Source organism: Amblyomma mixtum, chromosome 7, assembly GCF_055824585.1.
Source record: "Amblyomma mixtum isolate Tamu chromosome 7, ASM5582458v1, whole genome shotgun sequence".
NCBI lineage: Eukaryota > Metazoa > Arthropoda > Arachnida > Ixodida > Ixodidae > Amblyomma > Amblyomma mixtum.
The window spans coordinates 117,551,949-117,624,037 of NC_143018.1; the positions used below are offsets into that span (position 1 = coordinate 117,551,949).

Below are 72,089 nucleotides of genomic sequence, written 5' to 3' on the forward strand. Positions count from 1 at the left end.
TGTTGTTCGTGGAGAAGACCTCTCGAGGCGGCACGACAAGCCCGAGAGCTAATGTTGCTTTGGATAGGCGTCGGAGATACCAGGCAAACAGGCAAACAGCAGCATGCGTCTGGGCGTCGATGATGTGGACTGCCAAACGCGATAACTGCTACTGCCTCAGTGATACCAGTGTATACCAAAACACGGCCGATCTACTGCAGAAGGCGAGTGTATCAAGATATGAAAGCATAGTGCTGCGGAGATTCCTTCTTCTCTTCGCCCCTGCACCACCAGTCCCCTTTATCAATCAGCGCACGCTCCTTCGAGGCGTTTTCGTTTCTCGGTGAAACGAGAACACCAATAAAAATATACTCTCATATTCTCTATATTCTAGTATAAGTAGTATAAGTAGTCGTAGCGAGAGTTACTCTTTATGTGCCTCCAGTTGCGCGTACGTCCGCCATATTGCTTCCTCAGGCATCCAAATTACGAGGGAAAGCCGCAACTCTTGCATGCAGGAGGCCGACTTGGTGCTGTTGTTAGAGCGAGTGCATGCTCAATCCGCTTGATTCTGGCTGCCAAACTTAGTTTAATCTAGGCAGACTACTGTTGTATTGAATGAAACAACTTGCTGTGTGCGTGGGCTGCACCAACACCTACCTTGATTAGTTACGAACAGAATACTCGCCGCGTGGCGGATGGGTGCCGCCATCCGTTGGAAACAGCAGAAATCAGAAACGCGTTCTTTTTAATAATATACGAATACTTGCGATAAAAAAAATACGTGTTATTGGCACGAAACAATCGTTTTAGTCAACGTATGCACTGCGACAAAATAAAATGCCGCAAAGCACAAGAACTGTAGGTGCACGAATGAACTGTCAGCAAGGGTCTGGTGCTAAACGGCGCAAATGAGTTGGCTTTTTCGTAATATATGGAGGCTTAGCAACCATTGATCGCGTTTAGCTAATAGAGGTAAAAGATGAATAGAAAAAGGAGAGAAACACGCAACTGTAGGTACTTATAAAATAACTCTATCGAGAGCTGACAAACAACGCCACTCTCCGGTCTCAGCGCAAGCTGCCTGCTCTTGTGTCTTCCCCCGTAGGGAACAGGTGGCAGCACATGTGGTATAGCTGAAGCATCACATGAATTTTTTTGCAGTAACGCTAAGGGACATTGTGGGCGGGGACAGAGCAACACATACGCATAATTATTGAATACTTCGATTCCCACATATATTTTCCGACAGGGTTGCCAGGTTTTGTCGACTTTGCGCTAAAGTGGCCGTTTTTGGGGCGACAAAAATCGGAAATTGGCTCCGTGGCTCTTTTCTGACTATATTTGAAATCGAAGTTAGGACTGAATGATGGACCTTTTTTTTTTCGCCAGTGATGATCCGAGTGCATCTTTGCGTGAGTTAGTAAGGATGCCACATGCGAACACCATTTTTCTGCGGTGCCGGCCCTTTTGTTGAAAATTTCCCCATCATCATGACCTGGACTAAAAATACATCTCGCCTCTGCGTTCACTAAATGCTCGCTGGATTTCTTTTCCCAGACGAGACTTCAAAATTTCGCCTCAGCTATGCAATGTCGATATGTAGGCTTCCATAGAACCAGCAATAAGAAATGTCTAATCTCCATTCATTCAGTGCACCTCAGCTAAATATGGAAATGACCTTGCTACCAAGCTGATATAAATCATTTCTTCATCTGACTACTGCTTCAAAGCACATTGATCGCTCGCACATGCCAGCCCGACAGATACTTCTATGATTCTAAGAATTACAGTCGTGGTTGAAATTTTGAAGGGCATATCGTTTTATTTTAGCGGATTGAAAGGGAACGGGGACGAAGAAAAATTTTTAAAACGTGATGGCTGAGCCTTTGCGCATCGCACAGCGATATAGAGTTTGAGGGGAGCCATAAGTGCCCCAGTATACCGCTGAAAAGCAACTCATGTGACTTGAAAGAATTTGAACAAGGCCGTGCTTTTTATGCCCTTCATATGCAGGGAGTTTGTTTTTAACCGTTTACAGATTTTTGAAAAATAGAGCTGATAGTATCGCGAATGCCGCCTTCACGAAATGTATATTTGGCTCGGCGGGAACAAGATGAGGACATAGCAGGGGAATTTTTATAATATTTAGCGAAATTTAATTAATTATCTTTCTAACCCTTCATTTTCCGCTGCATTTGCGCAATAAAAATATTGGAGACTGTCAAGATTCAAAGCTAATACAATTTGCAGCATGTCCCAAAGTTCAACAGATATTGAGATATTCGCGATGGGACTTTTAGCCTTTCCGGATCCGATTAAGGAAATAAACGCTCAGAGTGCGCCGGAAATTCCACCCATGCTATACGTAAGACATTGGAGAAATTGTGACGACAAGCGACGGCATCAAGGCTAGAGCTGCGACTGCGGCAGGCAGACGCTCGAGAAAAGCGCATAGTCACTGCTTCCGTGAGCAGCACGCGCTCTTCTGTCGTCATTGGCGTTGAGCTTGGAGGCACGTTTTGTGGTATCAGCGGCTTCGAAAAAGTAGCACGGTGATAAAGCGCAAAATTTCCTTTTAAGCTCTGGCTCGGCAAAGAAAGGAACGGTGTGCAAGTTGTTTGCTTGTGCTTTATTATTTTTTAAAATAATTTCAAAAGACGTGAACTGATGACTATTGTCCCGTCGTATCTCGGTGGCTAGGTTTTATGCACCAGTAATGCTCAAAGTGCCTGCCTTCAACCGCCACGTATGCCATGAATGGCCGCATTTGTTTTTCCAGTCCCGGGGCCCGATTCTCGATATTCACATTCGCCTGTCGGCGCCACATTGCTTCTCTGATTGGCTGTCAGAAGTGTCAATCGCCGTCAATGGGCGTGTCAATCAGGGTCGGTTACACGTGCACTTTTCGCGGCGACGTCGATTTGACGTGGCATTGAAAATGTATTTTCGTAGCGCTATTCTTGGTGCCCGGCTGGTACATATATGTGATTGTGAAGGGAAGAGAAGCTACAAGCGGTCCGCGCGAGAGCACTTTCGCTCGACTTGCCAATTTTTTTAGAAAATAGCTGCACACCGGAAATGGCAACTTCCTAAAATCTGATTGGTTGGAACAATATCACGTAAATCACGTGATAGGCACACATGTTGGAGTGATGTCAGAATGACGTTTCATCACGTTTACGTTGTGCCGCCATTGCAAAAAATGGCTGAAATTCGCCGCCATCATTTCGCTCGGCGAAAGGTACCCGAATCATGCAAATGAGTTAGTGAAATGCTGATTTATACGGCGTTAGGTACCAGCACTTAAACGGATGTTTATTTCAAGACAAAACTAAGCTTACAAAAGTCTTGTTTTGATTGCACAATGTAATGGTATGGCGTTATAAGAGCACATCTGAAATAAGCAACCCTTGGGAGCGTTAATAGTGAAGGCTTAAGCGTACAGCCGCATAGGGGCGCTAACTGCTCTCCCGTTGTAAACGGGAGAGCAGTGAGAAATCAGTGAGAAATCATCCGTCCGTGCGGTTAGTGAAGCGCGAAAATTGCTCGAATGGCGGTGCCGGCGCTGCGATTTGCTGCTCCTTGCATTCATTCGTCGTTTGTTAAACCCTAGAAGTGGGAAAGGTGAGCGACTTTCGAGGTCACCGCGATGCTTTCAAGTTGTCTCTGACTAGACAGCTCGTCTGTGCAATCACCTGACGAGGCATATGGTGTGGTGGCTATGCAAGGATGCATTGCGGCGAGAAGCAGTGCCGAACTGTCGAGCTCTGAGGGGCGATCGCCAGCTGTGAAACGTGGCAGAACGGATGGGCTTTGCGCGCGTGATGAGCGGATGACACGACAGGTGTTCGCGCGGCCGACCAACAAACTCCAGGAATGTGTCGGGCTTCTCGACGAGACATCCGTGTGTGTGTAGCGTCATTCTCATTCCTTTTGCATGCATGCTGCGAATCCGAAATTTTTATTCGGCATTTCGCGTTGCTTTTTTCATCATACTGTTTTCAGTTTTTGCACACGCGTACGGCTCAAGTTGAGAAAACAAAGTCTAGCATGCTAGTACGTTGGTCGATTCCTTTGTTTTTGGTGTTGATGAATGTGATAGGCAGCATAGGTGAAATCAGGTGGAAGGCGTCGTTTCCTTAAGTGTGGAAAAAAAATTGCGTGAAACTCTGAAAGAATACTATACCCTGGCTTAAGCATTATTAGTGAAGCACACGAAAGTGATTTTGCTATTCAAGGTAACATTTTCATAACAGTGTTACATCATCAGTTACACAGCAGTCACGTGAAAGTGACCGTAGGAGGGTGAAAAAAATCATCTCTCTTAGGGCGCACGAAAAACAAACATGTATGACTCTTGTACATTTTATTTACAGGTGTGTTGTTCCTGCCGGTGAAGGTTCCAGCTCACTCGAAGTCTGTGCAGGATCCATCCATGACCCGTTTGTGTGCAATCTCTCTTCATGTGCTGCCCGCATGGAAATCGTCAAACTGGTGAGCACGCGCTTAGTGTGTTGGGGCAAGCATTACGGGATAACATGTTTGCCTTTAGTAAGATTGCGTACGGCTAATGATATCTGATTGCATTTATATATAGTTTATTCAGCAAGCGAGAACAGTGTAAATAGAACCACATATGAAAATAACGTAAATTAATCATGTCTCTGCTTTTCAGGTGACAGGGGAGATAGGTGTGCATGACACGCAGTGTTGTTCTGTGGTTTTGAATTTCTCTCAGTGACCGCAATGTCAAGGTAGTCCCATTTCGATTGGTGCAAAATGCGAAAGCATGCATATACTAAAAAACTCAAGGTAGTCATAAACAGTTAAACATGTGCCCTTCCTTGCAGCGCATTCTGTAGCGGTTTTCTTGGGTATAAAAAGACTCTAGTAATTATTTCTGAGCATCAGTTTGGGAAATCTGCCATCAAGTACCTCTAGCTATATAGAAACAATTTGTTTTGATACTAATGATTGGTTTGGCAGTGAGCGTATTTCACATTTGTACGTAAAACTAGACTATTTTTGAACACAATGCCTAGCTCGTTGGGAGATTTCAGTGCACAGCATTGATTAGTGTGCAGGTGATGGTGTGCATCTTATGCAGATGTGGCAGACCACCCTCACCATGGGGTCTCATGTGCTCTGGAGCCAGGATACCAGATTCATGTTTGGTCACTTCCCAGCTGGTCTGGTTACCAGCTGAGTGGCCATACCGGGCTCCTGAGGTGTCTGCAAAGGCCATGGTATAGCATGATCAAGAGTTCTCTGCGAAGGTCACCACAGCTTGCATTGTGCAACCCAACATATTCATCCACACTCAGCTGCAGGACCATGACACCACTGGCAAGTGGTGATAATAGCAGGAGCACCAACATCTACAACAAGGAGGAAGACACAGCACCATTTGGATTCTGCCTGACAGACCGGAAGTGCATGATCAGCAGCTGCGTGCAGGAATTGCACTCACTGTCACGGTTTTCACGTGTAGCTATGCCACAAGTAATCAGTGTACATTTGCTTTGCTTCAAGTTTGATGGCATACCGCTAGGAAGCCGGTGAAGTCTTCATCATCTTGGTGTTCTTCATTAAACTGGACCATATTGGTGGTATCCATGACAGTAGAAATCAGTTTAGTCTGGTGCTGCAGTTTTTTGTGAGTCAGGAAGTGTCCCAAGTGTTTTCAACCTACCGTCTGCCAACTTACTGAGTGCGTGCTTCAACACATGCTTTGGTGATTGTGAAGAAGTGCTTTCCTTCGTGTGGTGCCTCCCTATGTGTTCTGCTTGTACACAACGCACATTTTATTTGGTGCTTAAGTTCAGTGAAAGACAGGAAGCCACCAAAATGTTTTCCTTCTAGCACCAAGGTGTTCACTGCACATGCGTTCACCAGTGCTTTTCTGTTTGCTTTGGTGTTTGTTGAGAGCCAGCAGTCCACAACATCCTCAACATACACCATGGTCGCTGTGTCTCTAGTCATTTACAACATCTGTTCTTCAGGGCGCAACATGCCTTGTGTGGCACTGTTTGTGTGATAAGATCGCAACGTGCTTTGTCTGATGGCATCTGGTTGCCTCTGTGTGCTTGCTTTCGACTGCCTCTTTCACATGCTGCTTGTAGTTATACAGCAGTGGACTAGTTTTCCTGAAGGAGAAGTCACGTAATTGTTTCATGGTCATTTTCCCAGATGAAAATGCAAGGCCTGGCCAGCGTCTTCACACGTCTACCCATTCCCATCTTCTAGCTCAAATTTGTACCTGTGACGAAAACCTAGAAATTGTGTATTAATTCAGTTGAAGGTAAATGGAGGTATAAATTATGCAGCTGGACGTAATTTGTTTTTCAATAATGAAGCTCCAAATGGCATTTTGTAGCTGGAAGGGCATGATCCGGTTCAATAATTCTACTGGAAATGGATCATAATAGTCGTAGTAGTAGTAGTAAACTTTGTTGATCTTTCTGGGTTACTCAGGCGGTCTTCCCAGGTTTGGGATCTTTTTCTCTTTCCAGTATTTGCGGTCTGTGTTCTTTTTCTGTGCTGGGCCATCAACCTTGAATGAATGCATTGGAAGATCACTGCCCTCCTTTCCTCCCAGTGAAACTCTGTTAGATCCCATTTTCATTGACATGTTCCCTTGCGTTTTGCTTCATGCAAATTGGGGATGCTGTTTGGTCATTTTATGAAAAATCTGAGACAACCTGCTCACCGCCTGAACCCTTAGTGTGACTGGACCATATCAGGGTACGTGCTGCCATTTTTATGTTTAGCAAAGGCGACTGCTAGCTACTTAAGTCTGCAAACTAGGCAACACTAATGTGCATGTATACCACTGTCAAACGGTTATGAAAGACGGGCCTGTCCCAAAAAAATTCTTATCTGTGTAGACGAGACACATTCGTCAATGTGTATTGTTGCACTAGGTAATGATTCGCAGTTAGGCTGCATAATGAATTCTTGAATGCATGAAGTTCAGTGATGGAAATAAATTATTTTGCCAATAATGGCTTCCACAAACTTTTCACTCTGCATGTAAAAGACACCTCACTTTTTTTGAGCAAATTGCTACACCTAAGAGGCAATACAACTTGTCTCGCTCCCCAAAAATGTAGGGGCACACTTAAGCTCAGCATTCATGGGTATCACACAACAGTGTTTATGGCTCCCTGCAGCGGTTTCTCTTCACACACACAGTCACTGTTCTTCATTCGTGTTCACACATTTATCACAGTTGCCTCAACACAGGTTCCCAATTCTTGTCTTTGAACTCTTCCACACTGCAGTTCACCTACGTAATGTTATTGTAATTAGTTTCTCACTAATTGGCACATCTCTAGTTCACTGCAGTAATTACAATGCCAGGCTTCAAATTAAGCCAACAGCACCCGCGCATCACTCCCTCCCACTTTGTACCTCAGTAAAGTCAATGTGCCTGCACGGCCTAGTTGGTAGCGTGCCTGGCTGGCGATCCAGGGGTCATGGGTTTCAAGGCAAACAGAAATTTATTAATTTTCTGTACGTAAAATCTATTATTTTATAAAGTGAAATAGTTTCAGAAGACATGTGCTGACGTTTGATTCAGATTACAAATCCTCTTTTCAGTGACTTTCACTGCGGACATCCACGCGTGAAGCTTGTTTTTTGACACAATGCCGGCTGGATAACACTGGGTCTTCTGCAGAATCGCAGCCTCTCTCCTTGACAGTGGTGTGTGCAAGCTTTCCGTACCTTTCTTTTCTGGTTGCACATGGCACCCAATAACTTCTTAGCACTAATTTCGATGCCATCACACGCCATACAGCACTAATAATATTACTTGGTGGTAGTCAGAAAAAAAAATTATTCTTATAGTGTGAAAAAAGAATAGCAGCCTGTTTCCACCTAACTTGGTTTGGTTTCATACTTCTGCTAGAACTTAAAGAGAAATTAGCCAGCAAAGCTGTACAAGACAGTAATTTTTCAGGGGGCTTAAATTTTATGCACAGGCACTTGCAATGACTCCAATTTCATCAACATTTTGCAACCTGTTATACAATTATATTGGTGATGAATAGAGACCGGATTTCAGGCAAATGCCTTTTTTTTTCAACGCTTCGTAGGCGCACCATTTTTACATATGAGCATGAATTAGGTGTTGACAATGTGTTTAATATTGTTTTTATAGTGCCTATAAATGCCTATTTTGGGTGTCAGTGCCTATAAATGCCTATTTCCGACGTCGGTGCCTAAAAGTGCCCTATTTTACAGAAAAGGGGCCTGAAATACGCTGTGGTTTTGCTTTCAGATTCTGTCTGCTTTCGAATCCATTTCGGTTTTGAGTAGAACACACACGTGGCAACATTGGATGACCACGTTAGTTGCTGTGGTGAACACTTCACCTACGCCGGCTGTGTACACAATACCAACCACGTCAGCCGAAAATATCGAAGCAACCTTTTTCCTATTTGCTGCCATTTTATCGTGGCAGCTTGTTGATGATTTTGGCTGTTAAAGGAGTTGTTGACCAGATGGCACCACATTTCGGAAAGTATAAGGAGTAAGTTATAGGTTCGTCCAAATAATTCCCAGTTGGTTCCAATTGAAACCAACTGTAAAATGTTCCATAAACTTGCTGGAAACAGTTTAGCTGATTAAAATTTCCACCTGGGTAACCTGCCTTATTTTCGTTCCTTGTGCTCCAGCCATGCCATCTTAATAAAATGGCATTTGGCGGTAATCTTGTTGGAGCAGACCACACTAGACAGCTGGCAGTCGTGCGTGCATGCGAAACGCATTCGTGCACTCAAACCATAGGGTAAATGACTCAAACAATGTTTATTTAATGCTTGCATGAAGGCCACACTTCCGGCAACTATTCAAGACAACCTCCAAGGAGACCTCTCGTACTTGTGCGCTAGCTTCACTTTTCTTGCGAGCACTATAAAAAATTGCTTGGCTAAGCCTGGGGAATGCGAAGCATATTAGTGGCTAGGCTTGGTAATACATGGCTTTCCTTGGTTGAATACTTGGTCATTTTAATACAACCACTAGAAGCCTTCGTCGGGGGGGAAGACAACGGCATGGCTACAGCGGAACGCCGACTAACCCCGAGACGCGCGTTGGGTGAGCGCCTGGATTGCCACGGAAGCCGCGTCTGCCTGCCCGGTGGAGCGAGCGTTTCACCTACACCGAGTGTGAACGCGCGTTCGAAATGCGCGGGAATGCGCGGGTGTGACGGCTAAGGGTCCCACGGCGACGGCGCGAGGTGGAGGCCGGCTCTCTCATCCGATGTCACGTGGTGTGACGTCACGGTGTCACGTGGCGTGACGGCTAGGGGTCCCACGGCGACGGCGCGAGGTGGAGGCCGGCTCTCTCATCCGATGTCACGTGGTGTGACGGCACGGTGTCACGTGGGGGTCCCACGGCGACGGCGTGAGTGGTAGCTCTAGCAATATGCTTCGCATAAAAAATGCAATGTGGGGGTGTAATGCTCACTATCAACATATTGAGAATGTGCAGCAACGAATCGCTGCTCTTCCTCACGGAGAAGTTGCCGAGAAAATCCGCGCAAAGTTGCAGCCCATCTTGGACAAAAACGAGGGGTTCTCAGTCCTCAAGCAAATTTCAGGAGTATTTACCAGTGAACATTCTATGATACCGAACAGTGTAAAGCCATCAAATGTTCCTAAGTACAAGCACGCTCCTGTAACATCCGTTGATGTTGAGCGTTCCTTTTCAGCATACAAGCTGGTTCTTACCGATAAGAGGCATAAACTTGAGTCCACCAACCTGGAGATGGTGCATGTCTGCTACTGCTTCCATAGCTTCAACAGTGATTTCTAGATGGACTATGTTTATTTTACCATGGATCCTCGTGGATGTACAGAACTGTACATCCACTCGTGCAGAACTGTGATTATTTTCGGCATATATTACGCATCAAGCAGCACTGTGTGTAACATTTTCTAGCATCTCGTATTTATGGCTTCCAGACCCTTCTAATTGCAAGCACCATTTGATAGTCGCGTGGCTCCAGACACGTGAAGCCACAAACTATAAAACACTGTTTACACAAATGACAACATATTTATTAATGTTGAAGCATCGTGTATGCCTGTAATAAATAAGTTCAAGTCCTGTGTGAGCGAATACTGAACTCATTTGTCAGATGCTTTGAACTGACGATGTTTCTATCAATTTCTAAATACATGGCCTCCTGTTAAGGTGTTCATTGTTTCTACTTTTGTACACGACAAGCGAATTGTTTGTTTCGAGGTATACCAAAGTGTTTTAAAAGGGTTGGTAACCATCCCTTTTGCTCTGCTGAAGCATGTGTATTGTTCGATAAGTTGCGCGACAGCCTTTAAAAAAAACGGCTTCTAATGTTCGCACCTTGCTTAAGGTCCCAAATCATTCCTGCTGTGTTTTTGTTTTATTTTACGGCAGATATTGCGCGCTGAAGTTCGGAACTGCATGCACTTTTGATGAAGTTTATAGTGCCTATTTTTCTCCGTTGGGTGCCTAAAATGCAATTTTAGCCGCCTATTTAAGGCACCTAAAACGTGCTTTTTAGTGCCTAAAAATCCGGCCTCTAGTGATGAATAGTTCCGGTTCATTAATTTAACACTCTCCTCGTGGAAACTCTGAGTCAAACTTGCTTACCATTTTTCAAGCTGCCTTAATCATGCTCAAAAAAACAATTTACCCTCCATGCACACACACCACTAGGCATTTTAAGTGTTCTATTTTTTTTCACGCACTGGAGTGTAATACATACATAGAAGGGAGAAATCTCCAACCTGTCACTTATGCTCAAGCACCAGAGCGCATTTTAAATGCACATATCAGGCTTGCCCAAACAAACCGAAACCTCCTTTCCAAGGGATGGAATCACAGGAGCGATGGGAGGCTGCTCTGCGCATTGCATCATGGTCTGGGCCTTGAAGGTCGCCGCAGCCAAACAGTGCCTGGTCACCTAGAGTGGCCTGAGGGCCGTCGCCAACCTGTTCAACACCCCTTCAGCCACCCTCACCTGATCCACTGAAGTGGGACTAATAAAGTTATTACCAACCAAGGGCTCCTTCCTGCCAACGCGCTTCACCACAGTAATTTTGAACTGCTTCATTGAACAAATAATCTCTGAGCTGTACACAAGCTTTGTTCTCAGTACAGGTAGGCGCTTTGTTATTGGAATGTGGTAATCTACTTTTGCAGAGCAACTTCGATTGGTCCTCAGTGTCCTTTCAGACATTTGCCGACATTTCAGCACCTACATCTGGTATGGTGCCCTTCACTGAACTGTAGATGTCATATTTTGAGTGTACATAGAGGGTTGTCTACTTTAGTGCACAGTAAAGGAAAGTACTTTGAGAGTGAACACATTTCATTGAGCATTACTCTCCTGTAGTGCACAATAGTGGCATCACAGGGTCTTTATTGCATCAGTGTATGGTGTAAATGTTGCCTAACGGCATTGTGATTCACCGCTCAAAGAGAACCAACAATGGCCCTGATATGTATGTGGTCAGGAGTTTGCACAGAGGGAAAGTCATGCACTTGCACATCAGGCTAGAAACATGACTGAGGCCTCTTGTAGATTGCTCGTGGAGTGCACATGGCTTGCCAAAACCAATCCACATCATCCAGTGTTATCATGCTGCATTAATGGACCTTCTGCCAGAATACCACTGCTTGTCTGTGATGCTGCCTCGCTCAAATACTGTGGGCCATGTTAGCCTTGCATTTCTTGCTGCTGTGCTTGTTGTGTTGCTGTTCTTCCTTCTTAACTCATCATTGTTTTTATTCTCCTTCAGCTCCTTGACCCGACACCGAGGCATGTTTAGGCTTAATATGACATGTGCACTAGATAATACGCGTGTATGTGCATCCTATGATAATAACATGCATTCACGTTGAAGAACTCCAGGTGGCCGAAATTTCCGGAGCCCTTCACAACGGTGTCCCTCATAGCCTGAGTTGCTTTGGGACATTAAACCCCAATAAACCAAACCAATAACTTGCATGAAGCAAATAAAGCAAGTGTCTCGCACACTGCATTAGCTGTTTGTAATGTGGCATCACCCTCCACTTTCACTATCCTCTTCTATATTCGTCCCACTCCCCAATGTTGAGTAGCATATGTGAAGATATCTTTTTCCAGCCGACTTCACCTCTCTTGACATCACACGTTGCCCTCTTACAAGGAATCTTGCTGCATTGAAAGGAGCTGCCTGGTGCTGCTGTAGATGCATTACTGTTATCCTACAGCAAAGGAATTGTAGGGATGGGCATGACAAATTTTGTTTCACCTCTCACATTTTGGTGCGTACTTGCATCACACGAGTGGTGTAGCTGCCTATATGCCCTTGGTAAGTGCTGTGTGCTCATTGTTAGACAGAATTAAAGAGATTGAGGGCCTTTTCAAACATTGAGATTAAATAGCATTATTGAGAGCCTTTTTTTATTTGAATGAAATAATGTAACTGCCACTCTACGCCATGCATTCGTGAGGTGCTTTTATATAAAGTCCGTGAAGTCTGCTTGCAGGCAGACTTAGTTAATGTTCACAAAGCAAAAGATGAGTTCCATGTCCTATTCAGATTAGGTGAAACGCCAACACTGTGAAATACATGCTTCTGTTGACAGTGGACTTTTAGCTGTGTCTGTTTTTCTTTAAGTACTTGCGGGAAACAATATCTGTTTATTTTGCTTTCGCATTTGACGCTTTTGATAATAAGAAGTACGCGCTCATAGCGTTCCACTTGACGCGATTCGCCGTCGCGTTTCGTGCGCGGCCGCTTGCAAACGTAACCAAGGGTAGCGTTAAGTTCTATGCACCTGAAGAAGTGACACGGTGAGGTAAAGCTTTCCAACGCCACTGACGCTTTGAGGTTACGATCGAGAGCCAGCCGTTTCTACGCCAATTCCTCTCCCCGTGACGCTGATCGCATCTCACAAGTACGGAGACGCGACACGCTGCGCGATGGCTTCGTGCAATAAGCGGTCGCTCTTATTTCCGTGACGACCGGCCACAGGGTCTTTAGCGTCGTATTCAGCACCATCACTCAGCTAATGTGTGCGCCGAGTACGCCTAGACCGCCGCCGCAACGCATTTCACCGTCCATCACTACGGCGCTACTGGCTACTGTGCTAACTCACCTTCGCGCCGCAACTCGGCGGTGTTTTTTGTACTTTTCGCCAAGTAGCAGACGACACTTTATTTTTTTGTAATACTTTTTTCTTTATTCTTCAATGTCGTCATTCTATTCTGCTGTTACGCATTTTCGCACCGCCCCGATTCACACGTCACGGGTACGCCCCGCTCACGGCGGATTGGCGAATATCGAGAATCGGGCCCCCGGACTACTTGCTGAGAGGTCTCGGCTTCCGCTCTGACAGGAAACAGCGTCATGGCCACTTGACCTACTTGCCTTAGGCTGCTTGCGGACTCGCCGCCAGAGCCGGGCTCCCCCTCGGTAACCGTACCAGGAAGCTGCCATCTACTAGCAGACGACGCAAGCCACGGCCACCACGACGCCGAAGCAACACCGTGAGCTCGATCATGATACTGAGTCGATTTGATGACCGTACTGTCAGCTTAGCGTAGGTGCATTACAGAACTCAGCTTCGGAGGTATGATCGCCGCTACTGCTCGCGCCGAAGTTTGCACAAAGTAGCCCAACTCGTTGCGGATAGGCAGATCGACGAAAGATTTCGCAAAAAATGTTGACAGCAAGCGCTACAGCTGCTCCAGTATACGAGTGGTTCACCTGCGATTCTTTCAGGTAAGCGCGCAGAGAGCATGTCTCAAAACAAGCGAACAAGAACCGCTTGACGACACGAGCAAACAATACGCGCTCGCAGCTCCGAGTGCGCGTCCGTGTGCGGTGGATTTCAAGAAAATAGAACGAAGATGCAAGACCAAAATCGTGCGATGGCTCAGAGAGCAGCTACGGACCTCATGTGAAGACTTAACGCAGAATATCGTCCTCCAGGAGCACGAAAAGTACGCAAAATGCACACACAGTCTAACTCAATATGGCTGCCAGCGCGGCGTGCAGCTGTCGTCTGCTGCCTCCCCGCAGCCCCAAGTAGCCCGCGAACAGCAATAGGCCAAAAACGAACGCGTTGCCATGGCGACGCAGGCAGGTGGGCGGAGCTTTCGTGCTGCCCGAGAAAAACAAATACCGGACTCGAGTCCGCAAGTAGTCCCGGACAGTCCAGGACTGAGAAACAAATGCAGCCAATCTCTCCTCCATGGACTCGTTTCACACTCGTTTCACAACCTACGGGGGCCTATTCGCACATGCCTTGATGATTCTTTGTTCGAAGTATGCCATGTCTTCGGGTTCAGTTGCGTAGACTTCGTTCTTGACGTAACCCCAAAGAAAGAAGTCTAATGGAGTTAGTTCGTGTCACCTAGATGGCTAGAACATGATTCAACCACGCCCTATCCAGTGACTGGGAAAGTTGCTGTCGAGACAAATCTTTGCACGCGACGAGAAGTGCGCAGGCGCCCCGTCGTGCTGAAACTACGAGCCGTGTACTTCAAGGGGCAGTGAAGAGGAATCTGAACTCGTCTTTTTCCCGCGGGAACTCAATCTACACGTTGCGAGCATTCTTAGAAACTTGGATTTATTGTCCTGTTTGGGCGATTTCCCTAATTAAGTCGAATTAACGTCCGGTTCCAGCCTTTTTTTTTTATTCTCCCCGTACGGTGGGCGGAGTCGACCAACGCGTGGAGTGCCTTTCACCCAGTCCCGTGGCGGCTTGCCGCTCTGCCATCGGCGGAGTAATACGTAGTAATCCGTAAAAGAAAATAGCCCATGTGTAGTTTTATTTCTGCTGAATTATTTTGCGCCTATATTATCTGCGAATGAAACTATTTATTCAGGGAAACCTAAAAAACAAAATAAAGCGAAAGCAAAGCCTCCACGGAGCCGTCTGAAAGGCGCTCCACGCGTTGGTCGACTCCGCCAACGTACGGGGAGAATTCAAAAATTAAAGGCGGGAGCCGGACGTTAATTCGATTTAATTAGGGAAATCGGCCACACAGGGCAATAAGTCGAAGTTTCGAAGAATGCTCGGAACGTGTAGATCGAGTTCCCGCGGCAAAACGACGAGTTCAGATTCCTCTTCACTTTTACTTAACTGGATCTCGGGCATGAAATCGCTGACAGCGCCACTTAGAAAGTTCGCTGTGTGTGACTTTGCTGTCAGATTTTTTTCCAGACAGTATGGCCCCACAACTCGATTTGAGTAAATTCCACACCACATATTCACTGACCACCGGACTTTGCGGTGATGTTCGCGGAGCCAGTGCGGGTTCTGATCAGACCCGTAGTGGGCGTTGTGAACATTGACTTCCCCATTACTGCAAAAGTGGGCCTCGTCAGTCCACAGAACTTTCTTAAAAAAGTGAGTATTCGTCCTATTTGATCAATGCCCAGTTCCTGAATTCATACCACTCTATACCGGATGTTTTTGTTAGAAGGACCAAAATTTTTAAAGAAAGGTAAATTCCTTTCGATTTATTTTAACCCTGGGGCTATACTGAGGGCTACGGTGGACGCCAGGTAAGGAGCAAACTACTTTAATTAGTTCGCTGATTAACTGAATACGTTAATTAACTTTTATAATTTTTATTTTAAGGGATATGTTGTATTAGCAGATTTGGAGATCGTCTTCCAAACAATCCAGCCAAGAAAAAAAATTTGCATGAAAAACTTTTTTGCGCGTGTTACGAAGCGAGGAAAAGTCACCCTTGTAGGCAGCTTCACACTGCAGCACAGCGTCTGTGAGCACCTGTGACGTAGTTCGCTCCGCCCTGCGCTTTGTGTGAATGCGTTTTTGTTCCAACGCGGCATTCCGTGAGGCCGCGGAGCGAAGCGAAACAAGCAGCGATAGCGCAGGCCGCCCGTCCAGGCTTCAGGTGATAGCCGTGTGACGCAAAGCGCAGGGCGGCGCGAACTACGTCAGAGGCGCTCACTGCCGCTGAGTTACGGTGTGAACATGCCTACCAGGGTGACTTTTTCGCGCCTCGTAACGTGCGGGAAAAATTTTTAATTATAAATTTTTCTCGCTTGGACTGTTCGGAGGACGGTCTGCAATTCTGCGAATACAACATAACACCTAAAATAAAAATTAGAAAAGTTTATTAACATATTTAGTTAATCAGCCAACTAATTAAAGCAGTTTTCCTCTCGCCTGGCGCCCGCCGTAGCCTCCAGTATAGCCCCAGGGATAAAATAAATCTAAAGCAATTTACCTTTTTTTTAATTTTGGACCTTCTAAAAAAAACACCCAGTATAATCGTCTTCACTGAGATCCGATTGCAGCGATATGCGGTAAGGATAAAAACTGTGCTTCTTGGGCGCTCTCCAAACTGATTAGCGGGGGGATCCAACGCCCTCGACGATTTGACGGATGCCGGCTTCGGGGTACGCACGAACGTAGGCGAGAACGTTTATCTCGAATTCTTCACTCAAGATAACTGTTAAGTTCGCTGAACTTTCTGCGGTGACATCCAGGCTCCAGCACAGTGCAAGGAACCGCGGACGCACGGCGCGACGCGCGTTGGTGGCTGCTCTGTTGTTGCTGGCGGCGCCGACGCCAGAACACTCGTTCTCCTGTTTGCTGCCACTGGACACTGGACCCCTCAGCGACAGCCTTTCCTTTTTTCTTATAGTAAGGAATCTTCGGCGGTGATTGTTCCCGTGGCATACGTGTGTCTCGTATGCACGTGTGCAGGAGGGGAAACGAAGAGGGAGGCGGAGGTTCAGAACGCGGCCAGTTCAGTGCTTTTTGTGTGCGTGCTCAGAACCTCTCCTTTCCCAGGTATTTGATTGGCTGACATCCTTTGCCCAATATTTGATTGGTTGCTGTACCCGCCAAGGGCGGAGACAGAGGGCATAAAATGGAACGCTCCCAGTTAAGTGGGGCTGATTTCGTGTCATCAACGTTTCAGTCATGCTGTAAATAGTTTTCTCCTTGTTTGTTTCTTCTCGTTTATTCATGTGTAAATAAATAGTTAACTTTCTTGTCCAGCCGTCGAGTAACGTGATTGTTTGCGAGTACAAACCATCAATTCATCATCTTCAAGTGTTTCCTCTCGTCACCACCTGAAGGGGAAACACAACTGGCCCAGTCGAGACTGGATCTCAACTGACGTAGACGATGACAAAATTTCAACTATAACTTTCTTCGCCTTCCTTGAATGAAGCACAGCTCCTGCGGTGCGGAACAGTTTCTGCCTTTTAGCGAAGATTGTAAGTGAAGGAATCGGGCGGCCAGGATTCTGGGAGGCGTAGAGTCTTCAGGCGAGGCGAGCGTTGTCATTCGTTTTTACACTACGACAACCATCTGCACCTTCTCGTTCAAGGAGTATCGCGGTTGCAGGTGCCCTGCCACTCCAACACGTATTAAAAGTTCATGTGTATAGTATTGCAGCAGCGTTCTTCTTTCTGTTAACAAAATTGACAGAATTGAGCGGTGAAAAAATTACCGACGATTACGTTACTTCCTAATGCAAAATTTGAGCACAGCAAATAAGCTGTTTCACCTTTTCGATAGATTGAGGCAAAGAAATCGAGCAACACATGTCTGCGCTATCACAGAATTTTTTTTTTTATTTTTCACACGTATTCCTTTAACAAAGACTCCACTAACAGTTCTTGACAGTCATGAAGGAAGCTTTGTGGTCGGAGAAATAGACTGATATACCGGGTGTCCCAGCTAACTTGAACCAAGGGTTTAAAAATGAAATATTGGGGTCAGGAGAGTGAAACTACCTGCATATTGGTGACAGGCATTTGGCGCACCACAGGAAATTTTTTGTATTGCAATTACTTAACTAGTAATTAAAATAATTTTTTTTAAATTTTTAATATTGACTTTAGACACTAAGTGTGATTCGCAAAGTTGGAGAGCACTTTCAGAAACCCCCATTCCATTATTCGCCATAAAGAAAACCTTACGTGTACGTCTTTTTTCGAGCTCGAAAGAAAGCCCGCGAAATACAAAAAAAACCACGTGACGAGCGCATTCGCGCGCCGCGATCGTGCTGCTCTCAACCGTGCTTTCAGTGAACGAAATCAGCTCCGGTATTCATTCGGCGGCCCCGTTTCAGAGGCAGGCCGATATCTTGGTGGTGGTTTCTTCGGCCGTGTCAGCCAGTTCGCGCGTGACGGTGTAAATTGCAGCGAGTGCGCTGCGCTTTGCAGTCGCGATAAAGACTGCCAAGCTCGAAGTTTTCAAATGAGAGGAGTTTTATTTGCCAGTTGCAAAGAAAATAAAAGTGGCGGTTTATGGCTTGGCTGTGCGGCGATGACAGCCGTGGCATGCGGTTGTCCTGACTCCATTTCATTTCGGTTTCTTACCAATTATAAAAAGTGCTCGAATAGGTCACCTTGTGCGACGATACAGCTATGGCATCTTGTAACCAAATCAGCCGTTGCATTTCGTATGACAGCCTCAGGCATGTTTAAACAGACTTCCGTTATTTTGTCTTTAAGGTCTTGCGGTGTGGAAGTTGGTGTGCTGTACACCTTGTCCTTGATATGACCCCACAAAAAGTAGTCCAGAGGTGTCATATCAGGAGACCTGGCTGGCCAGTTCACGGGACCTAGTCGTCCTATCCATTTCTGCGGGAACGCTGCGTCGAGCCAGGTCCGAGCCTTGGCGCTGCTGTGCGCGGGGGCGCCATCGTGTTGAAACCACACATTTGTGGCCCTGGCGAGCGGTAGATCCGAAAGGAAGTCGTCAACGGGTCCTCTGAGGATATCATTGGTGTAGCGATCTGCTGTCAGCGTCTGGTCGAAAAACACAGGCCCGATCAAAGTACCGTCGAAAAGTCCACACCAAACACTAAATGACCACTGGTACTGGTGCTGCGTCTGTAAAACCCAGTAGGGATTTGAATCGCTCCAGTAATGAGCATTGTGCAGGTTCACCTGTGAATTGCGCGAAAAACTAGCTTCGTCACTCCATATCACTTTGTTCAAAAAATCCGGGTCGTCCTGCATCTTTATCAGAATCCAATTAGCAAAATCGGTCCTGTTTTGGAAGTCCCGTGGCAACAGATTTTGATGAAGCTGTACGTGGTACGGATGCAGGCGGTGTTTGCGCAGTATTCGCCAAACTGATGACCTGGAGACTCCGGTATCCTCGCTCACGCTGCGCACGCTTGCTTGGGGTTCCAGAGCGAACAGCGATAAAATATGCGTCTCGAAGTCCTCGTCAAAAACAGGTGCTCTGTGTCGTGTGGACGTAAAACTGCCCATCCGTCGCAGCGTCTCGAAGGCACGCAGGATCGTTACTGAACTTGGCCGCCTGCCTGGGTGCCATTGTTGCATAAGGTCTGCAGCGCGCCTTCTGTTCCCATGACATGCACCTAGAGCCAGAACCATGTCTGCTTTCTCTTCATTTGTAAACGGCATGTCTGCAGTGCTAGTAATCACTACACCAAAGATTCAGTCTCGCATGAGAGTGGCATAAGAAGAGCACACGACAAACTGTGCTTCACCGCTGCTTCCAGCTTTCAAAATCCTCATTAGGAAACTGCAACACACAGCCGCCAACACCTCGCGGCGAAACATTATTCCCTGTATTTCTCTTTTGCTTCTGAGTGACAAAGCAGACTCGCCATCTCAGTATCTTATCAGATTGGGACTAAGTCGTCGTCGCCGGGTGCCAACTAGCTGACGCGGACGAAAAACCCCCGCCAAGATATCGGCCTGCCGCTGCAACGGGGCCGTCGAATAAAGGCCGGAGCTGATTTCGTTCACTGAAAGCACGGTTGAGAGCAGCACGATCGCGACGCGCAAATGTGCTCGTCACGTGATTTTTTTTGTATTTCGCGGGCTTTCTTTCGAGCTCGGAAAAAGAGGTACACGTAAGGTTTTCTTTATGGCGAATAATGGAATGCGGGTTTCTGAAAGTGCTCTCCAACTTTGCGAATCACATTTAGTGTCTAAAGTCAATATTAAAAAATTTAAAAAAAAATATCTTAATTACTAGTTAAGTAATTGCGATACAAAAAATTTCCCGTGGTGCGCCAAATGCCTATCACCAATATGCAGGTAGTTTCACTCTCCTGACTCCAATATTTCATTTTTAAACCCTTGGTTCAAGTTAGCTGGGACACCCGGTATGTTCGACTTCTCGGCGGCGGCGATGAGCTTCTGCTTCAGCCTTGCTTACTGCTGGTTGCTCTCGACGGCGGCGCTTAGCCTCTGCTTCGGCGACGCGTACTCCTGGATCATCCCGACGGCGGCGACGGTAAGCTTCTGCTTCGGCGGCACGCACCTCTGGATTCTGACGGCGACGGCGCTGGGCCTCTGCTCTGGCAGCTCGTTTAGCAGCAGCAGCAGCAGCAGCAGCGGACGGAGGACTTCCATCGGTCGTCTCGCTCATGGCTCAGAAAGAACTGGCAGATAATTTCGCAGTGGCGAACGGCAGCGGCAATTTCGGCTCGGGCGGTGCACATATACAGATCCGCCGCCACCGATCTGGCTCTCTGATTGCCACCGCACAGGGCGAACGGCAGCGGCAATTTCGGCTCGGGCGGTGCACATATACAGATCCGCCGCCACCAATCTGGCTCTCTGATTGCCACCGCACAGGGGTTGCATTGGAGGAGGAGCGAAGAAAGGAATTAAGTTCGAGCCGGCGCTTTGACAACCGGAGACTCGCAGGAAGAGGGGGGAGGGGGGCGGCGTGTACACCCAGCGGCAAACGATGGGGGCAGAAGCGCGCGCAGCAAGCGGACAACACGATAAAGGAAGGAGGGAAGAGGTAGCAGCGACTGACTGATGCCGCTGACGCCGATAGTGAGTCAACCCCAGCTGCGGAGTTGGTTTCAGGGACAACGCCGCCGATGCCGACACAAACAATATGATACCCTCGCTTCCGCAGCGCTAAGAACCAGGTCGAGCCGTGGGAAGGTGGTCACGTATTCGTCGACGTGCCGGGGCCTACGTGAAATAACCGGCGCGTCGGCAACTGAAGAGCACCCTATCCGCCAAACAAGAACAGGGGGGGGGGACCCTTTCCTCCTCTTTCTGCATGGCGGCGACGGTGTTCTATGCAGTCACGTTATCTTGACTCTCTAGCGGCGTCAGCGGCATCCAGCGGTATCAGTCGGTCGCTGCTAGCGCTGGGGGGATGAAAGGGGGGCGGAGCTGGTTACGAGGCCGACGACAACGCCGACGACGACGCGAAACCCAGGAACGGACGCCAAAGAGCTGCGCTCTAAAATAATAAATTGCAAGCCGATAAGCCACCAGGACTTTCTTGTCCGAGCCAGAGCGGAAAGGGAAATATTGCAGGTTATTTCTTGCTGCATTTTCGAATCCGCTGACGGCAGGAAACGTGCCTCTTAGTTCAATGCCAATGAAGAAAAAAAAGCGCGTGCTCCTCACAGAGGCAGTGATTATGCGCTTTACGCGAGCGTCTGCCTGCCGCAGTCGGAACGAGCCTTGGTGCCTTCGGTTTTCGTCATCATTTCGTCAATCTCTTACGAAGTATCATGAGTGGGATTTGTGGCGACCTCTGAGCGTTCAGTTCCCGAATCGGATCCGAAAATTCTGAAAATTCAATCGCGGATACCTGAATATCTGTTGCACTTAGGGACATGCTGTAAATTGTATCAGCCTTAAATCTTGACAGTCTTCAATATGGCATTTGCAATATGCAGCGTAGAGTGAAGGGTTAATAAGATAATTAGAAAAATTTGGCCAATTAATTAAATAAACTTGACCGCTATGCACTTTTCCTGTGTCCGCCCAGCCGAATATATATTCTGTGAAGGCGAATGTGACGATACTGGCAGCGGCTTTTTAAATAAAATCTCTAAACGGCTAAAGGAAACACCCTGTATATGAACTGCACGTGGCGATCAGTCTGATGTTTGCCACAGATAGCTGAAAAAAAATCACCGGAGAAAAACGGGGAAAAAATAGGCGGACCAAATCATGCCCTTGTTTACTAAGCAGTGAAGAAATTTCTTGCAAAGAATAATGCCACGCATGCCTTATATATATATATATATATATATATATATATATATATATATATATATATATATATATATATATATATATATATATGTAGAAGAAGGGGTCACAACCTTGCAATTATCTTAATTTAATACCGACAGTTTCGGACGGAGGACCGTCCGTGAGGAAGGACGGTCCTCCGTCCGAAACTGTCGGTATTGAATTAAGATAATTGCAAGGTTGTGACCCCTTCTTCTACAAGTCTTCCTGGCCCATTGAACGACAAGACCTCCTGGAACTATATATATATATATATATATATATATATATAGGTTGTGCGTTTTCGGGTAAAACCTGATTTTTCCCTATTTCTGAAATCATTGTGCCCACGGAATTGCTATGCCTCCAGTCGGCGCGCAGACGAGAGGCGGCCAAGGCGGCCGACAGCGAGACAAGACAGTGCCAAAATCTCCACAAAATGGGACTGCACTTTGAAACGGAACGTCTCATACAAAGAAGAAAACCAGTTGACATTGTGGAAACTGGGAGCCATACTCGATCCGTTCCAGAAGCGGCTGCTGAGTCAGTCGTTTGATGACTACCGACCTCTCCTTATTTCCGTGATGGACGATGTAGGCTCGCTCCGCGAGGAGTTTAACCAGTATTTGCTGGAAGCAAGTCCCACAAATGAAGGTGTTGAAGTGATGGACTATTGGAACGGCTGAACTTTGCGTTACCCAAGGCTAGGAAATGCAGCGTTGTCGTTGTGCCTAGCTAATGTCCACTGTGACGTTGAGCGAACGTTCTCTCAGCTAAGGTACCTGCAGAGATCAGACAGGTCTCGGATGGAAGCAGAGATGTTGCGCATGCAGATGATTAAGTATGTTAATAAGGACGTGTAGAACATGGATGACCAGCCCTTGTGAATAAAATGTTTCTTTTCTCACAACTGACCGTTGCCTCTCACTGCGAGTAATAATTAATTACCAAAGAAACGGCAAATTTTGCAATACTTTCTTGAAATTTAAGCAGCCCAGAATATAGCCCTTATTGTTACCCACCGGTTAGAGCAAATCGAATAAATTATTAGTTTGCAAATTTAACACGATGAAACTCGAATTTCAAAGTTTTTCCATGAAAAAACGATTTCTCCCCTATTATCAAGCCGAAAAATTACGCCCTGATTTTTACCCCCCGAGTTTGGGAAAATATAAAACCCGAAAACGAATAACCCTATAATAATATATATGACAATTAAAATTGTTTTGGCTGTGGCTTAGGAATTCAAATTATTTCTCCTCTGGAGAGAAAAAAGACCTATAAACTTTTCCCACACCTCTCCCTTCTGCAATTCCTCGCGTGTTTCCGTGCCTCTGTCCCATGATGTTCATGTATTTCCTTTCATTTGATTAGTGATATTTTTATACTTCAAATTTATTTGCATCCACGGTTATCGTGCGTCATATAATTATAAATTTCTTGCGACTTTTATACGTCTGGTGACACTTTTCTGCAACTTTGGCGCTATTTTTGGCTACTTTTGACACTTCGCCGGCAGGTTGGCTACTTCCTGGCTAATTCTGCGATTTTGTGGCTCTTTTTCGAGTTTAGCGCCTGGCAACCCTTGTTCTCCGGTGTCCTCGCGATGCCCTTTCTTGCGGTCCTCTCGATTTGTGCCGATTCACGGGCTCTCCGTGCGCTCCTCTTCCGCCTTTTCGCATCACATCTGTTGACTGATGAGCACAAGCTGCCGCAAGCCTGACCTTATACCCCTGTCAGACTAGCAGATTTAATGTCATTCGAACCGTCGAATGTTATTCGGTCTCTTTCGGTGCTACATGGTAAAAAATAATGTCATTCGAGAATGATGGCAGTGGCGATCAGTGAAAAAAAAATTGCGCCTCTCCCGTAACCGAGAGTAGAGGAGTAAGCATGAAATGTTTACGGGCCTAACACAGGCTCCATTGCTCGGCTTAAGCAGCTGTGACGGTGGCGGCATTGAAATCCAGGACGATGCAGAAGCGTACGCGGGCACGACGAGACGCAGGCCTGACAAGAATGTACAGGGTGGTCCACTCTAAGTGTGAACACAGCTCCGCGTGGCCGCGCTCCACGGAGCGCCAGCGGATCCGGCGCGTTCGCGCATCGAAGCAAAGCCGCGCAGGCGCACAGGGGCCCGGGGCAGGAGCTTCGTGTCGTCTGCAACAGCGCTGCGCGCACCTCAAGCGAGGTGCAAACGAGGTGCGCGCCAGCGCGGTAGCAGACGACACGAAGCTCCTCCCCCGGGTCCCTGTACGCCTGCGCGGCTTTGCTTCGATGCGCGAAGCCCCTAAGAGATCACGTATGACAACGAAGTGTATCGTGGCATTAATGTGCTTTTCGCACGCGTTATTAGAAATCGGAAATTATAATTCCGTGCATTATCAAATGCACAGCTCGAGTGATATCTTGATGAACATTGAGAAGACACTTGAGCAGTTAATTTTTGTGACTCGTTTGGAGAGCAACCGGTGCTTGTATGCCGGTCCCGTAGGAGGGTTTAGAGAGTCTCGTTGAAACTCGTTGTATCTCGTACGGTGCCCGGATGTTCTCGTTTCAGAGCCCGGATGAGCAGAATTCAGTGCCCGGATGAGTAGAATTCAGTGCCCGGATGAGTAGAATTCAGTGCCCGGATGTTGGCTCTCGGTCTCGGCGTGACGTCACCACACTGCCGACAACGGGAGCTAAAAGCATTTCATGCTTAAAAAATGGTGCAATTGAAAGACGCCAGCTTGCATGAGATGTTTGAAATTGTTGTGCAGTGTTTCAAGAGTCAGTGAGAACATTTCTGTGAAAAATTATAAGCTTAAGATATCTTTTCCGGCTATTCTGCAGCACTCTAGCGATCAGAAGCCAAGCCAAGTACAAAGTTAACCACATATTCGATAAATGTAAACAGACAAAATGGCTGACACGTCGGCGCGAGCAGGAGCGCGGAGCGTGGAAGTGACTTCCAAAAGGTGAACTGCTCAGCTGCATCTTTCAGTACTTCGGAGCTAAACGAACATCGACACCAACTGGAAAGAAACACGCAACCTAAAATGATCGTCGGCCGCGGGAAGCGCCCTGCTTCACGCTCGCTGCTTGCGTTGGCTGCTGCTGAGACCGACAGCAATAACTATCCACAAGAGCCTCTACTGTGAACAGGTCCACACCAAAATTAACATTTTCTTTAGCAGAACTAAATAAATAGTTTCTAAGTTTGGCAGTGCGCTTATTATTTTGTCGCGTCGCTTGTTTCTGCTGCATATCTGGTGTCCAGAGCAAGCATTCGGTTCGAGATCGAATGCGAATGAGTTCTCCAAGCTCATTCGACGGCGAATGACATTCGAACCTAACGACATTATATGCTCCCGTGCAGCAGCCGATTAATGACACTAGGAGCCAATGTCATTCGATGAGAATGACATTAAATTTTCTGGTTTGACAGGGGTGTTAGCCGTCATAACTCGCTACTCTTTCAGTGCGAAAAGCTCTACTTCTCCCATGCTGTACCTGAAGGTCATCTGGATCTTAGATTTGACCTCTAACGGGAGGCGCGTCTCGTGTACAAAACCCCGCGTGGCAGGTGCCTTGATCTTCTTCATGGACGCCATAGCTGCGCGCTTGGCAGTCACGTCCCCCGCTGCGCCGACCACCGCTCTCGACGCTCGCTCTTGCAATTTTGGTGCGTCATGCATCACGTGGTTTGCTCTCGCTGAAACAATTTGCTCTCGCTGAAGTCTTGAAACAATAAAGCTGAACCAAAGCTCAGCCATGCCTAAACGTGCTTAATAGAGCTCTCTCTATTTCTATCCTGGCTCAGCTGAGTTGAGGCACAGCCATTTTTGGGTTGACGCATGTACCCTGGTACCTTCAATATGGCGCCCTCTGCAAACCGAGGGGGAGAGCACAAAATACATACAAAAAATGAAAATCTCAGACAAAGGAAATACGGCTTAATGCGGCCAATCTTTGTTGATCCCTTGGGAGAAAAGAAGAGAGGAATATGTGTGCCTTCTCTCTTCGGAAAACCACAGCCCGCCAAAAAGAATGCTTTTAGTCGATTTACTCTGACTGCAATAGCACGAGAACATGACGAACAAGAAACAAAGACACACACATAAGCACTGAATAAAAAGCAGCACTTTTTTTTTAATGAGGAGAATAAATATATCACACAATTCATGTGACCTTACAGTGCCTACAGCACATACACAGAGCAATTTCAAAACATAGTTGTTAAACCATATCATAAGTCGCGTGGTGAATCAGGAGCACCCCCCCCCCCCCTTGCGGACTAGTCTCTGTTAGATGACATGCACCTTCGCTATTAAATTTAGTGTTTTTACGTTAAAAACTGATGTGAGAGTGCGCTCGTGTTGCGTATCTTCGTCTTTCTTCGCTCACCTTGTTTTGGAGCTATTCCATCCGCTATCAGCTTTTTCCGAGTAGCCCAGCTACACAACCCTTAAAACTCGTCAGCAGACACTTGCGCTCAAGTAAAGACATGCACAAACGAAAAGCATGAATGGACAAAAAAACACAAAATCCCGATTCCCACCACAGCCCATGAGGCGGTCCTCGTTTATCTCGTGCTTGTCCTGAAAGGCTCAGAAGTAGAAAGCGCCAAGCACTTTTTTCTTTAGCCTTTTAGTTTCTATTTTTGGCTTATTATTTCTACCGTAACTACGCATCACCTTTGCCCACTACAAGTTTTGGTGAAACACTTCAAGCACAAGTTTACGCACAAACAACGCACACAGCAACGCAAAACAGAACGCTAAGAGCACGCGGTGACTACGGCGCAACGGCGAACCCTGCCGTGAAGTCTACCGTGGCGGCACCTCGTGTTGCCGCCGCGAAGTGGCAGGCATTCGACATTCGCGGCGTCGACGCTCCACATGGAGCTGCCTTGCAGTGCGCATAATGCCCCATTCTAGTTCACTTTAGTAAGGGCTAGGGGTAGGGGTAGGGCTAGAGCCAAAAATGTGCAAAAGCGGGCGTGGTCAGGGTAAAAGTGGCGGCAAATTTGAAACACCGGAAGTGTAGCACCACGTGAAGTGTCACGTGACCGGAAGTGTGGGCGGAGCCAACGTACCGCGCCAAATTGGAATGTCCCAGATGAGTACCGAAATGAAATGAGGGGAAACGTTGAGTTAATCGAGATCCAATCAATAATTAATAAGCATAGAAACGTCACGAGTCAGTTAAAGAGGAATATGGTGATTAATTGTTCATTAAGGTGGAGTACTGTGATAATGCGAAATAAGGGTACAGTGTACTGAATTTATGTGAATTAAGTTGAATTATACGTAAATTAAGGTGAATTATGTAATTGGAATGATTATGTGAAAAATGTAGAATCGATAAGTGACATATGAGTGATCATAATTGATCGATAAGTGATTGACAACTGATTGATAAATTATATGCGATCGATAACTGATCGATGAGTAATGGATAATGAATTGATAAGTGATCGATAAGTGTTAATGATTAATTGTGCCCGCGAAATAGTATATGTCAGACAAAAAGATTTCCAGTAAGTTTTGGGGGTGTTGAGTAAGTAGCATGCCGACGGCACGTCGCAATCAAGGCAAAGGGGGCGACGAGTGCCGAGGAGGCGTCAACGCTTTCGCATTCCTCCAATGCGGTTAGCCGCAGTGATATCTAACGTTCGCTGTTTTTAAGATTAGGTTTACTAAATTTGCGCTTAATGGCGTTTAACATCCAAAAGCGACTCCGGCTATGAGGGACGCCGTTGTGAAGGGCTCCAGATAATTTACACCACCTGGGCTTCTTTAATGTGAATTGATACCGCACAGTACACGCGCTGCTACCGTTTCGCCTCCATCGAAAATGCGACTGCTGCGGCCGGGATCGAACCGGCGACTTTCGGGTCAGCAGCCGAGCGCCACAACCACTGAGCCACAGCAGCGGCACATTTTATGGAGAGAGTAGCGGACATATTGGATTGACGTTTTTTATTTGAGGTCCCTACCTGCGGTAAAGGCTGGAACTGATCAATTTTGTATAGCGCCCTATTCACAGTGCGGGCTGGAATCGAGTCAGTCGTCATAGATTGCTGAACCACGAGAACCATATAAGTTACAAGGCGCCTGATAGAAAACTCGATGGCCAGATACGTACATATATGCGCCACTTTTACCAGCGATTTTGCGGAAGGCACGCTATCGCATTTTTCAGGAAGCATCAACCTGCCGACAGTGACGGCCGCGAGATGTCGTTGTTCGTCGTCATGGCGCTGATCTCGCTCCTGATCTCCTGCGGCAAGTGGTCGATGTCCAAGCGAGCATCGATGACGGCGACTAGGGAGAGGGTCTTCAGCGTAGGTGCGAAGTCGAGAACGTGCAGATCAGAGTGATCAATGAAGGCCGTCTCGCCCTCTGACCCATCGACATGCTGCCCACTCCTCTGAACGGGTTCCGGACTTCTGCCTCCGAAGAGGAACAGCCGGTCTCCTACTATGCAGCAGCACTGGCGCCTCCTGGCGCAGGGTCCTTCCTTGTGAATCTTCACCTGGCTCCAGGACGAGTTCTTGGGATCATATTTATGGACGTCTGCAAAATGGCGCGCGAGTAGCTCGTTGTAGCCTCCGAAGATGTACAGCTGTCCCTTGTGCTCGAAGGCTGAGTGACTTCGGCGCCCCACAGGCGGCGTGCCCTCGGTCGACGGATGCATCCAGCACGAAGTGGCTGTGTCCAGAAATGCGATGCGGTTGTTAAAGACGTTGCCTTGCAAGTTGTACGGCCCGTCATTGTTGCCCTGGCCGCCCCACACGTACATCCGGTTCCCAATGACCGACGCCGAGTGGAAGAAACGCCACGGTGGAGGTTGGCCTTGAGTGGTCACGTGCTCCCACTGCATGGTCTCCAGGTGGAGAGAGTGCACGGTCAGCGACAACCTGTCCTCCTCGAAGCCGCCGAAGACATACATCCGCTGTCCCAAGACGCACGCCGAGTGACCGTAGTGCGCTCCTGGAACGGGCCCGTGCACGCTCGGGCTGCTCCAAGTCGTGGTGTTGGTGTCAAATCGGTAGACGACGTGACAGGGTCCGCGGTTGTCCCGACCACCCCAGAGGTAGGCGCTCTCGCCGTAAGCGACCACTGTGTGGCCGTACCTCTGGAAGGGCACGTCGTGGGTTTGCGGTTGGGTCAGCGGCAGCAAAGACCACCGTAGGGACAGCGTGTTGAGGACGTGCACATCGATTGGCTTGCGGGAGTCGTAGTCCTCGCCCGTGCAGTAGCCACCGAAGGAGTAGAGTTTGCCGTCGATGACCGTAGCGGCGTGGTTCACGCGCCGTGGCCCGCCCTCTAGCCGCACAGTCCACATCACAGCTTTCCGGTTCAAACAAGGCTGTCCTTTTTGCTTGACCGGCAATAATAGGTGAGAGCTCACGTTTTCATCTCGTTCGAATCTTCTACCTTTTCTTTGCGAGCTGTTGATGACGATGCCACTTGGTGCACAATCACTGACTCTGCTAATCTCAAAGAATCGCGGACCTAATAACTTCGGTAAGACGTTAACGCATCTTGGCTTTACGATACATTTGGCGTTCAAAGGATTTTACCTCTAGCTGCACTGAGGGCATTGTTTACATGAGCATGTAAGCCTGAAAAAAGTTGTTTACTTTTTATGCTGTGCTCGAATCAGCTTGCGATTATCTGTACTGCATGCAACTCTTGGAGAAAGCACTTTGTTTACCGCTTGTGATAGGGCATTCAAACAGCCAAGAAGAAAAATATTCAATTCAATTCAATTTATTTATTTCCAATCTACACATGGTGAGGGTAGAGGGAAAAAAGGCCGAAATTGTGGCTTGACATGACCTTCGGCCCCGACATTGCAGGGCAGCAGGTAACGTGGAAATTTCCTACACAAGTAGCATCCCAAACTGCAAAAAAAAAGTTGTAAAAAATGGTTTGGCGCATTATTGGACAGAATAAAAAAGAATGAAGTGCACACAAAAAGTGGCAACAAAAAGGTAGCAGGAAAAAAGCGGCATGAAAAACAGGAATTGGGTTATTCAAATCAGGTCAACACTTTACGGAACGAAAGAGATAAAGAAGCACTGAAAGCATGATGAAATCTAAAAAGTAGCACATACATCTTGTATATCTTTGTGGCATGCTCGTGATAGATCAACTTTTGCAGCATGAAACTTATTTAAAAGACGGGGCAACGTGTTTGCTAGGCTATGGAAGCTTTTGAGCGGAAATATTCCTGCCGCTGTTTATCTGAAACCCGATTGGCTTAGTTCGCTGATTCCGATTCGCTTTCTGCAGTCCGGTTTGTGCACAACAAATAAAAGAAAAGTAGCAACAAAAAGAGACGAGAACGAAAGTGGTGACGAAATATGAGGCAAATATTCACTTAAACTTTTAAGTTAAAAAAAATGGCTCAAATATGGCCGTCCCTGCAAAGAGTTTAATCTTATACCAAAAATCGCTCGTAACATTCGGAACTATGCTTAGGATTGAACAGAGTCCTGCGTTGAAGGCAAAAACACAGCGTTATTGAAAATGATTTCGGTGGTTAGAGGAAAGGATGGCGGCCTGAATGTCAAGGTGTACGCACTTGAAGGCGTACACCTGTCCAAATCGTCAAGTGCGCGAAAAGTATGCGCCGAAATCGAGCTGAGTGCTACCGATGAGTCATTTGATCTTTCCGTGAGTTTATTCGTTAAGAAACTGATGAGCTGAAGTGGAGAAAAGACTGGGAAGACGCTTAAGTTTGGCCTTTCAGAGTAGAGCGCAATAGCACTATCGGACCGCAGCCGCTAAGCGGCAGCCCCTATCTCCAGCTACGCCAGGAGGAGGGGAGGGGGGGGGGGGCAGCTCCGCGTTCTCTCGAGGCGTAGGATATCGCTGGGCCCCTCGGCGCACCGCGCGGGCTGGTGCAAACTGTCCGCCTGACAGAAGAGCTCTACTTGCAAAACATTGTATCATCACCACGCGGCGGCAAACTTGGCGGCCTCGGGGCCGGTTTTTGCTCCTCTCTCTCTCTCTCTCTCTCTCTCTCTCTGTTTCCCTGATTAACAACGCCCGAATCACACCTTACACGTCAATACTTCATACACACACATGCCTGAAACCGTTCAAGTACAATAAACCATCTCAAAAATAGAATCATTCTGGTTGAATTACCTAATCCCTACTTAGCATTGTCCTAATTAACTATGCACGCATCAGTACGTGTCCTTAAGAAATGGCACCAACTCAAAGACCACAACGCATTCACCAGGTCCACCTATATGCCTTAACCGTTCAGCATTTATGGCCTATGGGTAGCGCGCCCGTCTCACATTAGAACGGTCCTAGGTTCGAATGCCACGAAATTCACCCCCCCCCCCCCCCCCCCAATTTAATTTTCACCGCCGTTAACTTTGCATATATAAGCCTCCTGAAGGTGTTTGCGACCGGTCCGAGCACTCTCCGAGTTTGTGTACCGGTCCCAGATTGTGTACGGAAGCTGTTTTGTGGTTCCATCCACGGTAAATCAGCTGGTGGGGAAAGTCCTGTTTGGTACCGGCGTCACTACAGAGCCAGACACAAGTTTCCTGAAGCCACAGGAGAGGGAAAGCGCATTAACAAATAAAGTAAAAAAATGTGACGTCGTGATGACCTTTTGGTTGCGCAGTTTCGACGGCTTTTTTCATAAATAAAAGCAAAAGACAGGGGCAACGACGACGAATACAGGCGCATAGACATGGAAACAAATAATTCACACCGTAACGTTTAAGCCAATTTAAGTTGACAGGAAGTTTGGCTGCCAAGTGAAATCAACTCAAGAATAAAAGTGTTTAACCAGGGAAATTCGCGGCCGACCTGTCCCAAGTATCATGCTGCCTTCGTCGTCGTCCACCTTGTCTTTCGTCGCGTGTTAAGTAAACACATGGAGTCACTTTTTTCTGTAGACACCTTAAACAAATAGGGGACTGAAGTAAATGCCTCAACTAACCCAAAAAGTTCATCAGATTGCTTGAACGATTTCACTGAAGACACAAAGTGAGTGCCCCAATGGAAAGTGTGTTATCGAAAGCCATGCTTTAGTTACCAAAGATTACACACTCAGATTCATCGCTGGATAAAAAGAAACGAAATCATGAATGGTAGGAAGTGACCACCCTTGATTCAGTTGCCGCGGAGTCTCCAAACGCAGCACATGGAGATAGCGACATGACCTGAGCGCGGCGTCTGTGGACGAAACGTGGGTAGACTATAAAAGGGACGCGCAATACACGATCAGTGACTTAAGAAACGCGAACAAGAAAACGACTCTGGTAAAACGCATAAGTGTGAGCTCCTATATAGGAAATTAAAACGAGCTCGTTACCACTTAAATAAAGCTGTTGTCGCGTTTTAGACGCGAAAATCACATGTGCTACTTTTCAGTTATCTTGAACAAATAACAGGTCATGGTTTGCGTGATTCAGTTCTATGCTCTTGCTCTCGTTTTCTTTGTTGGTGATCGAAATCAGCGTAAGCGAAAACGCCTAAAGTTTAAAGGAGAAGCAATAAAGACTCGATGTCTACAAGTTATATTCAGATCCATCACATCCCCAATGTATATGCTTGCTTCAGTGCACCGCTGTCTGCAGCGTCGATGACAGCGAGCACCGAAGCATGACGGACAGACCACTCCATCTGTAGTAGGCCCTTTTAAAACGACCGTATTAAACGCTACATATTTGGTGCAGCTTCAGTCGATGGGCTTTGATCCAGCCACCATGATTAGTGTGCGGCAGCAATCCCTTCACGCAGGTTGTACATCGCAGGCGTGAAGGAATACTGGAGACGGCCGAAAGAGATACTGGGGCCCGTCCTGATTTTGTCATGAGGCCAACTATTAATTGCTTCGCACACTCTCGTCGTGACGCTGGACCTCCACACTTTGATGAAAGCGCCCGCCGAGCAACCAATGCAAAGAAGAGCCTTCCGGTTATAGAACGAAGAGTTCGACATTCTGTCGTGTCAAAGAGAAGTGTTTGTTTTTAGGCGTTGAATGGAGGCTAGCAGCACTCCCAGAGTGAGGCCACTAGCAACATCATCAGTGGGCTCACAAAGGCGTAAGCCAGGAGGTGGCGTGCAAGTGCAGTCATTGGTAAGGAAATACTGACGCGCTGCTTTATAGGTACGGATTGCACATTTCGGTTCAACCTCCCCCCTTCCCCCCCCCCCCCCAAAAAAAAAAAACACGATAAAAGTGCGCTGAATTAACTTCCCGAATTTCGGCTTCAACCGAAAGAGGTCTGTATTTTTGGCTTTCAAAGCATTCCTAACTGGCTGCTGAAGGCGAGTTTCACTCATTTCACGTTTAAAATTAAATAAGTAGAGAAGTAGGGGCACAGTTTTGCAACAATGGTATTGTTGGATATGCATCGCAGTTGCCTGATTTCAGGTATTGCTCCGCTAGATTACACGCCCCTGCAGACCGGAAAGCATCATCTCCTCTCTGTCTTCTAGGTAAGCAGTTTCTGCACTATCACTACCTACTTAGAGCAGTTCGTCGGTTAATTAGGTCAGCCAAATGTATGTAGTTCATTAACACAAAACGGTGAATGGGCGTCATTAAAAAGTATGCTTTGCCTACCGCGACGATTGAGCAGAATTCGCATCGCTGCCGTCAACACGCACATCAGGTGATGACCAACCCTCGCGCTCTACACAGCTGAGAGCTATGTGACAACCCAACTATAACTTGTGAGCGTAGTTCTTCAACTTCAACTTTCGTTTTTATCTGGTGGTGAGCTCATTTAACTTGAATTATTTTTTAATGAGGGTAGAAATTTTTTCTGCAAGCACAGTTCTGTATATTTCCATTTGCACATTAATTACTGTTAAATAAATTCTTCAGGATGACAGAAATCCCGAGGTAGACTTAAATGATTTTGACCGCATAGGATTGCTATATTAAGTGACCAAGAAAAAGTCACTATATCGTTTGTCGGAAATAATAGTCGCCGAACCGAAAACCGAAACTACCGTCCTAAAATAAAAAGCAAGATTAGTACGGCGAATATAAAAAGACTTAAAAAACGAAAAAATCTTGTCCGTACTTATAGCAAAACAATCTTCGTTTTCATTTATCTGTTGTTTACCTCTCTCTCAATGCTTTTTTGTCTCTTTCCAAGAAAGGATATCAGGACTGGGTGCGCAGGCCTACAATCCTAGAATTACACGCTCTCAATCTACCACTCTGCAGTTCGAATTTGGTTCAGGTTACACGGGACAATAAGCGCACATTAGAATAACCGCTTACGTTTCCGTATACACAGCTAACGTCAAATGTCTTGTTACATCGTGTCCTTTCTCAACAAAAGCTCTTCCGGATCTCGGCCGAACTTGCAAGGATCACTTGGCCGTGCCTTTTGAAATAGAGACGTGAAAGCGAGAACCGGCCGCTTTCGATGGAGAATGCGGTGGAGGACTCGAGGAATCCCGTTGTATGCAGAAGGAAAGAAGCTTAACAGCAGCGCTCCTGTAGCATGCGGCCTTCGAGGTCTCTTTTTTTAGCTGTATTCGACGGTATGTGAGGGCTATACAATCTGCGTGGGTATTGGTGCTTCGGAGACATCACTTCTGGCGCGTTCTCGACGGCGTGAAGTACAGGTTAGGGAGAAAGACATGTCGGTGTAGCTACCTACCGTGGAGTTGATACAGGACGAGTGCTCATCTGCGGTTTTCAGAAAAAAAGCGCGGTGTTGAACAGAAAACTGATAACGTCCTGTAACTTTCACTCTGATATGGTACCCCTATAGAGAGGGTACCATAAAGAGGGTAATATGGCACCCTCTTTATAGAGGGTACCCCAGCAAAATTGAGCCGAGGTTTAAAACTATGCCGAGGACCTCCAGGGCGACGCGAGTAAATGCGGTTTGCTGGCTGTTGTATGAAGCAACTGACACTATATTTTGTATTATGCTTAGCTGCATACTTAGTCGAGATTGGTTAATCAATTTCGCAAGCAGCGAAGTTCGGCAGAAAATTCCATTTAGAAATTTGTAGAATGGTCCGAAAACGTCCGATAGAATGATCTCTAACTTTTCATCGATTACATACTAGAGTTTCCCCCTACTGCGGATGCTGCGAAATAATAATAATTAAAAAGAACACATGACATGCCCGCTTGCGCGTTGCGATTGCAGTGCTCCCAAACGTTCGGTGTACAAGCGACAAGATCATTTAGCCGGGCGCGCCACCGCTAGAAGTTGACAATCAGCAGTGGAGGAGCTGGCTGTGTGATGTACAGTCTTTGTCAAACGTTTAGAGCCCAGGGGGTTTTCTAAGCCTTGTAGTGGGACTCCTGAAGCATTCGTGGCAGCCCTATTCATTATAGGAGGCAGGACCAGAAATCATCTTACCTTCAGGAAATTTGGATTGCTGGTGATGCATTACGAAACACACAGTGTGGCTCCGGAACACACCCCGTGGGCTCCAAACTTTTGACAAAGGCTGTACATGAGCGCGAGCGATAAGCGATGCGTCAGCTTATCGCGATCCTGAAACGCCGTGAGGGATGCATATGGCTGGCGTAAATTGCATCGCCAATGCTGGCATCACCTCACTGTCTTCTTTTAAGCGGCAGCAAATCGGACTAAAAAGTATGATCGTTTGTACGCGGAACGCTTGGGAGCATTGCAACTGCGGCTTGTAACCGCTCGAGTCTAATGGTATACTTTGCATTTCGCGCGAATCTGGAGTAAGCGGAATAAACTAATACTTATTCAATAGAAAATTATAAACTGTTCCACGAGACATTTTCGGACCATTCTGCAAATTTCGAATCCAAAATTGTCACGAACCTACACCCTTACAAAATTGGATAATTAATCTTCACTAATTATGCTACTAAGCACCATACAAAAATACTGTAACATGCTCCACAAAACAGCCTGCCCGAAGAATTCCGTCGCGTCGTCTTATAGCGCGTCGGCATATTTAAAAAAAAACTGGCTCTATTTAGCTGAATTATGAATTGAGAGTGCTGGTGCCGGCGCACGATATTATATGACAGGAAATAATACCACTTCAAGATCTCTCGTATAAGGGCCGCTTCAAGAATGCTCCTTTCGGTCGCGCTAGCACAGGGTGGTGGCCGGATATCGGCTTCGGAGAAGCTTGGAAATGTGCAAAAATAGAGTGACAGGCTTACAGGCGGGCCGAAGTTTGGAGACATTGTTCGGGCGACTGAACGCGAGGGCTGCGATGTTCTGTGACAATGCACTCAAATCCAAGCTAGACCTATTAATCATCAAAGGCCTAACTACGTCCGTGGTTGGACAAAGGCCTCTCCTACTGATCTCCACTTAGCCTTGTTCTGTGCCACCAGCAGCCTTGATACATACGGAGATTTGATGATCTCACCGAGCCACTTGATTGTCGGCCGTCTCCTGCGAAGTTTACAATACTTTAGAATCCGCACAGTTCGGCTAAAGAATCGTCCGTTATAGGCTTCCTACAATGCAGGTCTTGCCTAAATCCGATTCCTGTTCCTGCTTTCAGATGAAATTTACCTCGTGTATCTCGTATCACAAACCCTACTGTCTTCCTCTCTCTTAGTGTTACGCCTATTAATTTACTTTCTGTAGCTGGCTGCGCTGTTCTTTAATAAAATACAATGAGTGCGTCTTGCTGAAAGCCTTTGCCGCGAACGTGTCAATCGGAGGTGTCACGCTTCAGCTCAGAGCGGAAGCGGCAAGGTTCTCGCTCACCGCCAACAATAGTTAATTCCTGGCCCAGCACAATAGTGTAGCGTGGTACAGGTACGTGTCCACCTAGAGCTCAAGCCGGCTGCAGTCCAGTTCTGACTGCCGCAATTCATAATGGTCGTCTTCGTCAATGTGTTCAATCCGCGTGGCTCCCAGCCTCATACGGAGCCTCTTGCCAGCGAGTAACGCAGGCCCTCGAACGGATCGCCGCTACGTCGCAGGTCACGTTCAGCGTTTCGTCTAACGTCGCCGACAAGGTCTTGTCGTGTGGTGCTTTCATGAGGTGAGTCTGCAAGGAAGCTTGCTCCCCACACCGAAGCATGCATTAAGAAAAGATTCAACCGACGATGTGCAAGTGGTCACGAGGATAAGGATATACCTCATCCGATACAGAATTGGCCAGAGCATGACAATTTTAGGACCCTACTGAGCAGAGACTTGACCACCCTTGATAAAAGGCGTTTCAATCATCATAAGGTATTAGGTCCATGGCCAAAGCATGCGCTGCAGAAACGAGCGGTCGTTGCGCTGGAATCGTTCCTCGAGGACAATGGCATCCTCGAGAAGTACTAGTCATTAGGGAAATTTAGTACAGCGTGTGAGCGCTTACGTACGTTATACGCCAGCATTTAGCGGGAGGTTATCGTGGAAGTTGCAAGAGCACTTCTAGTTTATCGAACAACCACCCGAACGCAACGACAGCCAAGGCCGCAGTGGCGCCTTCTGGTGTTATAATGTAAAATCATTTTGTGTCATTATTTTCTTGCTTAGCCAAGGCATTGGCCAAGCTGATCCAAGTCGTGTCACGTAGATAGCCGGTTGCATGACGTCCCCAAATGAGTCACGCACTGCGCAGTCAAGGCAGGGCTTAGCTTTTTTAATTTATTTAGGTTACCGAACCGAGCAAGGTTTTTAAGAACGTCATGGTGCATACTAGCATTCTTTCGGACCCTACTGCACAGCATATTTAAGCTGTGACGACATCGAAGCCGTAATGATGCGCGAGCGTGAACAGCAGTGCCGACTGTATGCATCCAGGGACGACCTCCTGAACCTGGACATTATGCCCGACAGCACGTTCCGAAGGCAGTTTAGGTTCGAGAAGGCAGACTTTCGGACGCTTGTAAAGGCTTTAGAAGTGCCCGAATACATAACAAGCACTTTGGGAGTGCGATTGTCTGGGCAAGAAGCCTTGTACACCTGTTTCCGGCGATTGGCCTACCCGAACAGACTGTGCGATCTGCAGGAATTCTTTGGCTTCCGCTATTCAACGATATTGAGCATTTCAAACAAAACAATGCGGCATATTGAGCAGAGATTTGGATCCTTGCATAACAACCTGCTTTGTCACAAGTGGCTGACCTCGTCTCATTTGAAAGAAATGAGCAACGTAAGTTTTTCATTTTGTTGTTTTATTCTGCTTATCGCATGACATTCGGAGTAGAAGGAAAACGATAACAATTTACATGTAACTGTGAATAGAAGTCATAGTATATAATGGATAAGTTGCAGAAGTCAGACCCCTCACTTTGGTTTGGTTTATTGGAGTTTAACGTCCCAAAGCAACTCAGGCTATGAGGGACGCCGTAGTGAAGGGCTACGGAAATTTCGACAACCTGGGGTCCTTTAACGTGCACTGACATCGCACAGCACACAGCCCTCAAGAATTTCGCCTCCATCAAAATTCAGCCGCCGCGGCCGGGATCGAACCCGCGTCTTTCGGGTCCGAGCGCCGTAACCACTGAGCCACCTTGGCGGGGCAGACTGTGAAAAGTGCTTGATTTTTTTTATATTAAATAGACTCAGGCGAAAGCAGCTCAGGTCTCCCTTATTCCTGTGTTGTTCCTTAAAACGTAGCCCTGGGAGAACTGATAATGTGTCCCATTTTCATTGCATGTTGCAAAACTAGAGTCCCGTGTACTGTGTGATGTCAGTGCATGTTAAAGGCGCTCGCAATTATCCGGAGCCCTCCGCTACGGCGCCTCTCATAAAACCAAAACCAAATCTGTCGTGTAAAAGACGCAATATGCACTGTTGTCTACGTGAGGTCTGAGGATGTGGTTTTGTGTCAACACTTTAGCAGTTCTGATATCTCAGCTGCATCTCAGGTGACGTGGTGGATGAGCAGGGCAAAACAAATTGTCAGACGATAGTAGCGCTCACCAAGCTTTGTGTGACATCACTGCATGCCTCTTCACTAACTCAATTGTCAGTACTCAGTACTTGCCGTCTTTCTTTCTATAGTCTACCACTTACCGTAATTTTATTGTCTACATTGGTTACCAAGGTTTAACTCTTTCGCTACCCCGGAAAAATGGACGATTTGGAGTGTAATGAAAGAAATTTTTTTTTCACAAGAACTAACACACCCAGCACATATTACAGTGCATAAAATTGTAGCCTATTAGTTACACTTCTTAATGAAACGGACAGCAGAGTTGTCTGTGCAAAAGTACACGAACATTTATTTGTGAAATTTGCCAAAAATACGAAAAAATATACACCCAAAAGAGAAATTACCGGCTGCACTAAGCCAGAACTTGATTAGAGGAAAACTGGAATATACAAACTGTTGCACTTGTTTATGGCTGTCACTATTCCCAGTTTCAGCTATGAGAAAAAATTATTGCACTTTCCATGGCCGGTGAAGTCAGGGGTCGTGAATGCGGTGCTACTGTGAAGAGCAATCGGGGGTGAAGATGTGAGGCAGAGGTAGACTGACAGGTGCTTCACATAACGTTTTTATATTTGTTCCTCTCTTGTTCTCTGATAGCCGAGCTTCCAGTTTCTTCTTTTTTCAATCCTTTTCGGTTGGTGAGGAATGGCTTCTATGGGAGGATCTAGGGCGTGGACTTCTTTTACATCGTGAAAGACACGAGAGCCTAAAACGGGGACACGGACGAGTAAGGGAACAGGACGAGCGCTGCTTACCTCATCATACCCGAAGATTTCTTGAATGAGCTGCTCCCTGAAAGCCAGCTCATCAATTTAGGCATTCTAGGCAAGCTCCAAATCATCAGGATGGATTAAGTTTTATCGATGTGGTTCAAAGGCCAAGACACTATCCAAGTCTTGCCAATAGATGCTGCCGCCACTGAATCATCCGAGTCCGTTACGTGGAAAAAAACAAACAGCAAAGCGAAAAACCAATTTTGGGAAATGATTTTTGATGGCAGAAGGCCAGAATAGTGACGCGTGCCGGCGTTCTGGGCGAGCCGAGTGACACGCGTGCCGGCGTTCTGTGTGAGGCGAGTGAGACGCGTGACGGCGTTCTGTGTGAGCTGTATGAGACACGTGATTACGCGCCAAGTGACGTCAGCAGTGGCTCTACAAAAGCGAGCACCTGCATGAGCGTCGCGGGAGAACGCATCTCAGCTGTTGCCCAATAAATTACTACGCAGTGTTCTATCGATTCTTACTTGCCGGGACCCGCGAACACCACAACTGACGAACAGGAATTGTGGAAGCAAGGCAAGACGCAGAAAAGAAGCGCTGAAGCTGGACAACGGAGTACCGAGGCAACAGTCTGAAGAGCAACACTGGATTCAACCGCACCTACGACGAAAGGCGACAAGACGTCCGAGATGGCAGCCTCCAGTCAGATTGGTCAAGTAGAAGCCTTCGACGAAACTGTGAGTGACTGGCTATCTTACGAAGAACGCCTAATTTCCTTTTTCGCGGTGAACAAAGTTCCAGAAGACCTCAAGGTGCATGCTTTGTTAAGCGTCATTGGGCCGAAGTCATACAGCCTTTTGAAATCTCTAACCGCACCAGATAAGCCGTCAGAAAAGACGTTCAAGGAGCTAACTGAATTTCTTCGCAATCACTTCACCCCGAGAGTGTCTGTAATCGGAGAGCGAGAAAATATTCACAGAAGATGTCAGCTGCAACATGAAAGCATCGCACAGTACGTGGCCGAGCTCAGAAAACTAGCTCAGACCTGTGAATTCGGTACCTTTTTGGACGAATCGCTTCGTGACAGGTTTGTGTGCGGTTTATTCCGCACCGACATTCAGCGATACGTATTTGCAGAAGACAAAACCCTGACATTCCAAAAAGCCGTTCAGCGCGCACTTGCTTCGGAAGAAGCTAAGAGAAATATTGATGAAGCGCACGCTAGAGAAGCTGTCGATGACTTCCACAAAATGAGCGCTGAAGACGCAGCCAAAAGAAAGCATTCTTTCGAGTGTTATCGCTGCGGCTCTGACAAGCATTTTTCCCGCTCCTGTCCGCATATCGCAGATAAGTGCACGAACTGCGGCAAGAAGGGCCATGTTCAGCGTGCCTGCCGTGGTCGCAAGCATAAGCCAACGAGTTCAAGGAAGTGGATACGCACTCTTGAAAGTGAAGACACGGGAGACCTCCAGACGCTGTCTGAAAAAGCTCGGCGTCCCATCAGCGTCGCTGTCAAAATTCAAGGTGTACCTTTGCGAATGGAGTTAGACACAGGCGCTACGGTGTCTGTAATATCAAGACAACAGTTCAAGAGGCTTAGACCGACTGTTAGACTCGAACACACAGAACTGCGACTGAGAACATACACAGGAGAAGTTGTCCAGCCCTGCGGCGTCTTCAAAGCAGCCGTAAGGTACAGTCTTTGTCAAAAGTAGCCAGGCTGTATGGTTTTGCTTCTCAGTCGTATATTTAAACTATTATGCTAGCCCTGATACTCTAAATCTCTGTATGGTAAGGAGAACACCTGTCCTCACCATGAAAGAACTTTCGACCTTAGGGAAAGCCGTAAAGGATATACTATACCAATGAGAAGCAAACCGTGCAGCCTGGTTACTTTTGACAAAGGCTGTACAAAGATCAAGTCGGCGACTTTCCGTTGTACATCGCAGATTACTTGGACCAGCTCTTCTAGGACGCGAGTGGCTGGGAACTTTGCGCTTGGACTGGGACGAAATCTGCGGTTTGCACAAGCTATGCAACGATTCGCACCTCGATGCAAACCAAGAAAGCTACTATACGCCTGTGAAAGTACTCCTGGACAAATATAGGTCCATTTTCGATGACATCCTTGGCAAAATAGGTGAGCAAGCTGCCTTATTTCTTAAGTAAAAACGTCCTAAATTTCTCAAAGCTAGAAACGTGCCTTTCTCACTACGTTCGGCAATGAAAGAAGAGCTGCGGAAGCTAGAGGAAATGGGCGTCATTACGCAAGTTTCTACTAGCCAGTTTGCCACACCTATCGTGCCGGTTATTAAAAAGGACAGGACAATACGTGTGTGCGGAGATTACAAGACAACTTTGAACCCTGTTCTAGACACAGAGCAGTATCCTCTCCCTAGGCTTGATGAGATACTAGCTGCACTTGCCGGAGGGCGGTACTTTTCGAAGCTGGATCTGAACAGAGCCTATCTACAAGTAGAAATATCGGAGGACTCTAAAAAGCTTCTCACGTTGAATACACGTAAAGGGCTGTTTGCTGTAAACAGGCTACCCTTCGGAGTCGCCTCAGCACCTGCGTTGTTTCACCGTATTATGGATAACGTACTGAAGGGACTGCCAGGAGTAATATGTTATCTGGACGACATTCTTGTGACAGGAACTACTGCCGAAGAGCACCTGAGAAACCTTGAAGCTGTGTTTCAAACACTAGCGCGAAAAGGGGTCAGAGTCAAGAGCCAAAAATGTGAGTTTTTCAAGGAAAGTCTTCAGTGTCTTGGACATATTATCAGTAAGACTGGCGTTAAGCCAATAAACAAAAAAGTTGAAGCTCTCCTGAAAGCCCCGGCGCCTACTAACGTGGCACAGCTGCGTTCCCTACTTGGTCTCATTAACTACTATGGCAAGTTTACGCCACAACTGGAAACGCTTGCAAAACCCTTCTACAGATTGTTATAGAAGGACGTATCCTGGTCCTGGGACCGAAAATGCGAGGACTCACTTCAAGCCATCAAAGCAGCGTTGTCATCAACCAAAGTACTTGCGCACTACGACCCGGCACTACCGCTGCAGCTGTCGTGCGATGCGTCTGCGTACGGGCTCGGCGGCGTGTAATCGTACGTTATGAAAGACAACACGGTAAGACCAATTGCTTACGCTTCCAGGACTCTATCAAAGGCTGAACATAACTATAGCCAGATCGAAAAGGAGGCGCTTGCCCTAATTTTCGGCATCAAGAAATTTCATTTCTATATTTATGGTCGGCAATTTACATTAATCACTGACCATAACCCGCATGAAACAATTCTTGGCCCGAAGAGCGGCATCCCAGCGATAGCGGCCGCAAGACTACAACGGTACGTGGGCTGTAACGCCTTCAGCTTACAAATATAACCTTGTCTACCGAACGTCTGCCGACAATATGGACGCGGATTGTTTTTCGCGACTTCCGTTGGGAATAACGAACGGTGAGGACAACACGAGTGAGGCATTTTATGCGCTTCGCTTGGCATCTCTTCCTGTGACAAGCAAAGACATCGCGCGCCACACAGCTCGTGATCATGTTCTCAGCCTAGTCTTGAACTTCACCAAGAGAGGGTGGCGTTCGCATATTGATAAATTGCTGAAACCATACTTTGACAGCCGCCGCGGTGGCTCAGCGGTTATTGTGCTCGGCTGCCGACCCAAAGGACGCGGGTTCGATCCCGGTCGCGGCGGCTAGAATTTCTTTGGAGGAGAAATTCTACAGGCCCGTGTACTGTGCGACGTCAGTGCACGTTAAAGAACCCCAGGTGGTCGAAATTTCCGGAGCCATCCACTACGGCGTCTCTCATAGCCTTAGTCGCTTTGGGACGTTAAACCCCATAAACCAAACCAAACCATACTTTGACAGACGCAGTGAACTGACCATCCACCAAGGGTGCCTGATGCATGGAATGCGTGTGGTCGTGCCACCAAAGCTACAACTTCCAGTTTTGGAGGAGTTACACCAGGGACATCCCGGTATCGTGCGAAGCAAGGAACTCGCCCGAAGCTACGTATGGTGGCCATCCGTGGACAAAGATCTCGAAAATCAAGTGAGACACTGCATGCCATGCCTGCAGCAGCGCAACATGCCACAAAAGGCGCCATTGCACCCGTGGCCGTGGCCTACGCGTCCATGGTCACGTGTCCAAATTGACTTTGCGGGCCCATTCCGTAATCGTATGCTGCTAGTGGCTAGAGACACGCATTCAAAATGACCAGAGGTGTACGTCATGACATGTGCGTGCGCGCAAGCCACCATAGCAAGATTACGTGATTTGTTCACTCGATACTGCTCGCCGGAGACTGTTGTAAGTGATAACGGCCCACAGTTCACATCATCCGAGCTCCAAGCGTTCATGAAAGAGCACGCCGTTCGGCAAGTTTTCACTTCTGCCTATCACCCGAGCAGCAATGGGCTGGCTGAAAGGGTTGTGCCGACGGTAAAAAACTCCTTACGCAAAGGCCCAGCAACAGAAATCCTTGAAGAAACATTATCTAAGTTCCTGATGGCATATCGGAACACACCGCATGCGACGACACCTCAGAAACCATCTTATCTTTTCCTTGGTCGTGAGCTGCGCACTCATTTGGACGCTTTAAAGCCCGCCCTGTCGCGTACAGCCGGAGCAAGCCAGTTTCAGCAAACGATGCGGCGAAGTGCTGATCATACGGTGTTTCAAGTGAATGAACAGGTTTTGGTGCGCGATTTCAGGAGTGGACCAAGGTGGCTCAAAGCAACTATCATGCAGCGCACCGGGACAGTGTCGTACGAGGTCAAGGAGCAGACACCCCACGGATCCTGCATGTGGAGGCGACACAAGGACCATTTGCTACGAGCCTCAGCTGCGAACACGCCGTCACCATTTGCGGTGGGGGAGGAGACCGACATCTGTCATCCAGAATCTTCAGATTGTCCGCCACCCTCATCAACCGCTCTCTCCGTAACTAGCCCTGCACCCGTGGTCAGCGCAAACACGCCTACGAGGCGGCACCCTCAGCGAGTCAGGAAGCCGCCTGACCGATACCAGCCATCGTGACTCTCCAAATTACGGTGGAGGAAGTGACGCGTGCCGGCGTTCTGTGTGAGGCAAGTGAGAAGCGTTGCGGCGTTCTGTGTGAGGCGAGTGAGACGCGTGCCGGCGTTCTGTGTGAGGCCAGTCAGACGCGTGCCGGCGTTCTGTGTGAGCTGTCTGAGACGCGTGATGACGCGCCAAGTGACGTCAGCAGTGCCTCTACAAAAGCGAGCACCTGCATGAGCGTCGCGGGAGAACGCATCTCAGCTGTTGCCCAATAAAGTACTACGCAGTGTTCTATCGCTTCTTACTTTCCGGTACCCGCGAACACCACAAATAGATTATTCCGGTATTTCAGTAGAGATATATTCGCGGCAGGTCGACAATTCCAATGTATATGATGATTCCAATGAACTTCAACATCTCCAACGGATTCACGCGTTCCCATGAGCCGTCACGCCGGGCATATGTTTGCTTGTTCAAAATCTTCATCCATGCATCCTTATTAGTGCTTTCGCACACGGTCCATCACTTCCACCGTGAGAGCATAAAAAAAAGTCGAGGTCGAGCAAATCTCCCGAGCGTCGCTCCGCAGCGATGTGCCAATATGGACATCTGGCTGTCGTCTTGGTTGAAAAGCGCAAGGCAACCTTGAGCATTTGGAAAACGGTCTTCGCCATGCGTTGTGAAGACCCTGAAGCACAAAAAAACCACTGTCATCAATTACAAACCACATGCACCGCAGAAAACACACAGCGAACGAAAACAGAACTTACATGCAAGTACGTGCAGACGTTCCAGGCACCTGAGGCGAAGTATCCCGGTCGAAACAGAAATCCTACATTTCTACATCCTTGCTCGACTAATAACCGCTGCTTTCGTTGCGAAAAACGAAACCGAAACCAGCCAACGTGCACGGTGTCAGCTTTCGCTTTCGAGGAGCGCGCAGCGATGCGGACTCCATTTTCTCCGGCTGACGCTGCTGCGGCCGTTCAAAGTTTTATTTTTCACGGCGCCCCCTCATGTTAGAACACTGAAACCAAGGATGCAATCGAAAGAGCAGTTGTTGAGCTCGCAAACTAGATGGTGGGGCACGTCCACGACGCTCGAAAATGACCTTTTTTGCGCGGGTGAGTTGCATCGTTCTTGTGCGAACGTTGGCCTACGGCGCGGTAGCGAACACTAACATCAGACTCCTTGAAGTTCATAAAGTAGTAAATAAGCTTAACCCCATCTGACTGTCTCTAACTGATTTTAGGCGGTTCACTTGAAGGGTGCCCCCCAGGACAACTGCTGGGCATTTATTGACGGAACAGCACGGCCCATATGTCGCCCGTCAGGAGGTCAAATAGCGTACTTCTCTGGGTACAAGAGAGTCCACGCACTAAAATACAAAGCCCTCATGTGCCCCAATGGGCTCATCTGTCAGCTTGACGGGCAATGTCCAGGTAGCAGGCATGATATTGATAAGTTGCACTGTCATAAAGAAATCCATATCAGTATGATTATTGCGTCTGAGTTTGGCACATGTCTCTCCTGTCATGATTTATTCCTCTTTGTTTCACCTTCCTTTGTTTCCTCTTCCTGTGTGTCAGGTAGCATACTGGGTGTCATCTAGTTAACCTGCCTGCCTTTCCGTTCTTCTATTTTTCTCTGTTTGTTACCTCATTACACAGAAAACAAAGAAAACATGGCGTGTGTATAACTCAACATTATTTTTACTCCGATCTAATATGCAATGATCTTATTACATGACGGCCAACCGAAGAATGAGACAAGATACGTCTATGCGATGATTTAGTGGCCGCTGGCCTTGCACGAGCGTTCAGTCTCGTTCCACTGTTAGCTTCGTCTTCTAAATTACGCAGCCAAATGTTACGTAATGGCTATGTGCGGTACAGGTAATCTGCAAGGCAGAGGATCGACGCCTTGGGACATCTGAACAGGACACAAGCGCACACTGCCAGCTTCGTTTTCTTTGTCAAGTATTATAATAAACTATTCTATTCAGTGTCTGCAGATGCGCTGCTGTGCACATTGCTTTTGTGACATTACAGAGTATGGTATGCACTAGTTTTTTTTTTTTTTTTCGTTTCAGAAACCTTGAGTGAAAGCAAACTTTACGAGACACTTCAGGAGCTGGTCCCTAGAAATGATGCAGTGATATATGGGGACCGTGCATATCCCCTGCTGCCGCTTCTGATGAAACTATATGGAAGTGCACGGCTCACAACCGCTCAAGAAAACTTCAATGCTACCATGAATAGAGTTAGGCGGGCCGTAGAATGGGGATTGGGGAGAGTAATTTCCCAGTTTGCTTTTCTTCATTAAAAAAAAATCAGAGGCTGCTTTCGCAGGATGTACCTAGGATGTACAGGGAGCCGTCATTCTCACACACTGCCATGCTTGCATGTATGGTAACCAAGTCTCTAACTACTTTTACTTGCAGCCATCATGCCTCTTTGATTACCTGCGCCCAAAGCAGTCATAGATAAAAATGGTGAGGCTTACTAAATGAACTTTTTTTAATCGTGCACAGTGCTTGGTTGACTTGAAATCCCTGTTTTTCGTATGTGAACTAAATGTGCTGTCTCAGTATTAATAGTGTGATCATCTTGTTTTTGGCGTGTAACTTCCCGAAGCCACTTGAGCTATGAGGACGGTGAAGAATATGGAGGCCTCCGGGTAATTCTAGACGCCCTGAGGTTCCTTAATATGCACTCCTATTGTACAGTACAAATTAGAGGACTGTGCTTGCATTCTAGGAATCAGCCACTGATCATTGTAACTACTGAGCAGCCGCAGTGCGCTATAATATGCAAGAAGCGGCTTTGGCATGCATTGGCTGCTGGAAGTGCTCAGTCAGCTTGCAGTGACATATATGGACCAAATCCGTCGCACTTCAAGGATCAGTGAAGTGTTCATTTTTATTGCGAAAGCAATACTACTTGCACTTTCGCGCCTTTGCCGTGCCGCGGCGGTGACCACCAAAGCAATACTACTTGCACTTTCACGCCTTTGCCGTGCCGTGGCGGTGACCACCATTGACCTTCATTTGACCTTGATTGCATTAGATTGGATTAGATTGGATTACTTTAGATTGGATTGGACTGGACTGGATTGGATTGGATTACAATAGATTAGATTACATAAGATTAGAGTAGATTACATTGGATTGGATTGGATAGTAGTGGATTGGATTGGATGTCACTGAAGTGGATTGAATTGGATTGGATTGGAACAGATTGTATTTGATTGGATTGGATGGGATGGGATGGGATTGGATTGGTTTGTATTTGATTGAATAACCGATGCATCACCAAAAGTCTAACCACAAGCACCACCAGCAGCTACACTACCAGCTGTACCATGGCGTAGGTACGGATATTGCTTTCGCAATTACCGGGCTTAGCGAAGCTAAGCCACAGCGAATTTTTTGCATTCAATTTTTATAGGTGAGGTTTGATGGATGCAGTTAAAAGCATAGAGTGCTGTAAAATAACTATTTTAACCTCTTTTGATATTACTCTTTGTACAATTTCGGTGAAATCACATTCAACAAGTTTGCTAGTGCTTGTTGACTTGCACTGTTGACCTCATTTTGTTTCTGTCTTTCAGTTCAGTGGCACAAACGTCCAATTCTAGCTCGCGCAGCTTGAATTCCTTTACAGTTTTTAAGGCCTTTAGTTCTTGCTGCTTCGCCCAGCGTCTCTGTTTCATTTCGAGGCGCACCTTTTCAAGTGCTGAGCGTTCCACCTCCAGCTGGACGTATTTCTTTTTGAGCGCCTTTTCGTAGCTCCATCTTTTTTCCAAAAACTCATAATTTTCGTCACCCGCTGCCTTTGGCTTCCGTTTTCCTGCAACAGCATACTTCCCAAAATTAAATTAATGTGTGACAATGCATCAAATAAACGAAACCAAAGCAGGAGAGGAAGACAGTCCACGTTTGCCAGTTGGCAAAAGGATTTAGCACGCACGTGCGAGTAGCACAAACTGATCTACTGATGACATTGTTTGAATATTCAACCTGATATGATACAGATCAACGGAAAAGTGTCCTTTCTTCTCTTCACTTCAGCCGTAAATGTAGGCTCACGTTCCTCAGTTTGCTGCTGTTCCTGCGGTGTTACAGCACTTGCGCAAGGTACTTGCGCTGCGCTCTGAAAGTTGTCAGCATCAGTGCTGAAATATTCGTCTTCGGCACCTTCACTGCCCTTGTACATTTGTTGCAGCAAACATGGTGCAGTTTCGGGAGTGTTGTTCATAGTCCCAGATGGCGTTGGGTCTAAAAAGAGGAGAAAACGTGAACCCTTTGTTACACCACTTAACGGGCGTTTTGCAATACACTGCCTTTCGTCACAAATACGCCATGACCCTTGCCACTTGCTACACATCAAGTGCTGGCATAGGTTTGATTTAAACACACCTTTAAAATATTTACACCACCAAATGGAGAACGCTCCATATTTCTAGCCAGTTCTATTCTTATTGCGTAAGCAATTCTGCGCCAGGTCGCGTAGCTCCCGCGTAGCTCTCGGGGTAGCTCCCGGCTCCCGGTCGCGTAACTCCCACAGCCGTCGCGTAGCTCCCGGCTGTGGCCACGGTTGACCTTCAGCCGCAGCGAGGTCAAACAGATGGAGCGTTGTTGCCATAGCCACTGTTTCAGCCGCGCGCCACCAGGCGGCAGCACCATCGCTGCGCAGCTGCCGCGCGCCTAGTCGCGCGCTGTCGACGCATGTGTCGGAATATGGGGAGAGGAGATAGGAAGCGGGAGAGAAACGGGGAGTAAATGCGCGCGTTCGCCTCGGGCAAAACAGTTGCTGCTTGATTACGCAGCTTGCCCGGTTTAACCAGCGCTAAACCTCAGCTAACTTTCTTCTTTTATATTTATATGTAACTTTTATTTCCTTGTTGTTTATTTAGTCCAGTGCACGATGTCTATCTACCGCACTAAAGCAAAATGGCTCTCGCTTACATCATGCTTAGCAAAATGATGCTGAGCAAGCGAATATAAAAAGAAATCGATGCATTCTTACAGGAGTCACTGTGATGTGCAGACACTCCCGCAGCAGCGGCGCTCGCACTGTCTCGCACTCCTGTAGCAAAAGTTTTGCTTGCAGCTGCTTGTGCCTTGCGGTGTTTAAACTTGCGCCCAAATTGTAGCAAAAGTTTTGCTTGCAGCTGCTTGTGCCTTGCGGTGTTTAAACTTGCGCCCAAATTCTCCCGCGTGGTCATAGATCTCCTGCAGGATCCTCTCCTTCTCTTCATACTTTTCTTCTGTACCTGACCTGTGAGTATTCAGACTTAATACAGTACAAAATAAACTTGCTCATTCATACGGAGAAAAATGTGAGCACCATCTATGCACACTTCAAACCTTATTCAAGGCTTTCAGCAGCCATGTTTTGTTTTGGCTAAGTTTCGCTTTTATGATTACAAACCGTGTACCCAGGCGTCACGAAACAAAGTTTTTTCTAGCAGAAAACCAAGAAGTTTTCTTAGGCACAGGCACAAAATCGAACTGTTAGTATACTAAGAAAGAGTAGAAATAACAGAATTTATGTAATAAACACTTTGGGTATGGTGGATCTGTCTCCAAATTCAAAGGATGTTTAGGAAAAAAAGTAAACAAGATAAAAAAAGGATATTACTGGTTGCACAATCTGCCTGCAAGAAAATGGCAGAAGACAAGCTTCCAAACCCAACGTTGTATGATATATTTGCTGTATGAGCTACCATTACAGAGCATCCTATCTGCTAAGTTAGGCGTGCTAAGTTTTCCTGACAAGATTTCCCCTCTCCTGGTGCTCGGCTCTTCTAGGGCGAAATGCTTGGGAAAAGGGTCTTAGACCAACAGTTGCCTTGACGGATGAGTGATAAGTTCCCCCGCCAAGCAACCATAAGTCCGCCTCGTGCGGCATAAGCCCAATTTGTGGCCCTTTTTTTTTGGAGATGCAGATTGTGTTGCATAAGTTCTCTGTCTCTTCAGCCGGGCTCGGTTGGCATGAGCCTGTAAAGCAAGCTAAAGGCTGGCTGAGGTTGGGTTCCTAAGCGCATGGGTGAACTCTCACCCGAGGCGGCCCTATTAAAATAGGGCTAATCTGTGCTCCCTAAAGGGTGTACGGCGCCTCGGGGCTGGCGGTGCTCGGTGTGTGGTGAGCCGCAGCCCCACCCAAAACGTTAGCAGCCTCGTGTCAGGGCTGGATTGACTGGGGTGTTGTGTCTACCACAGCACCCCCGCCTGCTGTCGGCTGTCAACCGGAGGGTTGGCTACCTGGCCGCAGTTGAAAAGCTGTGACTGGGGCTGTGGTGTACTAGGGTTGCTCCCAGGCCGGCTAACACTGGGAGGGATAGCGTCCTCCTGTTACCTAGCGGGGTGTGATGGCACTGGCGATGAAAGTCCTGAGGCGAAACGCTGGGAGTAGTTGCGTACTCCTGTAATCCAGTGAAATAGGAGGCGATGCTAATGCATCCCAGGACCTTGATCCTGGGAAGGGTCTGTGGTGATCCTATCCCAGGACTTAAAGCGAGAGAGTTCATACGCTGCGGCAGTCTAGGGATAGTCTGCTGTGGCTAAGTCTCCAGCAGATTCGCTGCAGGGAAATCCCTGCTGACTAACGTCATCAGGGGTAGGGGCATCCCTGTGTAACCCGTGTCCAAAGATCACTCGGGAGCGCTGCTGGGGTCTGCTCTCGTTCCCCCTCCGGGAAACCAGAGCCATCTCTGGGAAACGCTGAGGCCTTCGGGCGTCTCAGTAGGCTAAGAGAGCGAGAGCAAAGCGAAAGCAGAACTGGCGCTTGCGTCCTTTGAGAGTCTGTAAGTAGTACCGTCGTGAGACCGTACGGGTGTGGGATGAAGCCCACACTCGCACTGCGGGTACGTAGGCGGTAGGTCCTGCTTGCAGGGCCGGCGTCAAATCCAAGACGCTTAATAAAAGTTGGTAGAATCGGGCTCCCGCTTGCAGTGCGGCGCGAAGGGATTACCCGCAGTCGAGGGCGCTTCGGCGTCTGGCAGGGGTGCACATCACAGAGGTGCACCACGGGGCGTAACGACCCCGCCTTTCCGAAGTTCGTGGGTTGGACCCACACACGACCATCGGGGTGGCAGTAGTTCGTCAGTCCGCCACGCTCGATGGGAGGGCTTTCGAGCCCGAGGACGACCAAACCTAAATTGGTACAAGAGCAGTCTCTGGTGAGGGGGCGCACCAAGCACTTTGTGCAAGAGACTTGCACTTGGGAAGTGGCCTGGCCCTGGCCTAGTCTGTGTATGGCCGGGGGAGGCTGTTTTGGCAGGCCGAAAACTTCTTTGCACCGAAGCGTGTCCTTGTGGGAGAGCATCCGCCTCGCATTCGGGAGGTGCTGGGTTCGATCCCCAGTGCCGCCGGGTACCCACCGGTTTCTTTAATGGGTACAAGATTTCCCCTGGCCTGGTGCTCGGCTCTTCTAGGGTGAAATGCTTGGGAAAAGGGACTTAGACCAAACAGTTGCCTTGACGGATGAGTGATAAGTTCCCCCGCCAAGCAACCGTAAGTCCTCCTCGAGCGGCATAAGCCCAATATGTGGCCTTTTTTTTCTTTTTTTCTTTTTTTTGCAAAAGCGCAGAGATTTTATTTACAAAGGTGAACGGTGAGTCTTCAAAGCTTGTAAAGAACAATATTCTTAAATAGACGTCAATAGAATGTGACCATTACATAACTGAACACTGTGACTTGTCCTAGTTTAGAACACTTCTCCCAAGCGTACACCCCTAAAGGAAGCAGAGCGCCAGGCCGGGGGACGCTTGTACCCTTTAGACCGGTGGGTGCCCGGCGGTGGGTTGGATTCGAACCACCCACCTCCCGCAGCCGAGACGGGCGCTCAAACCACTAGGCCACGACTGGATAAATTGGATAAATTCAATGGAAAAGAAACATAGTGTAGAACTATATCAATACTGGAAAAGGCAGATCAGGAAAGAATTTTTCTATGATAACGCAACAGCAGTGCCCTACTTTTTGAAGCTAGGTCAGGGTGTCTTAGAACGCGCAGCTACAAAAAGAAATTTAACGAAGATGACGCATGTGCAGTGTGTGGTAGATCTGTGGAAACAATTGAACACCTCATAATCAAATGTGATGGTATCCATCCGGATGTCGATGTAGTCACAGTCACTCTTCCTGAGGCCCTAGGGTTTAAAGATAATAATGGTCATGTAAATAAATCTGCAGTGGAAGTTAGCAAAAAGCGATTGGAGGATTGGTGGCTGAAAAGCAGAGATGTGGCATAAGGTTAGAATTGTAGGAAACCGTAGGTAAAGATGATGGCGAATCTTAATGAGAATTGCCAACACAGTAAACAAAAAAATAATAAAGAAAGAAAAGCTGAGCATGGTGGCAATTGCCACCACCCCGTTTCAAAGGGGGCTCTCCTATCCATCCATCCGTCCATCCATCCACCCGCCCACCCACCCACCCACTTACCCACCCACCCATCCATCCATCCATCCATCCATCCATCCATCCACCCACCCACCCACCCACCCATTCACCCACCCTTCCATCCATCCACCCACCCACCCATCCACCCATCCGTCCGTCCGTCCGTCCGTCCGTCCATGCATCCGTCCGTCCGTCCGTCCGTCCATCCATCCATCCATCCATCCATCCATCCATCCATCCATCCATCCATCCATCCATCCATCCATCCATCCATCCATCCATCCATCCATCCATACACCCACCCACCCACCCACCCACCCACCCACCCACCCACCCACCCATCCATCCATCCATCCATCCATCCATCCATCCATCCATCCATCCATCCATCCATCCATCCATCCATCCACCCATCCACCCATCCACCCACCCACCCACCCAGTTACCCATTCACCCACCCATCCACCCATCCACCCATCCACCCATCCACCCATCCACCCATCCATCCATCCATCCATCCATCCATCCATCCAGCGCGAAGTGGCAAAGCACGGTACCCGGATGCGGTAGCGGCTCGCGCTATGCTAAAAAGTATCTCGCGCTCGAGTTTGGGTAAGTCAGGGAAGGCCGTTGATCAATGTTCCGTTCTGCGCCATCGAAGTGACGATGAAGCATCGCTGGGCCAGCTGGGCGTCCACATGGTTGTTGTAACCATGGAAACGACGCTATTATTAATTACTGGACTTTGCAATAGTGTGCAAAATTGCGACTGTGATGCGTTTATACAGCCATGGCCTGCCTGATCACAGCAGTGCGGCTCATCCTGTGCTAGAAATTGAATTAGTAATCCATGAATTTTTTTTGTCGTCGGTTAACAAAAGTAATTCCGATAGCACAGGTCATTTGTACTATATAGATATGCGTAGCCGAATGGTGCGGGCTTGCTAATTTTTACGAAGTTATTGAATTAATATAGTGGATGTTGAGCCGAAATTCGGTGTGGAAAAATCACCACTCTTAGCTGCTTCCTTGTATAAATTAGCGAATACAACTCAGAAAAGAGCAAAAGCCCTGTAACTGATAATTGCGCTAGCTATGATTTCAACTACAACATGGAAAATGCTTGGATTTTCAGGAAGAAAAAATTAAACCTTTTCTCAGGGCTCTGTCACTCTCAGCGATCAAGGTCGCATAGTATCTTCGGTCGGGCTCTGTGGTGTCTCCCCTCTTGTCCGTGTTTGTACTGTGCACTGTGTGAATGAAAGCATGAAATACCAACTCCCCAGCAACTGATTTTAAGCATGATCATATTGGGTGCTCTATTCCACCTTTGTGCAGGCATATTTACGCGCTGTACAATAGCGACTGAAACCTAACGCAGTGATAGGAACGAAATGCTTAGTAAACGCACTACGTCACGAACATTACCAGTCCTAAACACAATCAAGACCGAATGTAAGGCGGTCCCGGCGAATCTGTGCTCTCATTTGCATTGTTAGAAGATTTCGGAAACGGGCTGCGCTCGAGGGGAAGTGTGCGGAGTTTACATCTCATCTCTTCCTTAAACAAATGTAGCAAATATTCCGACTGGCACCATGTCGCGCTAAAATGCTGTGAATAGCAGCGTTGCTACCAGTTTGCTTAGAAAAAAATTCGTTGTGGCTTAGCTTGGTTAAGCCCGGTAATTGCGAAAGCAATATCCGTACCTACGCCTTGGTACAGCTGGTAGTGTAGCTGGTGGTGGTGTTTGTGGTTAGACTTGTGGTGATTCATCGGTTATACAATCCAATCCAATACAATTCAAACCAGTCCAATCCAATCCAAACCAATACAATTCAATTCAATCCAATTCACTCCAATCGAGTCAAATCAAATCCAATGTAATCGAATCTAATGTAATATAATCTAATCTATTCGAATCCAGTCCATTCCATTCCAGTCCATTTCAGTCTAGTCCAATCCAATCCAATCCAATCTAATCTAATCCAATCTAATGCGACCAAGGTCAAGTGAAGGTCTATGGTGGTCACCGCCGCGGCACGATGGTGGTCACCGCCACGCTACGGCAAAGGCGTGAAAGTGCAAGTAGTATTGAAGGTCAATGGTGGTCACCGCCGCGGCACAGCAAAGGTTGGTTTGGTTTATGGGGTTTAACGTCCCAAAGCGACTAAGGCTATGAGAGACGCCGTAGTGGAGGGCTACGGAAATTTCGACGACCTGGGGTTCTTTAACGTGCACTGACATCGCACAGTACACGGGCCTCGAATTTCTCCTCCAAAGACACAGCAAAGGCGTGAAAGTGCAAGTAGTATTGCTTTCGCAATAAAACGGCGAGTTTGGAAATGAGGCGAACGGAAGCCGCCAGCATTCGTTCTCACGCGAGCATTCAGCCGCAGATAATACAACGAATGGCTAGCGAAAGGCTAAGGCATAAAGAGCCTGGAAACAGCAGGCGGGCGCTTAAGTTTCGAAGTAAGGAGGTCCTTGAACAAAACACGTTACCCATATCGCTCACTTTACATTGAGTTGAATCCCCACACGAATTTCCTGAACGCTGCTGCAAGAAGCAAAAGAAGAATCTGCACAAAGCGATGCATTTGAAAGAGAAGGTTTCGATTTTTAGATAATAGCTTGAGGAACAAGAAGGTGCCAAATTACCGCCCAGTTATAGGAAAGATGTATTTTTTATTCCTCCAATCAACGTGGGCATCGTTTCAGAACTTCACACCAGATTTGCTTCGCCATTGTTCTCTGATGCCTATTCCGCTCGAATCCAGACTCAAAATGCCTCTCGAATCCTTTCTTCTGGGAATCCGCTCCAGCCGCAATGCGTGGCTAGAGGGCAGCAAACGTATGCTTCCTGATCAAGTCGGCCTTAGCATATATTTAAGAGCAACTGAACACATCATTTGGAGCCCCATAGCCAGCTAGTATTTGGCGGAACAATGCCTTAAGCCTCCTCTCACGTATTACTAGCTGTTTAACTCTCAAGAATGCGCTTCGCATCGGCTTATGGCGCTCATTATCTTGATCGTGCGATCGGTCAACTATGATGATGTCCAGATGGCTTGAACCGTGAAGAGAGAAAAATAAAGAAAAAGCTTCACATTGCAAAGAACAAGGATTTGAAGATTCAAATACGGATTTTAAGACGAGACATAGGACAACTTCCTTGAATAGCATGCAAGCTATAGAAATAAAAAAAGAAATTATTTTCCTATAGAGGGAGTTTCCAGAAACCTAAACGGAAGTCTTCTTAACTTCATTTTACCGCCCATTTTTGTTTCCGTTAAATTTTCGAGAACAGGAAATTATGCCTTCCGGCTGGAACGGAGCGTCCTGCAGCGAGTTTTTCTTGCTCGATTTCATCCCTCTAACTGCTTTTGTTCCAGAGAGCAGCACTCCTATATGAGCGCTAGCTCTCTTCTAGTTCCGAGCTTTTGGCCGCCTGTCTGTTTTTCACAGCTCTAATTTTCAAGGTTTTATAGGTTTTGACGTGCACTAATCAAGCCGGACCGTAAGCAGTATATCTATAATTCATCTTCCTCATATTGACTTTAAAGGACAGATTATGTGCATTTGTGTGCATGCCTGCGCGAGCTTTGCTTTGCCGTGTCTTTAACGACCCAAGAAATAGCATACGAATGCCTGTCGCCCCCATGAGCCTACAACAGCTCTCTTTTTAAGTTTTTAGTGCCAAGGGCAACAGATAGGACACCGGAAGACGGACGTCCTGTTTTGATTGACACACTGAGTCCGTCGGAACGCGATGCTACATTTACTATAAAGGCAAAAATGCTATTTTTCTGATGACTCAGATAGCCCGAAACGAACAGCCAAACTGAAAAAAAGACGGCTGCATGGACACTTTCCAACACCAGACACTGTATTTGTCGCTTGAACAATTGGCCCAAGCAAGAGCGCTATTACAATGAAAAAGAACAGAGCCTCGGGAATAAAATACTATCTATGTGTTAGTATCTTCCAAAGGCTTTAAAACTCTTAGCATTTGTATGCATTTTGTGAGCTTCGCCATACAGAGAAACGGCGGGATGAGTTGAATTAGGGTATTCTGAGAAGTTATTTAAACGTGCTGCTCCTTGCGCTGAGCCCGTTTAGAGCAAGAAAACTCGGCTTGCAACTCTTTGACCACGAAGCACCCAAAAAGAAAGCATCCAATGCAGCCAATAAGAAATTCCTGGTGGTTTCACTGAAGAACTCCGCGGCTATAGTTTTCCCTCCAGCATTAGTTCTTCCACCAGGCCTCTCTATCGAGCCCGGAGCCGACAACGGTAATCAATTCTTGGAAGGCTGATAAGGGTTTCCTCTAAGTTACAAGCTTTTGATAGGTAATAGGAGTTGTATTTCTGCAGAAAAGCTTCAACACGCAGCTTTCCTTTTTTCTTCTTGATACTGTTCTCTTCCTGGTATATAATTTTGAGGGTAAATAAGCCAGCGACCGCCTTTAAAGTGTTATACCGCAGCTGCGTTTCACCCGTCTTTCAAACACCGCTGCCAAAGCAGCCATCAATTTTTATTTGACAGCTTCTGCCGCATTTATACAACGCACCAGTAAAGGGGTGCAACAGTGTGAGTTTGTCTCGATGTAAGTAAATCAAGCGTGCTTTATTGACAAAGCTCTTTGCATAATGAGATGTAACGACAGTATATAAGTCACATATCTTACTGTCAACACTGCCTAATGCACAGGCACCGGCATGGGACACACAACCGCTCTCAAGTACGATAAATCTTCGCCAACTTGAGCCTGGGTACATTTCAGCATGGCTTTCATAAAGGTGCATGTTCAATATAGTAAAAGAATATATATAGCTGTGAAGCACAGAGTACGCGTATAATGCGCCTTTGTTGTTCTGTAAGCCACAATTCACCTTTCGTCTGCTTGATCCACGTGGCTAAAGCAGTCGGCTCGCGTACAAACACTCCCATTCTCTTCGCTTCATTCCTCAAGCAAAGCACTCGATTAACTTCGACAACCGTAGAGAGGGACAGCATTTGTGAATAAAAAAAAAATAGGATGCGTGATGTGGCTGCAGTTCGCGTGGCGTCGTTCCAACTTCTGCGGAGCGTTGGGCCGGCGCCTGTTAGGTGGTTATTTAAAAATAAATGCACGAACAGCGGAGTTTCCTAAAAAAAAATACACTTTTGCTCTATTCATTTCTCTCATGCAATCAAGAATGAACACATGGTAAGGACACCAACTGGCAGCAGTGCCTTTTTTTTAATATTCAAGCCAACGCGGCGGCCCAGTGTTTGTGGCGCTCGGCTGCTGTCCCGAAAAACACGGATTGAATCCCGGCCGCTGCGGCCAAAATTAGATGGAGGCGAAATTGTAGATGAAAGTGCACTCTTTGATGTCAGTGCGCGGTAAATGAATCCCAGTGGTCGAATTTCCGGAGCCCTTCACTACGGTGTTTCTGACAGTCTGTGTGGCTTTTGGGGAATTAATCCGCTAAGGATTCTCGCTTTCAGGCAGCCTTTTGTAGACATTAGTTATTCTGGAGAGAGACAGAGAATCAACTTCAGGCGCTCTATGAGCTTTATAAGTTATCCTGGAGAAATGGGCCCGTAATATTGCTCATGGTACTTCGCATATAAGTTGCAATGGCTTGAAATGAACAATTATTATCTAATTTCTAGAGTAAAATATACTCCTTTTTTCTAAGTATTATTCCTCTTTGCGCATCACCTATTCATTATTTTTTAGATTGCATGATCTCTCAGATGGAGATAAGCGTCCTTTTTTATGTCCCTACATTTTAATGTTCCGAATGGCCCGTCGGGAACCTAAGTAATGCGCGAACGACGTGTGTTTGTGATATCAGATAACACAGAAATCAACCTCTGTGCCACTGAAAACCATCATCATCATCACCACCCCTCGCACCCCACATTGAGTAAAATCCCCTGCAGGACAGGCAGGCACGTAGGTTTTCTCAATTTTCTTTTGTACCTGACTCGTCCCAGCCGCCAGCTTCCTTTTCAGTGAATTGCTGCGCTCGTGCCTCCCTATGTAACACCATGCTGCCTTTATTATGTTTAGCACCTGTGATAAACCATGTATTATTCAATATGGCCCAGACAACAATATCACCACACCTTCCACATCGCGTTTTTTACCACAGTTCGGCCTGCGGGCTTTGGCGATTGGATGTTATTTCTTCCCCACGCTTCACTGGATACCTGACTGCTGTGATAGTAATAGAGCTTAGCTTCTGCCAATAAAGCATACAAACCTTGAAGCAGTAATTCTACCAATATGAAAATTTTCGAGTACACAAGACAGAAAACACTGCAGCAAGATACACTTCAGCACGCGCTGCACTGATATTGATTAGAATTTTCAGTATTGCTGAGCTGCATTCTTCCGCAAGGAACAAATGACCATGTTCATCATTTGTACCAGCTGCTGCCATTACGGACTAAATAAATATTAGGTGCGCAGGTTTATGACGGAGGCACCGTAGATATAACCGCAACTGCAGCTTAACTCAGAATTCCACCACAACTTTATGGCCTTTCGTGTCACTCTTTTGATTTATTGCACTCGATTCGAAGAATTCCTCAAAATGGCTAACGTTCTATCCCACAAAATACTTCCAGCCACTTCTTAATCTAATTTTTTTCCCCAGACCCTCTACCTTCGCAGATTGCGATGAGTGAAATCGACCTTATCTTCGACCTTACATAGGTGTTTTGCCACAAGCCGGACCCGCTAGGTGCTCTTCGTAACAGAGGCGACACGGCCGTTTGAAACAGAGGCTCTCCTCGTAGTTTAGTTTCTATTACTGTGTTTTCCTCTTCGTTTATCGAATTAATTAGTTCGTACACTGCGGCTTTTTTGCCGCGCAGCGTCTCTCCTAATTGGAGCCCAGTCGGCCGCCTGAAGTTACTGCCACATTTCATGTTTGTGCAATTTCTCAGGCTATGTTTATATTGTTTCTCAAGTTCTACACGGAGCCACTTCAAAAAATCAGACTAAAAGTTGCTCTTATTTGAAGCGCATCTGCGGAGCTTTGAAGTCGACCTTTAGTTTAGTGCTGGCGTGCTTTCTCAGGCTTCTTGGCAGTTCCTATTTTATTTTCGTCTCGAAGGCTAGCATTGATCCCACAGTTTGATCAATCAGCTAGAGTGCACTCGCAGAGATGTGTCTTTATTTTACTTCTCTAAACTCCGCGACTTTGTGGAAGGTACGACTGGTGACGGATAGGTATACGGAAAGTGCAGACGACCCAATTCGCAGTTGCGGAAAGTGCAACTGCCGGAAGTCGAACGGTTTGGCAGCCAGGACGGAGAGCGACGGGACAGCCCAGGTGCCGGTGGGTCCACAAACTGTTTAATGCGCTAAGCTTTGATGTGATTTTGGCCTTGATCAGCTCTTGATACTCCAAGCCTCAAATGCACTGCATTAACTTAAGAGTGAATCCCACACAGTGTGTATACGCTAAAGGGAACTGAACGGGCTCTGCTGAGAAAGTTGTCACGACGTCTTTTCTTTTTTGCAAAGCCAAGTGACATTTCGGTTTTATAAGTGGAGGGAACGTCAAGAACTTCGTTATTCCTCCGAATACACTGTCAACTTAATGTGCACCTAGAGCGAAATCAAAAAACACCTGTGCATGAAAAGGCGCTCTTCCGTAAAGCATTTTTTGTTTATTTGCAAACGTAAATTACGCAAACTGCCATGGACTTTAACTCCTACGGGTACCGAGTTCGAGAAGTTGGCTTCGCTGCTGATGTTGTGTTCTTGACTTGGCGATTGCAACTTTAAGGAATGCTGTTTGTTCTCCTACATGAACTATCTGGCCCAAAGAACTTTTGAAGGGAAAATATACGACGACTTTCGGCAGGCGAACGGTAAATGATTTATTCTGGTCCGTAATGGCATGCTCAAAACTACCGGGTGTCCACAATGTGTTTTATACTCTTCATGCCTGTGTTAAAGGAAACGTCGCCCCCAAAAAGCAAAGCTTATTTGTTTTATTTCCACTCGTCCAAAGTGCCTGCAACCAGATATTTTGAAATTGCGCGGAGGATTCGGGGGCCCTTCGGATGAACGTTAGGGACTCAAGTCAAAATCAATTTGCCTGCAATTCGTTAACGATCAAAAGTGAATCATGGCGTTCGTCATCACGCCTAAAAAAATCTCATATTATGAAGTGCGATGCGAAAAGTGTGCATGAATAGTATCGGTTATTTATTTCGCCTTGACAGCAATCGCCTTCATGTTGCGCGTTTCGTTCGTATTTCGCCTTCCCTTTTTCGCGGCGGTGCTGCGTGTTCTTCTCGGGTGGGGGGGGGGGGGGGGGGGGGGGGCGTCTTTAGGCTAAAATTGAGTCGATGGGTGCGAGTAGGGCCTTCTGGAGGACGGAGGAGTATGATTATTAGTGGATGAAACATCTGAATGGTGAGGATTGCTTGGCTAGTAGAGAGAGAATGATTCTATAGAGTTGTGACCATTGGAGGGAAAAAGTGGGCGTGTACCGAGCGGAGGCTTGCCGATGATGGCAGCGGCATCACACAACAAACGTACAGATTGTGGAAAAAATGAGGACATTAAAATAGTTAAAATGCCAAAAGACAGCCCCTACCCTGGCTATATACTATGCATAAGCTGCAAAGGACAGCTGTGTAAAAGATCACGTCAGAACTCGTCAGCAGCGGGGTGTTACTCTGACGCCATCTGAACGCCGTGGTTCATAGATGAGACGCAAGAATGCTTGGAAATTAGTGTCCAAAGCCTAACAACTCGTGCCCAGCACTTCTTTGAGGGAAAGCGTTGGTACTGTCTTCGGCTCTTGTTTCCTAATATAGATGGGTCTCTGGCTGATGTCGACACATTACTCGTACACTTAGAATGGTAACGGCACCGTGGCCTACGTCTGAGATAATATTCCATAGGTGTTCTCTTCTCTATTCATTCCCGAGGCTCCTTATCATTGGCGGCTGAAAGCTGTGACGTCGTGCATCATAGCCACCAATATCGTCCACCGGTTCTCGGATGAAAGGCAATTCTGGCCAGTGATAAAGACGCAAAACTATGGAAAACAAAAAAATGTCATCGCAAACTGCAGCCACTGTTACCTCGCGCGGTGCACCAAATGGCAAATACTTCTGACACAGTTGCTTCGGGCCCAACAGTATGTGCTATACCTGCGGGCTGTGTCAACCAGCTCTAATCAAGTCCATACTCTATAGGTCCATAGCTTCTCAGATCCTCCGTTTTCGGGTGTAATAGATGTATGAAGATGGACGTTGTATTCATCTATGCTGCTTTCAGCCGTACGCTCATTAGGTCGGAATGAGTGGGAAGATTCCTGCAAGGTAGACAACGGCTGGCGTAGGCTTGCGAGTTCTTTTCTTTTGGCAGTGCAGACGCCCTGATTCGCAGTATCTCGCAATGCTTTCCTCGGATAATTCTCCGCGCTTACAGCAGCACATAGAGTTGCGTAGGCAGACTTCGCCTGGAGGCAAGGTATCTCTGTTGAGTTAATGAGCGATATTGGCTAGCCTCAGAAGAAACGCCCGCTCCTCAGAACCAGGTCCACTCCACCACTCACTCCTGAATCTTCATACTGACGAGAATTTGTTATTATGGGCGCTGAAGCACCTTGATGTCTCAGCCTTCGTGCTGAATTAAAGAAGCGACCCCCTCTCTGGTTCCCAACAAATCTCTCTTTCTACCTCTTAACTTGGTATGTTGCGTTAGAACAAGATCTTGAGTATTGAAGACTAACACACTTTTCAAGAAACAAAAACAGTTGCGTAAAAGGAATAAAACGACGCGAAAATACGAATAGGTTTGCGCTGCTTCGACTATTTCTGTTATCGTCCTTGATTACTGAGGGTGTCCAGCCCACCGCAAGTGTTATTAATGCAAGCTTTTAGAATTTTGAAAACACGGTTACCCTCGGCTCTCTGGCCCAACATATCTTGTCTCTTTCGGCGAGTTACGTGCACGGGAGAGGTTGCTTTCCCTGCAAGCTTCTCGAAAACTCATGAATGTTGACGTGACGTATCCAAAACTTGTTCCACAGCGTCGAAGGTAACCGCATTTTCGAAACTCAAAAAGCTTATGTAGGTATCACATTTACTGTGCTACGCGCTTCTCAATATATAAGGAACCTAACAGTACTAGTTAAAGTTCCCTATTCAAAATTATTGAGGCAGCCTGATAATTAGCATGTCTCAGCTTATTCTGATGTACTACATCACCGACAATGCTATGGTGGAAAAAAGCGGTCTTATAAGTCAAAAAGTTTGGTTTTAAAACTGTGCAAAATCTTAGGTGAAAGCCCTTGTACATATTAAGAACAATAAAGGAGTTAAAGTTAATCCTTGTGGAACACCGGAAAGTACTTTGAATGAAAAGAACGAGCACTGAACTATATGCACAACCTGCCTGCGTGTCGGCAGGTAGGCTTCAAGTCATTTCAAATAGTGACACTAATGCTACCTTTGTACAGCTGGAAAAGTAATTAACTTTCCGGAACACTGTCGAAACCTCTTTCGAAGTGCATTCAAACCACATCGACTCGCTCTTGGAGCATCCTTAGCCCCAAGAGCACCAGGGAAGCACTAGGCAGACCAGCTGGCCGATATTTACGTGGGGACAATTGGTTATTTGCTTTTAATGAGAGGTGTTGCGACTGTGCTACACCATTCTTGTGGCAGTGAATGGGTCTGTAATGACTTCGCAAATATTGCGTTTACGTGACATTATAAACACACTGGGTATCCCTTCAGGAATTGAATCGGTATTTCATCGGGCCCGCTAGCCTTCATAAAGTTAAAGAGAAGAGAGAGAAACAGAAGCACGGAGAGGCAGGGAGGTCAACCAGGCGATGCCCAGTAGGCTGCCCTACACTTGGGGAAGGGAACAAAGGGGAAAAAGAATGGAAAAGAGCGGCAAGGAGATGAGTTTTTCAAGGGTCCAGCGACCACTATGACAAGGGGCAGAAGGCGCACACTTAAAGCTTAAAGTTTATGGACGGGAACACCACCACAAATCCTTTAAGAACCTCTGGAGCCCTTTCACCACTTTCCTTTGTGAGGAAGGTTTTGTCCAAAGCCCCGGAATTTTGTATTCTGTGAGAGGACGAGAGTTCAAACGGCGTAGAGTAGCAGCCAATAAGCCATGTTCTCGCTCAAAACGAGGGCAGCCACTGAGTAGGTGCCCGATCGTTTCATCGCAACTGCACTGCTCACACGCAGGAGAGCCTGCCATTGCGATAAGATTAGAATAGGCAATTGTAAACGCCAATTCCAGCCACAGGCGGCACAATAGCCTAGTATGAGAGTGGGGGAGGCCGAGTGGTACTTGAAGTTGAAGAAAGGGGTCGAAGTGGTGTGAGCGGGGTGTCCAACCTTCTGGAGTAGACCACGACTGTACAGAATTAAAACGTGGCAGTGGGTTAAGCACGGCAGTGCGATAATGAACTGGTCTCTCTAGGACAAATATTGTAAATGACCCACTATGTTTATTCCCTAGGTGAATATTGTTTTTTTAAATTAGAACCCCCTTTCATTGCTCTTTCTTGTGACTAATGTAAAGCGGAAAGTTTCGCGGTGACATTTTGGAAACCGTACTTAATGTTTTGTTCAAAAACCTTTCTTTCGATTGCTTTATAGCCGCCTTAAAAAGCTCCATATTTTTTATGCCTCCGTTAAGCTACCTGAATTCTTGCGTAACAGCGTGTCTTTTTTTGCCTTTATGTAAATGACAGGAGGATTAATCCAGGAATTAGGCGATTTTATCTTCTTTAATCGAATAGAGTCGAACATGTTAACAAAATGTCTTATAGTATCGTGCAAGCCCTGCCACACTTCGTCAACAGATTCACAATCGAAGCCAAGTTAAATTGCCGAAATGCCTACAGTAAAAAACTCACGAGTGAATGTTTCGTCTGCCCGCCAAAAGTCCTTAACTTTCACAGTTAAGCACGAGCAAGACTACTTGCACAAAGCAGTGCGTATGCATAAACTACGTTATGACCTTATAACACCACCCTCTTTAAGCAGATTATAGTCACCTACCTTATTTTAAAAGAATTGATTGAATAACACTACAGAAAAATCCAGAAAATGCAAGCAAATACTCAAACTATTTCAATTAAGTGCTTTGGCCGAATGGCTCGTGCGTATATATTACGGACAAGGCACGTACACTCCCTTCGCTAAGCAAACACTGCGCGCTTCTTTGCTGAGCAGAAGGAAAGTAACGACGTATGCGTACGCCGAGAACCCGTCTCAAGTATTCGTATTTTGGGAAAGGAAGCCACATTTCGATCGCTTTGCTCTTTCCCTGGAAATCGATCCTATTGATGGTTCCATGCAATTGACCGACCGGAGCGTGTGTGGCCTTCGCGCAGAGTCTTCGACCCACGTCCTGGTGGTGCTTCTGATCTTCGCCAACGGGTTCCCGCCCCGAAGTGTTTCCCAGCTGTCTTACGAGACTGTGTGCACGGGTGCGTTTCCGATGCACTGCTTTCCACAGCCTAACCGAAGACGGCAACTTCGCTTTGCGGAAGTCAGCGGTGGGATGTCTTATCAGAAAAATATTGCACAAATACAAAGAAACATTTTCATAATAAATTTTTTTCAACTGTAATTCATCAACGCGCACTTCTGTCTCGGCATATGGGCAATTTTGAATATTCTTTCTCACGAAATGCAGCCGCTGCGGCTGCGGCGCAACCTGCGAAATCATGAGCATTGAGAACGTTCTAGTCGCTCAGTCGTGCCGAAGTTAATATTTCGATTAACTGACGCATATTTATAACTCCCATATTACAAGGGTACCGCTGACAATATTAACTTCACCGCTAGGCCAATGCTAGCAAATTTTTGTCTGTGAACTCAGCGCTGCTGTCTTTTATCAGTTCACAAATACGAATCGTCATGTTGTTTATGATTAAAAACCATATTTAGTAGAGAATGTCACATCTTAGATTAAAGTGGAAGTAGTCAGATGGTACATGACTGCTGTTCTACGATGAATTCCCAGCATGCATGGCTGATAGCCATTTTAGTGGCCTAGTGGTTATTGTGCTCGGCTGCTGACAAGAAAGAGGCTGGTCTAAAGTCCCGATGGCCGCATTTCGATGGAGGTGAAATGCAAGAGGCCCGTATTCTGGGCTTTGTAAGCGCTCCTTAAAGACCCCCAGGTGGGCGAAATTATTCAGAGCCCTCTACTACGGCTTCTCTCATTCACTGAGTAGATTTTAGACTCTAAACACTAAAAACCCCACGCCCTACCTGGCTTATGAGCTCCAGATGTTGCTATCTACGGTCTGGGGTTATAGACTTGCAATAAGAATGTGTGTCGAATTAGCTGTGTTCTTTTCTGTCTGTTGCTTCAACTGGCTCTATAAAGCGTTTTTGAGTGCCTAGTGTTATATGTGACCGTTAACAACAATTAACAAAATTAGACGTTTTCTCTGCAGGACCATTTTCAAACGTCGTAAGATACCTCACGGAAGCTGGCACTCCATAATCAAAGCATGCATATAGCCTGTTACAGAAAGTACGTTCTATTCTAATGATAAATTGTCTAAACACTCACGAAAGGAAGCACCCGCCGCCGCGGTGGCTCAGTGGCTATGGTGCTCGGCTGCTGACCCGAAAGACGCGGGTTCGATCCCGGCCGCGGCGGCTGGAATTTCTTTGGAGGAGAAATTCTAGAGGCCCGTGTACTGTGCGATGTCAGTGCACGTTAAAGAACCCCAGGTGGTCGAAATTTCCGGAGCCCTTCACTACGGCGTCTCTCATAGCCTCAGTCGCTTTGGGACGTTAAACCCCATAAACTAATAACTAACTAAAGGAAGCACCGGAAGCACGACGACCTCCTTTTCCTGTTTCCAGTGTGGGCGTGAAAAATCAAGCCAAGTGCTTTGAACACAGGTTGTCGTTCACCATATGCGCTCGCACGTGGTGGGTGCTAGTGTCGGCGGCGTCCGGCAGGCAGCCTTAACCTCATCATCGAACTTGGCGCATGGCGGTAATGCACGTATATCTGGAATTGGCCATTCTTTACTCTGCATTCATAGATCTCTGGGAGTCGTCATACCCCTCGGGGCGCAGTGGTGCAGCGGGTAAGCGATGTGCCAGTGGCCGGCGATGGCAGGGGCGGCCGCCGGTGATGCTTGTGAGACGCAGGTTGCCATTCCCGAGCAACCTCTTGCGACCAATCATTCATTGAACGGCCACGTGCCATGGTGGGCAGCAGCACACAATGCTATGGGCAGGTTGTGTTTACGTCACAAGGTCACGTGGTATAGGCGGGCCACCTGCTACCTAGGGGTACGGTGGGAACCCTACTCCCTTATTAAATTTGTTCGCTTAGCATGGCCTGCATTAAAGATATCTGCATAGCTCTGCATCACCTAGGTATATGGAGCATTGAGGCACTAAAAAAAATGAGAGGAAAGTGTACTCGTGAACGCTTTGGTACTGCACAGCAAACACGTACACACAAGATTTTCCTTGCTGAGCATATACACGTTAATAAAACCTATGCAGTAGTTTTTGTAAGCACCTTTCAACAAACTGGCAGAGAAATTTTACCACATCGACTTCCCACTACGCCGTACAGGGATAAACTTCATGATAAAATGCACCATATGGCTTGTATCGACTGCTGTAGGGGATTGAAGAACACGCACGCCCAGAGGACACAACTTCTCTGAGCGAGAGCCAAATCGATATCGTTCAGCATTAGCCTCTTACGTCTTTACCACAACTGCTACTTCATTCTATCCTTAGGCGCTTTGGGGAATACTTTACTAAGCGGAACTGGATATCGGTTCTCCGCCAAAGTTCAATGTCATTCTGGTTTGTAGAGTGATGCTTTTATTGCATTGAACTTCGCGTATATAGTGCATAGAAGAATGTATCTTCATGCAATGCCAATGACATCCAAGGTTTTACTACTTATACGGTATTCATCCACAAACGTGTATACAATGTTACAGCATAGAAAAGGCGGCGCTGCTCTAGCCCAACTTAACAAGCTCTTCACAAACTAACGGGGCATTGCACTTTATTCTGGTTCGTTTTTATTGCACTTATATAAAATGCGTGCTTGCATGTTGCAAGCTATCTCTTAGTGAACACCCAAATTGTGCCTGAGATAGGCCTGATTTAAATGCGTGAGATTACATATGTGAAGAGACGATTTATGGCTAAGGTTAAAACTCTCTTGCTCCATAGTTTATATATATAGTCTTTTGAACGTGATGAAGTGCAAGGATTTTTTAATAAAATTTCTGCTTATTGATTTCTTTCCACATACGGGTGGCGAAATCCCAGTTGTCTACAGGCCTCATCTTTTTTGTATTTCAATTGGGATTGCGCCCGCGATACATTAGTTCTGTGAGCAAGGTCGGATGTTTTTATTCCTTTTTAAATGCCTCAGTGCACAATATCTCCACCTCGCTGCTCATGGAAGCTACGTCAACTTTTCTTATCGGGAAAAGCGCTTAGCTCTTCCTCTTACAGAGAGTTCTAAATAGGATTTTTGTTGTTCTTTCTCCAAGCTAGTTCTCTTTTTGAAGCGTTGTTGGTATTGATATATACAAGACAACGCCGAAGCGGGCAGTAGCGCGGACTGGAAGGCTTGCACGAGACCCGCAACTATTAAATAGTATTTCATCCGGCCACGACTGCTACCTGTTCTTTCGTTCGCCACCCCGTAACGTTCTGCAGGGAGGCAGACGTTGTCGTCATCCCGGCGTGCAGAGCATCGGCGCCTTTTGTTCGCAGTGGTCGCTCGCCCAGGACTCCTTGGTCTCCCGTCCCGGCTTAGACCAAGTTCGGCCATACCATTCCGACCAGACCAGGATCTCTCCCGCAATTCCGTCACCAGCCCACCCGAGAAGACATGACGTTCATCAGCGTTCAAAACATCATATCCTCCATCGCGATGGTAAAAAGCACTTCATTGTTTGGTCGCCTTTTCTTACTCACGCCCTTTTCCTTTCATTTAATCCCTCAGAACCCTCGTAATTGATTAGGACAATCTCTCGTTGGCCCCGGGTAATACTAAGAACAACACAACGTCCAAGTGGACAGTGGCGTGGGACGGAAAGCTTGCGATAGGCTTGCAGCCGTAAAACCACATCCTTCATTTTCGGATCACATCACATCCTTTTTTTTTGGCTTGTCGCTACGTAGTTGCATTATCTTTTTATCGTGATGTATCATACATTATCACTATGCCTTGCTGCAAGCATATTAAAGCATTTTGATAGCCTGAAAGGCGGAAAAGTTGAGCCTTCCTTGAAGAAAGCGGGCCTAGCCGCTGCGTTGTTAATATTAGTACGAGTGGTTTCTGGAGAAAAAAAAAATCGAAAAAGACAATTTTGCCGCCCGCGTAGATCGCGCTCTAATACCTCAGGATAGCTGCGGCTGACAGAAATAAAATGGACCAGGACAACGATAGTGAGGAGAACGTCGGGGAGCGATAGCAAGAAAAGACCGGGGAATGGTATGCACTCCATTTACAAAATGTCAGAAGGTAATCAAGGCGCGAGTGTCCAGGCGCTGTCCGAAGTACAACCGGGTTCGAGCGACTACCGCCAAAATTTTCACATGAAAATTTACTCCATATGCGAAGCCGCGCGCGCGGCACACTGCACGAACGGCTGGGATGTGGCGCCCGGCCGCATATCATATCCGGAGTACAGCACACGGACCTTTCACTTCAGGCGCGCATTACGTGTGGCAATTTGCAAGCGGAACATCAAGCCCCCCTGCTCGACGAATGCCCAGAAGCTCACCATTGTTCTCTCAAGTGTGCGTGCATTGCCGCGTGCCACAGTAGCGCCTTGAGACTAACCGGGATGCTTCCCAGTGGCCTCTATACCGCGAGTACCTCTCGACTCGGCGCTTGACTATGTTGATTAAATTTCCGCTTTGCGTAGGGACAAACTTTAGCGAAGCGCAGTTTCTTTTATACAGGATGCGGCCTTGTTTTCACAAACTGACCTCTAAGAATGCCGCCATGTATAAACTCTTATAATTAGCACCAAGCGAACAAAACCAGCACTACAATAGGGAATGCTTCCCCTAGAGATCTTTGATAGTTTAAAATCGTGCCCTAGAAACTGGCACACAAAACTTGGCTGGTCGGGCTTAAAACGCAAACTACAGAAGTAGTACGAAGTTGGAAACGCTTTCGCCGCGAACGTTGTTTTCTTTCCTGTATTCGCTCTTAAGGCCATGCTTGTTAGGCTACAAGGGGCGTTTGGTGGCCGATGAAACTGGAGAACTTTAGAGATTGAACCGAAACAACAAATAGGTTCTGTGTGCGTTTTTGTGACCTTCTAAACACCACAAACAGGGAAGTAAAAGAGTAGGCGTGAGCCAGTCGAAAGGCAACCTTAACCGCGACACTTCACGCGAATTCGCCGCCGCTATGGCGCGAATCAATCTCTGGTTTTCATGGCCACTGCACACTTTTAGAAAGACGTGGTGCGATGGTTTCATGTTAACAACGCCGACAGAGAACGTGTAAGCGGAGTGATTAGGCAATGCGCCGGAACGAAGTCCCGCCCACAGAAAATTTTTTTGCGGCATTCGATACATTTTTTTTAAACGAATGTATTCTTTTCGTTTTTGGTCACCATTGTTTCCTCGTCCGAATGCTTTAGCGCTTCCATAAGCGACAAGCACTGAATTCGTTCCAGACTACAGAAGCAAATTCTGTGCACTGCAAGCACATTCTGCTGCAGAAAACTGGACAGAAAAGTACTGGTTCCTGGGATATTTGGCACTGTGTCACGAACCTTTTCTTTTATTTATGAAACCGAGTGCGGTGTGGAGTAAAGATTTCCTGTGTTCAGGTGGTACATTAGTAAGGCCGATCACTCTCCTTTCAGCGATCAAAGTTAAAGGAAAAAGAAACGACAGGATGACTGTCAAAATACAAAGAAGGCAAGTAAAAAAAGGTGGAACTCTTTTTTTATTCGTGAAATATGAAAGTATGCCTCGTCGCTCACTTATACAAGCAAGCCACTGCCTCCACACTGGACTTGTTCATCGGCTAACAAAGAGCAGTTAAATCAAGTTCAAAAGGGTTCAATATCGGAGGCATGAGCAAGTGTAAGAAGTATAGGAACGTGTTCAAAGGATATTCACTGGCCAGATACGGTCCTTCGCGTGTGAAAAGCTAGGTGCAGCCGACTAGTTCACAAGCCTTTCGCAAAATTGAAAAAGGCTGTCACCCAATCCTGAAAGCTAAGGGCAAGTGGCATAATAAAAAAAACGCCATATTATGAGCAAAGCTGCGAATCTTTGTAGTGTCTGTTCAGTCTGCAAAGCTTCCGGCACACCGCTTTATCGCTTTTATTTTTGTTATGCAAGACGCGCCCAGGTTTATATCGCTTGATCGCATCCAGGCGGAGGCGATTCTACGCTGTCCCAGGATGGTGTGAGAAGCTTGGACGCGTATCTTGAAAGTTCGCCATCAGCTTTAAATTGAATGCAGCTGAGAACGGCAGGCATGCTGTTCGCCGACCGCCGAGCACGCTTGTTGCTACGCCACCGCCGAGTGATTCAGTTCTTTGCGGGCGCAAGTCAGCCAAAATCGAGAGTTTCGTTTGGAAGCCATTCTCGCTGTTTTCCTGCTCATCGCACTGCAGCCACAACTACGTGACAGTATTACTGGACTTCGTTTTGCGATCGCCTTTATATGCAAAGCGTAAGCATAAGCATGCGATAAGCACAACAAATTAGCAGTCCCCTGCGCGCTAATTAATATTAATAATAATAATAATAGAGATTTATTCATCACAACGATGAAAAGGGCCGAGGAAAAAAGCCAGCAAGGCTTGACGAGCCCTCGGCGCCTACATATACAAAGGCATCAGGGGAACAAAGAATACATATTGTGCAACAGTACCACAATAACAAAAATGGTACTACAAACTTCTGATGCAAACATTGAATAAAAAGAAAAAATGAAAAGATAATAAAACCAGACTAATTTTTGAAACACAGGAAATGTTTATAAA

General features: G+C 46.9%; 3 pseudogenes; 2 read left to right on the forward strand and 1 right to left on the reverse strand.

The window, feature by feature from the left end:
* Positions 1-28,190: 28,190 nt before the first annotated feature.
* Positions 28,191-29,330, reverse strand: LOC149337302 (kelch domain-containing protein 3 pseudogene; annotated as a pseudogene).
* An 8,301-nt stretch (positions 29,331-37,631) lies between these two features.
* On the forward strand, positions 37,632-47,130 carry LOC149337303 (uncharacterized; annotated as a pseudogene).
* On the forward strand, positions 40,854-44,575 carry LOC149337304 (uncharacterized; annotated as a pseudogene).
* Positions 47,131-72,089: the final 24,959 nt, after the last annotated feature.